This window comes from Psammomys obesus, unplaced genomic scaffold (assembly GCF_907164565.1).
Source record: "Psammomys obesus unplaced genomic scaffold, mPsaObe1.curated_primary_1811, whole genome shotgun sequence".
In the NCBI taxonomy this organism is placed as follows: domain Eukaryota; kingdom Metazoa; phylum Chordata; class Mammalia; order Rodentia; family Muridae; genus Psammomys; species Psammomys obesus.
The window spans coordinates 5,781,490-5,853,578 of NW_026596962.1; positions in this window are offsets into that span (position 1 = coordinate 5,781,490).

Here is a 72,089-nt window from a genome sequence, read left to right on the forward strand (position 1 = left end):
TGATAAAATGCCATGCTATCGAGGTATTTTCTAAACATCTACATGTACAGCCATAACAGAAACTGCTCTCAGCCTTAATCAGAGAAGCCTGGGTGTTCATCCCCGAGCTGGGCCTCTGCATCATCCTGCACAAGGCGTGGGGAACCCTGAAGAAGAGAACAGAGGAAGAGGCAGAGGGTAGGAAGATTTGCTGTGAAATAGTTACACATGCATTCCACACTGCAACTTACAGGCTATCTGGTGCACTCGCATAATAAAATCAAGCCAGCTGAAATTCAACACTCAACATCTAAGTCTGGGTAAATGACCTCTATGCCCCGCGTCTAATCAAGATGCTGCTGGCAACTGATAATCACAACTATCGCAAAATAGTTGCTTGTGAGGGAGGATAATGTTTGTGTTTTGAGGACGTAGTCACTCCTCTACTCCAGTAGACAGACCCATGCACAAATGAGCAGCACTGAGTTTACTAGGTTATTAAAAAGCAAAAGATGTGCAGTTAGGAGAAGGACATGGTAGGGGAGATGTGGTTGTAGGCGCAGGGAGGAAATGTGGGGTAAATATAATTATATTTCACTGTATACATGTATGGAATCCTCAGTAACAGAGAAGAAGATTTTACAGTGAACAAATGAAGCCTTTATCTTTTGAAATCTCTTGATTATTCATCCCAACCCCACCTACTAATGCCATTGTTGTCTTTCTCCTTATACTACATATGTCCACACACCTCAAATGCAGAGCATAGAGACATCGACCCCCAACAAAACAGAAAACATTCTCCCTGAGAGCTAGCATCATTGTACCCTGCTGCTGGAGACAAAGGCATGAATGGTCCTACTCTAGCTTGTGGGACTAAGGCTGAGAGCAGCTTATGCTGTGGCAATAAATTTAGATATTTATTTAGAAGGCACTTAGATAATGCAGCAATTTAGCAAAATGACAAAATACTTGCTGACAAAAGTACAGCTTTTGCTTTTTATTATTATAACTTTCGAGGCTTATCCTGCCTTAGGATCTTAGGATCATAGAATTCATTGTTTATTCATCTCAGAGTACTGTTAGTACATGGATTTCTGAGCTCCAAAGTCTTGGTGCATTTGAATATCTCCATGATAAATTAATCTAAATACTGTGACACATCCGCTGTATGGAATTCATCAGGATATCATTTTGTAGGCATTTGTCTTAAAAGTGCATAGCACCTTGGTTTGGATTTTTTTTTTCTTTTTTTTTTTTTTTTTTTTTCACTTTGTTTTGGTTTTTTTTTTTTTTTTTTTTTTTTTTTTTTGTCAACTTGATACAGGCTGAAGTCATCTATTTCTGTGTGCAATCACACTTCCCCTTCAGTGCTCAGTCCCTGATCCACACATACTATGGCTGAGAAATTTGGTGTTCCTGTGGGAATCATAACAGTGAGAGCCAGGGCTGTCTCTGAATCTTTTTCCTGCTCTTGGAACCCTTTTCCTCCCTCTGGGTTGCCTCCTCCAGCCTTGAGGTGATGGTATGTACCTGGTTTTATTTATCTTGTTTTGTCATGTTAAACTGATGTTCCAGGGAGGCCTGCTCTTTTCTGAGGGGAGGTGGAAGAGGGTGGAGCTGGAGGATAGAGAAGATGGGAAAGAGAAAGTAGAGGAAAGGGGAGGGGAGAAAGGGAAAAATGAAGTTGGGATGTAATATACAATAGAAGAATTAAAGAGAGAGAGAGACAGAAAGAGAGATACACAGAGAGTCTTTGGAAGTTGGTCTGATACTTGTTACTGGTCCTCAACATTTGGTTACACCTATCCTTGTTTTGTGAACCTACCTAAGATAGACACGATTGGTTGGTTAAATAGCCTATACCTGGGAAGGACAGAATGGGGTAGGCATGGCTACGGTTCTTAGGCTTTAAAGAGAATCACAGGAAACAGATGGACAGGAAGAGGGAAAGATGGAGGATGACATGATGGGTTAGCATGGAGAAGAAACCATGTGGCTGAGGAGAAAGGACTCCAATAATGGTATGAAAAGGTCCAGATGAAAAATATAAGCAAGTATCATGGAATTATGTATGGAAGGTAGACCATGTGAGGATCATGAAGATGGATAGCATTGGTAAATGTGGCAACTTTAAAATCTCACAGGTGTCTGTGTTATGTTATTTGTGGTAGCAGCTTAGATAATATTGTAATGATAATAGTAAGGCTAAATAATGACATTGTATAGATCAACACACTCATTTTTTTATTCACAACAGAGAGAGACAGAGACACAGAGAGAACTTTAAAAATGCCTCTTTATGGGTATTTAGGATGTGAACATACATTTCTGCAGGATGAAATTCTATCCACTGACTTCAGTTGACCAGAAATAACAGCATTTGAGGCTGAACACACAGGAGAAGAACTTAGGATCTATTTAGCCATGGAAGATTGAGTACAAAGCACAGCCAGGTTATGTAAATCCTCCTACTATGATTGACTGAGTTTTCCAGATGGAGCAGTTGAGGTTGAGAAACTTATTTTCATCTGTATCTCAGGAGGTTATTCTGTCTGCCATAAAGTAAAATAAATCTTCTTGTTAAAGGATATGCATCTATTGGTGTCCCTTCAATAAAAATATAATGCGCTATGCATGTTGAAGTAGCATTGTTGATTTTTATAAATGTCTTTTATTAAAGGTAGAAAACACTGCCAGTAAAATCCTTATTAAAATAACAAGCAACTTGTAAAGGAGACACTCAGATTCTTTTCCATTAGAAATTTTTACATTCTCAACTCTATTTAAAAGCATGGATAGCAGAAAAAAAAAAGACATCTGGAAATGACTTTCCTGTGTTGTAAAGATAAGGTTGTGTGTGCTTTAAGAACAGGAAATGGGTCTGTTATGCTGAAGACATCAGCACTTTTTTGCAAAATATGTTTTGCTTTAGAAAAATAGTTGCACTATATTTTTGAAAAGATATGTTACTTATACTCTCTGCTCTTGCGAAAGCGTGTTTACTGGAGGTGGATCTGGGACTGAAGCAGATGTGGACATGGGATTGCACATAGAAATCGTTGAACAAAAACTTTTCACCACATGTCTTGGCTTAAATGACATTTTACATTTTTACATGTTCTGTTTCCCATACCTGCTCTCTCTCTCTTCTTATTTATACACTGAACACTACAAATGATACATATTGATACATATTGATACTGCCTGTCAATAATTTGAGATCTTAAACTTTTTGTAGTTTATAATGCTATTATTCATATAAACAAAATTCACATTTTGTTATAGTTTGTAGAAAATAAAAATGTATTCATGTCTGTAGTTGTGAGTACCCCTTTTCTTAATTATTCACATAAAGTATAAATTTTACAAAACGGATTCTACTAAGTCACCAAACAGCCAAAGAGATAAGCTGCCACTGAGCTATGTTTACAGACTGCATCTCACCTCTTCATCCTCTTCCTTATTTCTCCTCCTTCTTCCCTAATTAAATCTGTTTTAACAAGTTTCAAATTTCTTTGCTAGATTATTTTGGTCCAGTCCGTTTTATTAAAAGTAACAATGTTTGTGCTTGACAGATGGATCAGTTGGTAAGAACACTGGCTGTTCTTCCAGAAGAACCAGGACCAGTTCCCAGCAGCTGCATGATGGTTCACAAACATCTGCAGCTCCAGGGTCAGGGAGTCCACTAAGTTCTTCTCAGAGCCACAGGGACCGTGCATGCGCATGGAACACAGACAAGCATGCAAGCAAACATTCATACATATAAAATAAATAAATAAAAATAAAATTTAAATACATTTTAAGTACTCATTTTAAAATCTAGTAACTTAAATCACACATGCACACACACACACACAAACACACACACCACACCCTGATCCGCAAAACATTCTCCTTTTCTTCTGAAGGTATTACAATGAATTGTTGCCTTTAATCATTGTTTTACTATTAAAAACAAATGGTTGATTGAGAGCAAACAGTTTCGAGATTATCCTTCCACAGGAGTGCAATGTTTTGGGAAAATATTCATTTAGCCTTCTGAGCTTTTTAGGCAGAGTTGCTGACCTCACCAGCTCCAGCAGTCTTCCTGTTTACTCATATTGGGAACAAGAAAACAACACAGAGAAGGAAAGTCAGATACTCTACACACACAGGCTTAACTAGAACTCTGTCAGTAGTGGCTGAGTCACCATCCTGCTTCTTACAAGAACAGTGATCAGTCTTCCGTTTAAACTCAGCAAGCTCGCATGGGACAACCCGGTACAGGGGCATAGTCAGCACTATGTTTGGTCTAGATAGTTTAGGAAAATCCCAAGTAATAAAGTTATCTGTTTTCATTAGTGGGTCATTTCTCCTCCGCAACAATGATGTCACATAGAGTATCTTCACAGATATACTTTATGTTGAAGCTCCCATTGTATGAAGAAAACCTTCCCTCAAAGACTAATGATGCATTTCAACAGACTTTACTTCTGTTTCAACAGACTTTACTTCTGTACGACATTGACCAAAGCAAAGCTATCAGCCATGACAGATTAGAGAACACCAGTTTCTACTAGACTCACACGTCAGTTTAAATACCACCAGCTTCACAGCAACCCTGCATGTGTAGCCACGAAGGTTTGTTGGACAAGTACAGGGTACCATCCAAAGCTTCCGGCAGTAAGCTTTTAGTGGTTCCTCCATTGTTGTGCCAGCATGTTGTCATCATTCCGTCCAGAAACTGACAAGACTGTTACTACATCGATTTCGTAGTCGCTTTCCTGGTGTGGATGCTGACAGTCTTACCAATTTCTTCATATGGTTTCTGGCTGCGTGGATACCTGGTGGAATCTACTTTGTTGACCTCAGACATGTAGGGTAGAAGGGAATTCTCACCATCTGCTCTTTCTTGAAGATGCTGGCATCGATCACTAACACCAGCAGCAGCGACAAGGACCACACAGACAGCCCAGATGTGCGTGTACTCATGTTTTGAAAGTCTGTGTCTTGGGGCGTCAGTAGTAGTCGTTCGGAATCTTCTTGCCTCAGACCCTGCAGGGTCATGGCAACAGTGACACTGCACTTGAATTCCTCTTTCCCAGCTCCCAGGCCTACGTGCCGGAGCGTCTTCCTTCCTCCGCAGCCTCCTTCACAGTTTCTCAGTGTTGCTTACACCACGTTTACAGATCAGATGGCCACATGCGATGGACCTAAAGAAACCACCATAGCAAATGACGACCATGTTGAAATGAGTGTTTTCCGTTCCTGTTTTGGCTTTGTGTTGGTGCGGTTCGTAACCCTGCCTTCTGAAGGCAGTTCCCTTGGAAACAACTCATGTATGTTTTGGTATCAGCCATACATTTCCTAGTTCCCTTTTCCTGTGGTTTCGCATTTACTCAGAGTAAAGAGTATCAAGAGAAAATTATACATATAATGATTTTACTTATCATCAGTTATTTGTTACTAATACCTTCCTGAATTTAACTGATAAAGTCACCCGTGCTGGGGCTTTAGGAATGATCCGGCAGATAAAAGGTGTGCTGCTTTGCCTGGAAATCCAAGTTCAGTACTCAGCACCCTTGCAATTGCCAGAAACTCCACTTCCAAGTTATCTATACCATTACTTACATACACATGAATATGAATGATTTAAAAACCAAAAATTAACCTTAATATGGGCATTTATCTATATAGAACAGAGGATATATATTCTCTAACTTAGAGTACTCTACAGTCTCTACCATCCTCTGCAGGGCATTGAGGTGAACTTGCCGTTGATGAAGCAGAGCGCTGCATGAAGCTGAATGCCCAGTAGAAGCATGTATACCTGGTCTGTGACACTGATTTCCTGGGATATGATATATAAAGATTACAGGGAATACAGAAGCAGCATGAGCTCTGAGTCATAGCATCAATTAATTTTCTTTTTTTACTTTTTTGAAACACTCCACATAGAATATTTAACTCAGTCAAAATGCTCACATGCTAACAAACAATGCATGTGTTAACTGTAATTTAATGATTTGACTCAGAAGCTACTCCAGAGCCATATCCCAAAACACACTCATGGGACAGCAGCCTTTCACATGTCTTTTATTATTCAGTTAATAATACAGTAGAATATTTCTTTTTTTTTAGTTTTGTTAATTTTTATTTTACTTTTATTAATTATAGTTTATTCAATTTGTAACCTAGCTTTAGCCCCTTCCCCATACCCTTCCAATCCCAAACTCTCTCTTCTTCTCCCATGCCCCTCTACCAGTCCGATGATAGGTGAGGTCTTCCTCCCCCTCCACTGACCCCAGCTTATCAGGTCTCATCAGGAGTGGCTGCATTGTCCTTCTCTGTGGCCTGACAAGGCTGCTCCCCACTCAGGTGGAGCTGATCAAAGAGCAGGACAATCAGTTCATGTCAGAGGCAGTCTCTCTTCCCATCACTATGTAAGCCACTTGGAGACTGAGCTGCCATGGGCTACATCTGTGCAGGAGTTCTAGGTTATATCCATGAACTGCCCTTAGTTGGAGTATCAGTCTCACGATAGACCCCTGTGCCCAGATTTTTTGTTTCTGTTGCTCTCCTTGTGGAGCTCCTGTCCCTTCCAGGTCTTTCTTTTTGTTTTTTTTTTTTATTAATATTTTTTAAAATAATTTTATACATTCACTCGTATCCCAGCTGTAGCCCACTCCCTCTTTCCCTCCCAATCCTCCCCTTCCTCCTTCATCTCCTCCCTGCCCCCTTCTGAGTCCACAGAGAGATTGTGTCCTCCTCTCCTTTCATCTGGCCCTAGCTTATCAGGTATCTTCAGGATGGTTGCAATGTCCTTATCTATGGCCTCTCAGGGAGGAGAGGAAGCTCATGAGTTCATGTCAGAAAGAATTCCTGTCCCCCTTACTAGGGAACCCACTTGAATACTGAGCTACCATGGGCTATGTCTGAGCAGGGGTTCTAGGTTATATCCATGCATGATCCTTGGTTGGAAAAACAGTCTCATAGAAGACCCCTGTGCTCAGATCTATCTCTCCTTTCATAAGATTCCCTGCACTCTGGTTTAGCTATGAATCTCAGCATATGTTTTGATACCCTGCTGGGTTGAGTCTTTCAGAGGCCCTCTGTGGTGGCTCCTGTCCTGTTCCCTGTTTTCTCCCTGTTTTGATGTCTGTCCATTTGTCTTTCTGAATGAAGATTTAGCATCTTACCCAGGGTAGCTTCCTTAGATATACAAATTTCAGTATGATTATCCTATATGATATCTCTAAGTTCTACTTATAAGTGAGTATATACCATGTGTTTCTTTTGCTTCTGGGATACCTCACTCAGGATGATCTTTTCTAGATCCCACCATTTGCCTGCCAATTTCATGATTTTCTCGTTTTAATTGCTGAGTAGTATTCCATTGTGTAAATTTACCACAATTTCTGTATCCATTCCTTAACTGAGGGACATCTGGGTTGTTTAACTCTTGTGAAACTTAGGTGGTAGCATGAGTTCATTGCAATCCACTACATGCAAAAAACAAGATATTTTTGTTTGTTTGTCAGATTGAACAATTCATATTACAGAAACACAATGCAAAAACATCCCACTGTTGCTGAGTCCATTTCTTTTAAAAGCAAGGTTTTTTCACTTAAAAAAATAAGATATTAGGAAAATAAAAAAAAACAACCTGAAAACTCACAGAGAAATATTAGAGCATGTGTTCCAATATTTTAGAAGAGAGAAGCTTGAAGGATAGTTTAAAGTCATTTAAAGTACACATATGATCAAATTTCTTTTTGGATGCATAAGACCCACTCTAGGAGCCATATTCTAAACAACCTCAAGCAAGGTCCCTGAAATAATACAGGTGCTATCCTAGAAAGACTGTGTCTGTTTTCCTTATCCTCAGTGAAATTTGAGATGTGGATAGAAATATATGACACAACTGTTGTTCCTGTTTTAATTATCAGGACATGGAAGTTAATTTTGAAACTTAACTACAAATCTGTTTGCTTCAGAATCAATTTTTGATTTTCAATGAAAAATTTAAATTATATCTATCTTCTATATATTTATATATCTATATACCTAGAGAGACAGATAGATTAATGATAGATAGAAAAAATACGTATTTTACATCATAGATAATAAATGTTCAGAAAGATGTATATAATCATGCATGCTATTCTTCCTTATAAAAATTTATCGCTCATATTTATAAAAGCTGTTACACAGCAAATACAATTGCAGCTTTAAACCAATTGTGAACTGTCTGCATATTTGTTGGCTCACAGTCTCATGGTGCTGATAGCAATAACCCATCTAATTTCTAATAGAGAAATCATTTTAAGAACCTGTACATTAAAATAAAATTAATGTGATATTTACTACTTTATTAAAACACTGAAGATTCAAATAAATGGATTGACGTTTTCCACATAAACAAAGAAACTTAAGAACACCTGCAGTCAGCGCAATAATAAAATAATATTATTCTAGAATTTATAATAATGTTTTAACCATATGTTTATGAAAGCTTTTTAAGAACACAGTTTTTTTAACTTCTTCAAGTTTGTATAGAAAGGATAGAAACCCACTGAAATGGGACCACTCCACTCACTCTCAGATGGAAGATTCATTGATCTATTTTGGCAATGAGACATATAATGAGGTAGGGAAAGACACACAAAACTCAAAGCTTTGAAGCATATGCAGCTGCATATTAATGATCGCATCTGTTATGCTTTGCCTAGAGTTCTTTCTGTCTGTGGAAAGTTGCATAACCACTGTCAAGAGATTTAAAAGGCTTCCATTAATTTGCGATGGCAGCAATTAGCAAGAATGGTGCTAAGGCAGGCTGGATCTCAAGCTGTCATTTCTGCCCATTTTTATTTATAGTTTTATTAGCTTGCACTGTCATTTCCTTAAAAGCATTAATTAAAACACACACTCATATGAACGATTCAGGAACTGTTTTTCCTAAAATATAAGAATATTTTAAATGTCATTTTAAGTCCCCAAATTGATCCCAAGTAAAATATACATGACCTTATAAAGACAGAAATAAAATGTCAAAGCACACATTAGAAGACTGTCAATGCATTAACGATAGAAATTGCTGAGGTCATGGAATAAGCAAACCCCTGGTATAAAAGAATGATGCAATGAACTCAAAATGTGAAGGGAACATGCAAGCCAGTGTCAGGAGATCGGGCCTAAAGCACTTGGCTTCTAGCAAATGTGTTATGATAAGAAAATCATTACTGTTGCAGTTACCAGGATCCCGTTTGGCAAATCATATGAAGTTGAATTAGAAAATAGTTTTAGACATGCCAATCTTTATCCTCAATAATAATGATATGAATAAATTCATCCAAAAATGACTGGTTCCTGGACCCTTGCAAATCTTGATCAAATCCCTTTATTCTAATATTTTAGCACTACTAACAATGGTAAATGTTTATTTTTAAATGAAAATAGACCCATACCTATATTGCCCTGCACAAAAGTAAAGTCCAAGTGGATCAAAGACCTCAACATAAAACCAAACACACTAAATCTGTTAGAAGAAAAAGTTGAGAAGAGCCTTGAACTCATTGGCACAGGAGACAACTTCCTGAACATAAAACCAAGAGTTCAGGCTCTAAGATCAACAATCAACGAATGGGACCTCATTAACTGAAAACCTTCTGTAAAGCAAAGGACACTGTCAACAGAACAAAGGACAGCCTACAGATTTGGAAAAGATCTTCACCAACCCTACATCTGACAGAAGGCTAATATCCAGAAAATATAAAGAACTCAAGAAATTAGACACCACCAAACCAAACAATCCAATTTAAAATGGGGTACACAGTGGTATACTACTCAGCTATTAAAAAGAAGGAAATCATGAAACTTGCAGGCAAATGGTAGAAACTAGAACAGATTATCTTGTGTGAGGTGACCCAGAAGCAGAAAGACACACATGGTATACACTAACTTATTAGTGGATATTAGACATATAATATATGATAAACATACTAAAATTTATGCTCCTAAAGAAGATAAACAACAAGGAAGAGCATAGAGAAGATGCTCAATCCTCATTCAAAAGGACAAATACAGTAGAAGCAGAAGAAGACAGGGAACAGGACAGGAGCCTACCACAGAGGGCTTCTGAAAATCTTTGATACTTATCAAAGTATCAAAGCAGAGGCTGAAACTCACAGCCAAACTTTGGGCAGAGTGCAGGGAATCTTATGAAGGAAGGGGAAGATAGAAAGACCTGGAGGGGACAAGGGCTCCACAAGGAGACCAACAAAGCCAAAAAATCTGGGACCTCCAGAGACTGATATTCCAACCAAGAAATATGCATGGAGAGGACCTAAACCTCCCTGCTCAGATGTAGCCCACAGACATCTCAGCTCCATTGGGTTCTCTAGTAAGGGGAGCAGAGGCTTTCTTCATCATGAACTTGGTTGCCTGCACTTTGATCACTTTGCCCATGGGGATATGGTCTTGCCCGGCCACAGAGAAAAAGGTTCCAGGCAGTCCTGATGAGACTTGATAAGCTAGGGTCAGATGTCAGGGGAGGAGGACTCACCCCTTCCAGTGGACTAAGGGAAGAGGATAGAGTGAAGAGGGATGGAGAGTGGGAGTGGGAGAAGATGAGGAAGGGAGCTACAACTGGAATACAAAACGAATAAATTAAATTAAAGAAATCATACACACACCACAAAACTTACTATGGTATCCCCTCCTCCATCACTCAATAAGGTTGAGAAAGGGTGTTCAATGCCATTTGGCAGTCCTGATTCATTGCTCAGGAAGCAGGAGAAACAGCTTCAATAATAGGAACTCAAACTTAAACTGAGTAGGACAAAGTGGTTTATCTGTCTCATGTTGTCAGAGGCCAGGAGGTAGCTTGCTCCTGGTCTTGGATCATATGTTAAATAATATCAGGGCCTAAGGCAGAGTTCAGGCTTTTGCAATTCTCTACTGAGGCACCAAGAAAGAGAAATAACTAAGAAAAATGGTTAGGTCAGAACAGATAGCTTCCTGCTAAAACCCAGACCTGCTACTGATCTATATGTAGTTAGGATGATTCTTTGCATCTGTAATAGAACCTGGGAGATATGAAAACGTTGAAACTGTATGACAAATTCTTGCAGTTGTCATATTTAAGGATGCATAGGGCTCGGGGTAGAAGATAACATGAATTGAGTTGATGTGATCTATTTTGGAAAGTATCATTTCATATCTGCATTATAAATCCCATTGAAATGAAACTTTACAAGACACTAAGCAATCTTCTTTACAATGAAGAATTCAACACTCCAAGTCCATTTATTTCATTAAAGAAATAAACAAAAAATGGAATAAAAATTTAAAACCAGAGTTTATTGTCTTTTGTTTCAAAATTATAACACTCCAACGTGGAAAATATACTACCTGACATCTGTAGCTTTGAAATTTCAGTTTTATCAAGTAGTTGATGGTCAACAAAGGATTAACTGCTAAATGAATAAGCCTTCATAAATATTATTCTATTTATTTATTTGTTTGTTTATTACAGTTTATTCACTTTTTATCCTTGCTGTAACCCCCTCTCTCATCTCCTCCCATTCCCACCCTCCCTCCCTTATCTCCTCCCATGCACCTCCCCAAGTCCACTGATAGGGGAGGGCCTCCTCCACTTCCCTCTGACACTAGTCTATCAGGTCTCATCAGGACTGGCTGCATTGTCTTCCTCTGTGGCCTGATAAGGCTGCTCCCAATCAGGGGGCAATAATCAAAGCCAGCCACTGCGTTCATGTCAGAGACAGTCCCTGTTCCCCTTACTAGGGAATCCTCTTGGACACTGAACTTCCATGGGCTACATCTGTGCAGGGGTTCTAGGTTATCTCCATGCATGGTCCTTAGTTGGAGTATCAGTCTCAGAAAAGACCCCTATGCCCTGATGTTTTTGGTTCTGTTGCTCTCCTTGAGGAGCTCCTGTCCCCTCCAGGTTTTTCTATCTCCCCCTTCTTTCATAAGATTCCCCGCACTCTACACAGAGTTTGTCTATGAGTCTCAGCATCTGCTTTGACACCTTACTGGGCAGAGTCTTTCAAAGGCCTTCTGTGGCAGGTGCCTGTCCTGTTTCCTATTTTCTCCCTCTTCCAATGTCTGTCCCGTTTGCCTTTCTGAATGAAGATTGAACATCTTACCCAGGTATACAGATTTTAGTATTTGTGTCCTATATTTTATGGCTAATATCCACTTCTACTTCTAAGTGAGTATATACTTTGTGTGTCTTTCTGCTTTTGGGATACCTCACTCAGGATGATCTTTTCTAGATCCCACCATTTGCCTGAAGCTTTCATGATGTCCTTGTTTTTAATTGCTGAGTAGTATTCTACTGTGCAACTGTACCACATTTTCTGTATCCATCCTTCAGTTGAAGGACATCTGGGTTGTTTCCATATTCTGGCTATTACAAATAAAGCTTCTATGAATATGGTTGAGTAAATGTTCTTGATTTCATCAGGACTGGCTGCATTGTCTTTCTCTGTGGCCTGCTAAGGCTGTGCCCCCCAGGGGGGGTGTGATCAAAGAACTGACACCTAAGTTTATGCTGGAGACATCCTCTGCTCCCCTCAGTAGGGAACCCACATAGAAACTTGCTACCCCATGGGCTATCATCTGAGCAGGGGTCTAGCTCCTCTCCATGCACGGTTCTTGGTTGGAGTATCTGTCTCTGCAGAGCCACCTGTGCCCAGATTTTTTGGTTCTGTTGCTCTCCTTGTGGAGTTTCTGTCCCTTGCAGGTCTTTTGATCTCTGCCTTCTTCTATAAGATTCCCTACACTCTGCCCAAGGTTTGGCTGTGAGTCTCAGCCTCTGCTTCAGTACCCTCATGAGTAGTCTTTCAGAGGATCCCTGTGGAAGGCCTCGTAAATGTTATTTTTTATAAGCATCTTTCTCACTTCCTTGAAGTAGATAAGGAAGGAGTTGTTCAGCCTTCTACAATTAAGGCCTTTGGGTTTCTACCTTTAGATCATGGTTTTTGGTCCCTCAGAACTGTGATAGTCCTTTCTAGTTGCAATGATAAAGGCACTTTCCTACGACAGAAAATTCTTATTAAAAACCCAAGTCCTTTTCTCCAGAGGAAGAGACAAATTCCCCTCTCCAGTTCTCTAGGGTATCCATATCTGAAATGAGTGTGCAATCTGAAGGTGTAAAATCATTGGCATCTGCAGACAAAGCTGGAAAGCATGAGGTGGAGACAATCAAGACTGTTTCAGAACCTTTGTGCTTCATGGTTTTCTTCAGAAAGTCAGACAACTCATCCATGAGCAGCAGAACATCATTGTTTCACTGCATAACGTGGATCAGGGTTTCGGGTGAGATGTCTGAATTACTAATTAATCAAGTGGTTTTATATATTCTATCTCTTTAGGAGGGCTTGGGAAACTATTTAGTTTTGTTAAAGTTTACATCAGGAACAATCACTTTAAAAGACTTTTTGAAAAAAATGCCAAGTTATGCCGAACATATTGTTAGTAATATATATTCACTTGCATGCATTAGCTACTGCTCGTCTACACTGCTGATTGACCCATGGCATAAACGTAAAACTTAGATCGACGATTCTGCATTTCACAAAGTGTCAATGTATAGTTACTGGAAATTATACCCTTCACAATATAAAATTTGGTTGATGATTTAATAGAAAATTGGTAGATAGAAAAGAATTTGTTCGGTTGGTTTTCCATATGGATAATATTAATTATGAAGCACTGAGGTTCACAGAAATAGTAATAAAGAGTGGATGTCATCTACTCAGTTTGCGTATAGCATCTGTGATTCTGAAGTCAAAGGAATGCTTCCAGGTAGCACAGATGGAAAAGAAAATCCTTTAAAATCTGCATCATTTTAATGAAGCATATTTAATATGGCGTAGTCCTTTCTAAATATAAGAAAATATTTATACTAGTCCAACATTTTACAGTGTAAAATTAATTTGCTCTAGACTTATTTATTTATTAAGCAGTTTTCAAAAATTGAAAGATCAGTTTTTCATAGAATAGTTTCTGATCTAGGTTTTCCCTAACCGACCTTCTCCTAGATCATTCACTCTCTCCACTCCAAGTCCATGTCTTTTCTCTCTGTGTGTCTTTAGAAAGCAGACAGGCAACCAACAACAAAAAAATTAGAATAAAAGACAAAACAAAGAGTAAGACACATTCACACTCAGGCACGCAGGCACACACAAACACACACAAGCATACAAAAACCTAAGAAAAGAAATAAAATTGGAATGACATTACTGCCCTTATGCATGGTGCAGGAGAAGGTTTATTGTAGCTAAATGAAAGAGCATAGACAGAGTCAGGCACAGAGGGGAGAGTGAGCATGATCTTGAGCCAGTCCATGTGCAGAAAGGAGGGAGGGGAGAGGGGAGAAGCAGATCAAGGGGCCATTAGGGTAATGGGTAGATAAAAAGAGAAAAGGACTTCGTAGCAAAGCAGCTAGATTCTATAAGAAAGGGCAGCTAAGGAGAGTGGCATCCTAGCCCCTGGGCTGCAGAAGTTTAGGGTAAGGGAGTACTGGCATGCCAGCCAGACCCTGCCACAGGTAGGTACTGAGGGATGCTAGGTCTGCTTTGACATGTCAAATAGGCACCTCAGTTAACCATTTGTCCCTGGGGTTAAGACCTAACAAAATACATATGAGCCCACAATTAGAAACCATAATATACAAGCAAAAGCACCACTACAACTTTTGATTTCAGTAAATTGCAACGTACAGACGCTAAAGATCATAACAGAAAATCATCAAATATGAAGTAAAAATGTACATTATCCTAAAAGCATTGGAAGTTAAACTAATGAAATCTAAGGAAAATTTTGCTTGATATACCTATTTATTATATTTTTTAAACACTAACTTTCATGATTGGATCATGATTGATGTCAGCAATGTGTCCTGTATGTGAATAGCAAACTCATAAATAATAGGATGAGATTTTTAAAAAAGTATAAAATATATGTATAGATGGGAAAGGAATATATTGACCAAAATGTAGTTAAAAGAATAAAAAGTCATACATGATGGTTAATTTCAAAGATGTGATAGATGAGAAAGGGAATAAAAACTGTCTAATGTCAACCACTGCAGGACTCGCTATTCAACTTTCAGCTCTCTGTACTAGTAGGAGTTCCCTAGAGTGACAGACGGTAGGGTGTAGAATGAGAGATGGTGGAGATAAATGTAGAAATAGAGAACAAGATAGAAGAAAGTGAGGAAGCACCGAAGAGTAGGGAGGAGGGGGAAGAGGAGAACAAGAAAGATATACTGTACTGAGCAAATCAATGTATTATTTCTGGAAGTTCATCTGCCCCATATTAGATTGTCTATAAATAGGGACCAAAGAAAGTTGCCCAGTTGGCTCTCCAAGTCCAGTGATGGTAGAAGCAGAAAAATACATGAAATGAATCTCAGTTAGAGGTCAAAGGCCAAGAGTATGGAGGAGCTGTTGAAACAAGAGACAAGGTTCAAAATTCATGAAGTTCTTATGTCAGGGAGCAAGAGAATTGAGTCCTAGCACTGACACAATCACTTTCTTCTCCTATTTGTTCTGCAGATTACCTCAGACTGTGGCTGGTGTCCAGACAACTTATATGAGAACAGGACATTTTTAATTTTCCCACTGGGTCAGTACCAGTCTTCTCCAGAGCTATCCCAATAGCCATACTGAGAGATCATGAGTTATTAGCTCCCTGGGTATCACTTTATTTAGTAAGGTGGCACCTAAATTTTGTAGCCACAACTTCGTATAATTTTTTGTTTTCTTTATTTACTAACTGAAAGTTCTATTCTTCACTTCCTCTTCTTTAAAAATAATAAAATCTTCAATACATAACTATATCTGTATCATTTCCAACTTAGCTACTCTGCTTTTGATCTACTTGCCATTCTATTAAATATGTGCTGGGTAATTTAGAAAATTTGGCATAAAATCATATTTTTCTCTAATTTAAAATATTTCCACCCTTGGGTTGGAAGTATGTCTCTGTTGTCAGCATACTGTTTGTCTCTATTGTTTGGCATGCATGAATTCCTCAAGTTGTCCCGTTCCACTGTCTCTCCTAGTGCTCTCTCCCTCCATCCTCTCCAAACCTTATCCCATGGCCACCTGCCCCAAGTTCATCCTTAAAATTTACTCTATTTTCCTCTTCAGAGGGATCCATGAATGTCCCGCTGAGCCCTCCTTGTTACTTGGTTTCTCTGAGTCTGTGGATTCTAGTACTATTGTCCTTTACTTTTCCATTAATATCCACTTATAAGCGAGTATATATCAACTTTTCTTTCCGGGTCTGAGTTACCTTGCTTAGGATGATTTTTTTTCTACTTCCATCTGTTTGCCTGAAAATTTCACGATGTCACCGGTTTTAATAGTGAAGTAGTTCTCCACTGTGTAAATGTACCACATTTTCTTTGACCATTCTTTGGTTGAGGGACAGCTAAGTTGTTTCCAGTTTGTGGCTATTATGAATAAAGTTGCTCTGAATATAACTGAGCAAGTATCGTTGTGGTATGATGGAGTGCCTTTTGGGTACATATATGGCCAGGAGTGGAATAGCTCGGGCTTGAGGTAGAACTATTCCCAATTTTCTGAGAAATCAACATATTGATAAGCACTCCCACCAGCACAAGAGGCGTGTTCTTGCTAGTAAGAGCTGTCACTTGAGTTTTTGATCTTCGTCATTCTGCCAGATGTAAGATGGAATCTCAGAGTACTTTCCATTTGCATTTCCATGATCTGACTGGCTTCCTCCCTCAGTGTTCCATGTGTGTTCCTCCCAAAGCTTCAGGAGTGGTTGAAGATGGAGACCTTTCCTTGAATATAGGAGTATTTGTGCTCAATAGCTAGAATCAATAAACAAGTTCTCAAAGTAGAAGATCATTTTCCAAGGCCATGATCTCACTAGCCCTGAAATGCTAGGTTTCCAGTCCTCAGAATGATTTTCCTTCTGTTGAGTGGGTCTCAGCTCCAGTCAGACACTTACTGGTTGCCATTGGCATGTGAGTGCTATTTATACTTTTATGCATATCTTGCCTAGCTTGTCATTGTCTTGGTTCACAGATGTCAAAACTGGGTCAGACTCTTTGCTAGCCTCTTGGGAACTTGAATACTATTTTTTATATTTGTTTTTATTTTTATTACAATTTATTTACTTTGTGTCCTGACTGTATCCCCTCCCTCATCTCCTCCCAGTCCTATCCTCCCTCCCTCTTCTCCCCCTGTGCCTCTCCCCTAGTCCATTGATAGGGAGGTCCTTATCCCCTTCCCTCTGACCCTAGCCTATCAGGTCTCATCAGGGCTGGCTGCATCATCTTCCTCTGTGGCCTGGCAAGGCTGCCCCCCAGGGGGAATTGATCAAAGAGCCAGTCACTGAGTCCATGTCAGAGACAGTGCCTACTACCCTTACTAAGGAATGCACATTGAGACTCAGCTTCCTATGGACTACATCTGAGCAGCGGTTCTAGGTCCTTTTGATGGCCCTTGGTTGGAGCATTGATCTCTCCAGCCACCCATCCTCACACACTTACAAGTTTGATGGTTTCATTTTTTTTCTTACAGCTGCATAGTACTCCACTGTGCATAAGCACCACATTTTCATCATCTACTCACAAGCGGAAGGACATTGGGGTGCTTAGGTTGTTTGCATTTCCTGGCTATCATGAATGGGTGACAGGTGAATTCCTGAGCAAGCATCTGTGAGGTAGGATGACAATTATTCTGAGCACATACTTGTATACCTAGGTCATATAGCTTTACTTTGAAAAGAGTTCTCTCTGTAATTTTCTTTCTGCCTCCCAGGGAATCAGATGAGATAAACAATTAACCAGAACAGAAACAGGACATAGGTGATACCCAAATCTAGGTTAGGCCTTCATGGCAAGAGTAGAATCACAAAACATCATTAAAACAGTAACTTTCTCATTTATTAACACTGAAAAATATTTGAGTTCATTGAGTCCAAATATGCAGGATTACATAGTCTAGTATAAATGACTTTACCACCATCACAGGTGAGGTCAAAACATTTTCTCAAGTGCATCTTCCACACAGGAGTTGAATGTTCACTACTAAAATGTCAGTTTCTATTTTTCCTGTTAATTCTAGCCCCCAAAGCTTTGGAATCAGTGTGAATCCTTGGTACTTTGATATAAAAAGATATTTGATAGAAAGAGTCAGTGCATCATCAAACCATCCTTTATAGAATATCTCTCTTGTCTTCATTAAGACTCACAGACAGATTTTCAGATGACACAGTGCAGGTGAAACTGCATAACTGACTTGCCATGTAGTAAAAGACAATTTCTATGATTTAGTATTAGAAATAAGAACATAAAAATGATGCTGTGAATTGATTACTGCTTATATTTTATTGCTTTTAATTTTAACAGAAAAATGCAACTAATCATATATGAATTTTCCCAGAAGTTCAGCAGATCTATAATAATAAAATAAAATGTGGTATCAGCATGGTTTGTGCCCTGACAGACGGCTTTTCCTAAAATTCTCAATTAAGTTCGCTCTGCAGTGAGCAACTCTGAAGTACAATATTGCAGTTTGCCCTTGCTGTCTCTACTGAAGATATTTCTTAAGTTAACTAACACTTTTTGCTTTGTAGCAATGTGTAGGAATACAGAGGGGCCAAAATCTTGAGATGTGTCAAATTACTTTTGGAAATAATGACTTGTTGCCATGGTAACCTTCAACCTAACGAATCCATCTCAAACTCTCAGTTCAGGTATAAAATGAACTGCACAAGAAATAGTGACTCAGTTGCCTGGCTCCAGACGTATTTCATGTTTTTTTTGTCTTTAAATATCAGGTGACAGAATATTATTTAGAAAATGAACCCTTGGCTAACATAAAATTAGTTGTTTTTTTTTTTTTTTTTCTAAAATGAGAACTAATTTTAATACAGAACATTTATAGTCTGTCTGGATGTTTTAAACACATGTATTTTTAAAATTATTTTATTTATGTGTATCTGTGTGTGTCTGCGGGAGTATGTTCCATGTGAGTGTGTGTTCTAGGAGACCAGGAAAGGGTGCTGGATCCCCTGGAGGTGGAGTTACAAGCGGCAGTAAGTCGCCTGACAAGGATAAGGCAGGGGCAGGACTGAAGTCTTATGCAGAGCAGCCAGTGCCCTAGCTGCCGAGTTAATTCCCCATTACCCATACCTTTCTTAAAATTAGTTTTGCCAGGCAGTTTCTTTAAAACATATATAAGCCTGTGTGGTTTTTACATATATACCTATATATGAAATATGTGTATATTTTAAAATTTTGAATTATGAAGATAATTAAGAATTAAATAACCAAGAAGGGCACTGATAATGCACTAAGTATCTGCAGACTGGTACTGCTGTCTGTCCCACTAATGTGGAGCATGATTGGCTAAAATGTCCACTGTTTGAAGCAGTACAACCAGGGTCTGAGCTGTGCCTGCTCAAGACAACAACACTGGATGGAAAAACAATGCGCAACAACCCAAACAGCAACCTATATCTTCCTGCCTCCTGCTTCTACAGGTCATGATTCCCAGCTGCTGTTTCTCTGATAGCAAAAGCGGCTCTGGCTGAAACAATCTGCAAGTATCGAGACATGCCATAGAATTATTTAATCATTAAAATCACTTCTGATAGATCATTCCGAACAAAAAGTTAAAACTCTTTAGTTTAGGTAGAAAGCTGAGTGGACCGTTATGTAAAATGTAAAACGTTTTAAGAATAAGTAATATAAGAATCCCGCTGCCCGGAAAATTCTGGCCCATGTCTCTCCTGGGTAGCCAATGGTGAATAAGCAAACATCGACCCCAGATCTCCCAGGAGACAGGACTCAGGAGGAGCCAGCCACCACAAGTCAACATAATTAGTCCAGAGAGCTGCAGCAGGGCCTCACGGGTCAGGATGAGTCATGTAGAAGGCCAGACACCCCCTTGTCTCTATAGACAACACTTCACCGTCGCTCTGGATATTAGAAATTAAAAAAAGAAAAAGAAAAAGCAACAAAATTAACTCTTATTGTAGTATTCCTGTGTTTGAAAGTTGGCATTAAAAGGTTCAAACTTGAAAAGTTCCTAAGTCAACACACTAAAATTCCTGCCACTGTGCAGAGCAAAGTTCAGTTTCTGAATCTGCTGTTGTTCTATTATTTTTTCAGGTTTTTAAAATTATTTCTTACCGGAAACTTAATTTTTTACATTATAATGAGCTTTCCTGTGTATTTTAATGAATGGATACCCTGAGAAAAGTATGAACTTTTAATGTTTTCCATTATAATGGGCTCTCGTGTATATTTTAACAAATGGATACCCTGAGAAAAGTGTGAATTGTTTAACGTGTCCCTTCTCACATTCATCATCTTTTTAACCTTAAGTTCTGGAATATAGAATATACATTGTATTGTTACGGCTTATCACCCTGAAGTACAGTAGCCACAGTTGTCTCCAGCATAACTGTAGCCGTACCATAATGCTCATTGATCAGTTTTCATTCTTTCATTGATAGCAGGTTCTTCTCTCGTACATCCCAACCAGTTTCCCCACCCTCATGCCCTCAGCCCTACCAGCCTCCCCTCCCCTCTCCTCAGACACACCCCTGTTCCGTTTCCTTCTGAGAAGAGAGCAGGCCTAACCTCAAAATTATGATATCATTACATCATCTATTTCCCTTTCCTTCCTCCAAACCCTACCACAAGCTCCTTCTTGCTCTTTTTCACATTTATGATCTCTTCTTCACTAACTGGCATTGCATGCACGATGTACAATGTGTATATGCACATACATGTAGGACCCTAACTATAACACCCTCAGTCTGTATCATGTTACCTGAATGTATGTTTTCAGGGCTATTTGGCACTGGATAAACAGTGCTCTTGCCTGGAGAAGACTATTTCCCTGCCCTTGGCATCCTTAGTGGCCCGAAGTTCTTTATAGTGGTTGAAGCTGTGTGGGCCCTCCCTGTCCACTCTGGCATGTCTATTGCTGTCCTCACTCAGCTCATGTTTACACAGTCATATTGGTAACACTTAATCGGTGTAGCTTCTGACACTACTAGGAGACAAATTTCAGTGCAAACTCTCTGATCTTTTAGCCCTTACAGTCTTCCTGTTTCTTGTTCAGCACTGTTCTCCAAACCTTATGTGAGGGTGCTCTGTAAATCTTTCCACTAGGACTGAATCTCACAACTCTGCATTTTGATTGGTTGTGATTTTTCTAAGGGTCTCTGTTGCAAAGGGAGGGAAAATATTGTTACAAGAGAAGAGGTTTCTCATTTTACTGAAAGTTCTAGCTAGTGTAGAGAGGCAGGAAAATAATATATCAGAAAAGAAAACAATGTTTGTTATATGATTGTCTATGTGGAAAATCATGAAGAATCCATAAAAGCTTTTGAAAGTAGTAAAAATAGTATTAGTAAGAATATTAAATTTGTAGAATAACATTTGAGTATAAATATTAATTATATTTTAACATTTCAGCACAAAAAGTTTAAATTATAAACTTCAAAATTGCACCCCAAATAAAACAAATTTTTAGGGGCTCATGATATAGATTTTTTGGTATAAGACATGCAAAATATGATGAAGCCCTGGGTTTAATTTCCAGTACTGTGGACACCCAGATTGCTGGTGTGTTCCTGTAAAGCCAGCATTTGGGAAGGGGAAGAGATGAATCAGAAAATCAAGTTTATTGCCAACCACCTATAAAGTTCTAGGAAAGCTTGGTAGACTAATATTTTTTCTTAAATAATTAAAATGAATAAAAAGAAAGAAAAAGAAAGAAAGAAAGAAAGAAAGAAAGAAAGAAAGAAAGAAAGGAGGGAAGGAGGGAAGGAGGGAGGGAAGGAAGGAAGAAAGGGAGGGAGGGAAATGGAAAACTGTAGACATACACTAACAAGATATATGTAGCTTTCATATTTTTAAAACTAAAACATTTGTAATGAAAAAAATCTAAGTATCTAATATACTTTAAAATGAAAAGACCTGGTTTTGTTACTGTCATTTTGAATAAAAAATGTTAGTTTTTTATAAAATACAAATCTACAACTTAAAATATTGCATTGTAAAATACTGTTAGACAATAAGAAATAAACCAAACTTTCAGTGAAAATATTTCATGTGGAATTTTAAAATTTAATATATATATATAATTTCTATAAAGCTTGGAAATGGTACAATCAAAAGGAAAAATTAAGTATCAATATAGTTAGTCAAATATCTTCACCAATGAAAACGTCATACACACATGTGGCCAATAAGCACTTAGAAGTGACCATCAGTGTTGGCTGTCAGTGAGGCGAGCACCAACTATATTAAAATATGGCTGCGGACTCCTATAGCCGCAGCCGGGCAGGGTGCTGAAAGGGATTGTGGGCTGTGATTTGGAGTAATGTACACCCATCTTTATTGTAGATGGATATTCAGAATGAGATAGTATGTTTGGGATAGTATGTGGCTTTAATACAGTTAAACAGATGTCATATAAGTCAACAATTAAAACAGAAGTTTTTATGTAAAAAGATTTCAATACATGTCTTCTAAGTAACCCAAGTAAATATTAATAGCACTTTGATTATATTCTCAGAATCATGTAATAAAATTTCCTTCCATGCAGAGTAGAAAATATTATCTGTGAGATGAAAATCTATTCAGTGATACAGAGAGTAAGGATTCTCTCAGTCTGGAATTGCTTTTATGAAATACCACCAGCAGCTGGGAAGACGGTTGCAGTTCCTTATCAACTGAAGTCCACCCCCATTTGACCTTGACACTGAGCTGTTAGCTGTGTATCCTGAGAATGTCACCACAAGTCTTGAAATAATTTCACATAGCAGCTTTTCTTGAGACAGTAAATGCTTGGAAGCAAATGTTCTTACCATCGAGCTTTCTCCCCAGACCTGGGAGGGCAGGTCTCTCTGTTTGATAGATTGTGGTTCAGCCACACCTGAACTTTGTATTTTGTCTCCAGCTGTGTTTGCTCATCTTATCAATGCTCACGTTGCCTGTTGGCATCCATTTTAAGAAATCTGAGCCACTAAATTTGGTTCAGGCAAGCCTGTGTGGGAGGTTTGCAGGTCCGGGTTTCATGATCTTACATGATCTTAGAGTTCTTTCTCGTTTTATTTCTCACCTCTGCAGAGCAGTTTGACTGCAGTTCCCCCAGAGTCTTGCTCCAGAGATTAAATAATTACAAGGTGTATCTGGCCATCACTAGATAATTTTGCATAATCTGCTTTATGTAGCCTGTGGGTCTCTGAAGGTTTTTTCTGTCTTTAGTTATGGATAGTTTCCTCTTCTCCTTTGTTGGTGAACACAGAGCTCTTACCTTTCCCAAAGTTACCCTATGTGCTCTGTATGCTTTTTAAAATTAATCTAGCATTCCACATTAACATATTTATTCTCTCATATTTTGAATACTGTGATCATACAATCTACTTACACATTCCTTATATGTTTTTCATATTATATGTCAGATTTATCTTTATCAGATTCATGAAAACATAGGAGAAAGGTTGGTTATCCATACTCTGCCATCTTCAAAACTCCAGAGCAAATGTAAATGCACACAGGTACCAGAGCTGCACTGAAAGACATGGGGAGAGGGCACAATAAAGGCACGGTGCAGGGGCTTCTGACAGGAAGTGCGAGAGATGTCTGCAGAAACACCACGCACTCGAGTTGCAGTTTTCCTCACGAAGGCTTAGATTAAAACTGTGTGCTGAAGTTAAGGCAAAAGGCAAGGTGGGAGGACAAGACATATCCATAATGGAGCCAAATTTGGAGATGAAGGTTCAAAGTTCTCTGCCCTCGTGTTTGCCTCACTATCCAGTACAGTGCTTCATGCTTAGGTGTGTGTGTAAGAGGGGGAGAGAGATGTTCCATATTTTCATCTTGGTATGTTCATCAAGAAAAAAAATATCTGAAATGAATGTCTAATTCACTTGTCTTAACGTTGTGCACTTCAGTAATATATTTTATTCCAAAATAATGCATTAAAAGTTGAAACCTGTATCCAGCATTTGACTTTGGAAAGTTACTTTTCTGTACCTTGTGTTGTTTCTTGTAGGAAAAAGGTGGTGAGTAGAACCCAATTCATCCTATTATTTTAAAGGGATGGGATTAAAGTTCATTCTATTGATGGCGACGTTTTTCAGTTTGTCAGGGAAATATTTTGAAAGGCAGAAAAGACTGTGTATCACTGAAGCAGTTGCCTCCTACTCCGGATTTTGCCTTTTGATGCTTTGTTATCAAGTACGATTCAGCCCAAGGAATGAATCTCTGCAGACTCCCACTCAGACAGTAAACACTGTTGAAAGCAAGGTTGTCTCAGGCTGAGGTCTGCCACTTTACTTAAAGGATTCACTGTATCTTTAGGGAATATAAAAGCAGGAAATAAATGTTTTTATATTCCACACAGAGCCCTAGAGGACAGTGCCTTGTATTTTTCTCTATCACCTAGCAGTGAGTGAGGAAACTACTTGTCAGTCCATAACTACTTGAGAAGAAATATGCCATTTATGCTTATCACACAGTCTCCATTGGAATGAGTAGGAGCATGGCACGGGGGTATTTCTCAGAATAGGAGCTCTCCTGCAGATACATGAGATGGCGTGTTAATAACATGAAAGGCCATGAGCAGAAACTAGTGCGTTCTTCACTGTCTCCACACGAACACCTTGGTTAGTCACGTAGCTCAGTCCCTTGCTTAATTCTCTAGTCCTCCCTGACACATTCAACAAATGCAGGTAATCTCCAGTCGATTTTATTTTGAGGAGTATGTAGCCTGGCTATTCTTGAATTTGCAATGTAGTCCAAGCCTTCAGATTGCAGTGATCGCTCTGGCTCGGATGCTGGGTTACAGGCTAGTGTTAACTACCATTCCTGGATTCTCACTAGTTCTTTATTAGCCTTATTGGCTTCTCCTACTTGAAAAGCCTTGTGTGTCACTTTTATATTCCCTGCTTCACTCAGCAGTTCAACACAGTAATACCCCCAATTAGTGTCAGAGGAAAACAGATTAAAAAGAAAATAAAATGTTTCAGAGACTCGGAGTGAATAAGTTGAGAAGAATCACAGTTCTAGTCTGTTGGCTGACACGCTGCTGATCCACATACATTACTTCTGGGTGTGGGGTGCAGATGATGGCTTTCTGCACGGCATCCTCATCCTACCCATGTCATGATTTCTGTGACAGCGAGGTCCCACAAAAATATTCATAATATACAACATATACACTAATGTCAGAATTTTAATGTGTTTTCTTCCAAAACATCCTGCTCTCAAAACTCTGCAAGTGGCTGAAATGTGTGAAGAATTTTGTAGAAGGGTCAGGATCAGTCAACGATCATCTAAAACGCTTGTTAACAAATGAGCCATCGGGCACTAAGCTGTTTCAATGAAAAGTGAGGCTCGTTTTCCTGTTTATTTTAGCTGTGGCACATTTGTTTAGTTTTCTGTGACAGTGAAGCAGCTATATTTAATAAGAAACAGTAAGCCAAGGTTTTTTGAAAAGAGGGAAAACAACTCTAAATGAGGTGAAAAATATTTTCATTAAATTAAATGATATATCTTAATATCTAATTCTTTTCACTTTATAAGTTTGTTCATGATTATCACTTTAAAATTATTTTGTTTGATGAAAAAATCTCTGAGCAATACCATATTAAAATATTTATGTCTTATTTTTATTTCTGCTGCTGTTATTTTTTCTCTGCATATGTGAGCATATGTCTTAGCCTTTGCATTCTATATTTTTGTAATTATATCTTTCCTTCTAGACTTCCTAGTTAATTATAATATGGGATCTTTTTAAAGAAACATTATTTTAAAAATTAGCTTACTATGTACTTTTACTACAGTTAAAGTAGGTAATAATAACTAAATGTCATTCTGGTATGTGGCTGAGGTATTTTTTCCTTATTAATTACCTTTCTAAACACTTTTAAAAATCATCTGTGACGGCTATTCCTGATTGTCAACTTGACTGCCTCTGGACCCACTTTAAATCTGGACCCTTTAGGTGGACTTATAATTTGGTCAATGCCTTTTGCTGTCAGCCTGTATAAACGCCATGGAAGGAGAAAACCTGCTCGCTTTGCTGCTTGCTCTGGCTCTTGCTGAGAAAATCATTACTAAGTAGCATGGAGCCCACGTCTTTGGGATTCTGGCACACAATGATGACCCCAGAGACATGTATCCATGTGGCCTGAACGACTACTGGATTTTTTAACTTTTCATTAGAAGACAGCCATTGTTGGACTAGCTGAACCACGAGCTGAAAGTCATTCTAATAAATCCCCTTTGTAGAGTTAAATTAACACCCATATAAAGATTCATACTATAAGTCCTATTCATCTAGAGAACCTTCATTAAAATGAATGATTTCTCTTAATATCTAAAGCTTATCATTTTGTAATTTTGCTCATGATTCTCACTTTAAAATGGTTATTATTTTTTTTTATGAAAAACTTCCAAAACTACTTCCGAAAACAACGTATTTTCTCATGTGTAAAACTGTTATGGTGTCCTGACTTTGTCAGAACAAGATTCTGCTGACCTTGGTTATTGGACAACATAAGAACCTGAATCAGTCATTGGGAGTTTTCTTCTGTGTAGCTTTTGCTTTCACTGGAGTCTCATCTACAGCTGGCAGACATGGCTCCTAGACTACTTTTGCTTTACTTCAACAGCAAAACTAAAGGATTCGTTTTCATCCTGTAGAGCTGAAACTTACATTCAGTTCCTAGAGATACATGCAACAGGTATTTCTCTACAATCTCTGAGTGGTGTCTTATCTCTCTCCCACAACCTTTCCTCATGTAAGTGTGAAGCCCCCTTCAGTTCCTGTTAGGGGTAAACCAGTCCTTGATACTAACTGGAATTCTAAGTCTTCTAGTGATGTAGAGAAAAGACAAAAATAGGCTTCTTGCCTTATGTGAGCCCAAGACCTAACTTTTTTTTTTCTTTCCTATATTTAAAGCTTTAAAAAATCAATTTAATTACAAAGTCATACTTGCTTCAAAGTGTCAAAATCTACCACAGGAAGCCACCAAAAGAAATAGTTTGACAAGTTTCCTTCTGCTGTTTCCAAGTTTATTTATAAGAATGTTCAAATATTTTGTTCTATTTTATCTGTTCCTTCTTTACAATTCTAACAGTCCTTCATGAGCTGAAATTTTAATTACTATGGTATGTATTTTAAGTATCTATTCTTGGATTCAGTTTTATTTTGTATTGTCAGCAACCTCCTATTTTTAGGCATGTACTTCAAAGCAACAAGACATAAACAAAAATTCAATTAAGGAGTTACAAAAGAATGAAATTGCTAACTTTTTATACTTTCCATAAACCTTACTAGTGAAAAGTGGTTCTGAATTTTCACAAAAGATTTTGAATGCCACAAACTGATAAATTTCAATATTTATAATATGTGACAGGGTGGCCTTAGTAACTATAATTTTGTAAAAGGAGATACATTTTAAAAGACTGTTTTCCTTACCTTAAAAGTATTTCCATTGGATATGGTTATATTTTCCGCTTCTTTCATTTACAATGATTTTGAACTGCTGTTTAAATAACCTGGGGGTGTAGGAAAGGACAAGAAATGTTTGTTTGTTTGTTTTTAATTTATATTCAGGTTTTATTTTCCTCACTTTTACTAAAGATATTCTACTTTTTTTCTTTAACATAAAAGCTAAAACGTCAAAAACTGGAAACATACAGCATGTGATGTGATAGTATGAATTATGGTTGTACATGTTAACAAAGAACAACACTGTGGGAGGATTCAAGAGACTGTATTCTGAAGCAAAGCCATCGCCATTTTCTTAACAGATAAAGCAGATGGAGCAGCTACACACATCCACATTTATTCATTTGATTTTACAATAATTTAATAAGTTTGCAATTGAGAAAATAGACACAGGACCGTCCCGCAGCCAGTATATACGTGTTTAAAGTAGGGTTCTTTTGATAATTGGAAGCTTAAACAATGCAACTCATATAGCAAGAGAAATGTATTTGCCCTATTTGTTTTCTGGGAGATCAAATTCTAGGATTAGTCCCTCTCTCGTGCATATATAATATATATTCTACACATAGGTGTATTCTCTGAGCATATACATATGTGCATAGATAGAGAATGTATATATACATAGAATATATATATATATATATATATATATATATATATATATAGAGAGAGAGAGAGAGAGAGAGAGAGAGAGAGAGAGACTTTCTCTAGAATTTGATCTCCCAGAAAACAAATAGGGCACATACATTTCTTTTGCGAACTAAGTTACGTTGTTCAAGTTTCCATTTCTTAAAATTCTCAGAGAGAATATATATATAAAACATATATATTGAATATATATATTCTCATTGTGTAGTTATTGCTAAAGTTTAATTATTGTCATTCCGATGTATCACTTAATCTCTAATTACGATGATGATTACTCCAAGTACAAATGAGATAAATGGATAGTGTTAGCCAAACTAATTTAGGAATACGTAGATTTTACTTTCTCAACCAAACAAAATTTCCCATTTTTATCTTGGTTCTAGTATTTATTTTAGTCATATAAAATTAACCCTTCTCAAAAGTTTAATAGGTAATTTTAATGACATTAATAGATAATTAATTGATAATTCTTTTATTATCACCATCATCACTATCGATACCATGTTTGTATGTGACATATTTAAGTTGGTGCAAGGGCCAGCCTCCTCATGTGGCATCAGAAGACTACTTTGGATAGCTGATTCTTTTTCTTTACATTTGTTTCAGGGTTAAACCCAAGCTATCAGGCACACAGGAAGGGGGGAGCTGGGCTATATCACTGGCTCAACATACCTACGGAAGGACACATCAAGATAAAGCTCTCAGCACTGAGATTTATTTGCCACAGAGGGACAAAGATCAGAGAATAGGACAAGAGATAGAAGACAAGATAAGAGAAAGGGGGCCAGGGAGAGAGGGAAGAGTTGTCTGCCTGGAGGGACAAAGGACCACCTCTGGATAGAGAGGAGACAGACTAGACCTAAAGGCAAATGACAATTGATAAAGAACAAGCGGAAACCTTGTGTTAGGGTGAGTTGGTTCGTTTTGATTGGGCATGTTAATTAGGGTAGCCAAAGGTGGCTTTTGATTGCTGGCTTTTACTACTTCAGTAGCTGAGCCTTGGTGGCCAGCCTGATTAGGATGTGCCCAAATAAAAGAACAGACCTTGGTGGCTAGCTTTAGGTATGTAATCTTAACAGTTTAGCAAGGTAGAGGGAATAGGTCAGAAGGGTAAAAGGAAAAAAATGTCTGTGCTCTGTTTGTAATACTCAGTCCCTTAGAGCTCTTCAACCAATATTTTCCTAAGCTGTTATACACATTAATTAAGATAATAAAGATAAGAAATACCACAAGCTTTGTCTCTTTTCTCTGCACCCTCTTTCTCATGATTTTTAGAGTCACTGTGGACCTCAGATTAATAAAACAATGACATATTTTGATAGGTAAATCATGTCACTATTTTCAATATATTCGTGTGATTTATCTGTTTAAAATCACATAGTCATTTTTTAATTCATGATAGCTGTATATCAGGCTATCAATGTGTGTTTTCTGCCAGTGAAGACGTCAATCACAAATTTGCTTTAAGTTCCAGAAAATAATTTTAAAAGCCTTTCTTTATAAGTACAAATATTTTAAATATATAAATGGAATCATCGTAGAAAGTTCAATAGCGTGGAGACCAAAAATGTCAACTACCAGTGCGCACAGTTTCTGAGAGGTAGAGGAGCTGAGGTGCTGGAGTTGGTGAGTGGAGGGACAATTAAAGCCAGGGAAATGATGGTGAGGCTTTCTGAACAGGAGGGAACATCACATAAGTTGAGACCTTTAGTCTCAGGTCACCCGCGGACTTCTTTGGGGAAGGAGAGAAATGTATCCTGTGATCCCCTGCACTCTCCTCTTTCTGGCCACCTTCCTCCTCCACACAGCCAGCTCAGAACTCACTGTCTGGGGACTGTGACCATCCTCCCTGGGTTCCACATCTGCCAGCAGCCTTATTGACTCTGAAGGGCCTCCCAGCCAGTGACTGTAAGGCCTGCCCAACCCCTCAGTGGCAGATAGTAGGCTACACAGCCACCAAAGTCCAGAAGATCCACCACACAAACTAGGCACACCAGGCGCAGGGCCAACCAGGTCTGTGGACCCCCGTTGTGGGCCCCAGGACTTCCCTGAAGGCATCTGGACCAGCATCCCAGTCTGTGGCTGCAGCTAGACTCCCTAATGTGGTTGCTGTAGTGCCACTGAGCTGGCGGAGCTCATCAGTCCTCCTGCATATGACTCAGCAGGTCCAAACCAGAGCGTAGAGAGCCTGGATACCCTGATACCCTATGTGACCTGCTTGAGAGTGAGTGTGCCCTCAAGAGCCTGCAGAGCCCAGAGCCACAGTCCTCCTCAACTAGCAGCCAGATATAAGAACCCTCCCACCCACACACCCACTGTGGGAAACAGAGAGGCACTTGAGACATTGAAGCCCCTTTTCTGAGGGTCTAACGGGTAAGTTCAGGCAAATAATGCCTGGAGCTCAGACAGAACCGAATACCAGTAGTAGGCCACTGAGGTATTCAGGAAATTTGCATAAGGAAATTGAGCCACAATTATCACCAGCCAGTGCTGTTACATCTACAGCATATGCACAAGTAACCCCTTAGATGCCTGCAAGGCAGAGCCCCTCCCACACACTCAAGGTTCTACATGCTCTATCACTCTGTCCCTCAAGGAACACTTCCACGCACACTTACACAGACACACACACACACACACACACACACACACACACTTGCCCTCATTTGTCCTTCTGAGCCCACGAACTTTCCTCCCACAGGTACAGCTGAAAGACCATTGGACATGCTGAAACCACTGGAATTCTCTAATCTTCCTGAAGAATTCTTCAGACACCAGAGAAAGACGGTACCAGTCTGAACTACAGAATCCAGGAGCAAACAGTGAAGGTTACAGAGAAGCAAATGGCCAGAGGTCAAGAACACATCCAACATAAATCGGGACATTATGGCCTCACCAGCAACCCCCCAAAATTAATGGATACTCCAGTTCATCAGAAACACAGGAAAATGACTTTAAAGCTATGCTTACCCACTTATTTGAGGCACATAAAGAGGACACAAACAAATCTCTCAGAGAAATAGCCATACAAATAGAGACAGTTAAAGAGGAAACGAACAAATCTCTAAAAGAATTGGCCACACAAGTGAAGGCAAAGAAAGAGGAAATAAACAAAGTTCTCAAAGAAACACAGGCAAATATAGCCAAACAGAGTCACAAGTAGAGATACAATTAGTGGCATATAGAGAGAAAACGAATAAAAGAACAGAAAACATCATAGAGAGACAGGAATCCACATTCAAACAGATGAAAGAAATGGTTCAAGGCATGAAAACAGGATTAGAATCAATGAAGAAAACACACACAGAGAAAACCCTGGAGCTAGAGAACCTTTAGAAAAGATTAGGAACCACAAAAGTAAGCATCACCAACAGAATACAAGAGATGGAAGAAAGAAGCTCTGGTGCTGAAGATACACCAGAAGTATTAACAGAAATTAATACTTCTCTCAAAGAAAAGGTAAAATTGGAAAACTTCCATACACAAAACATCCAAGCAATCAAGGACGCCATGAAAAGACAAAAATCTAAGAATAATAGGAATTGATAAAAAAAAAAAAAGAAGATTCCAGGCTCCAAGGTCCAGAAAATATCAAGAAAATCATAGAAGAAAATTTTCCCAACCTAAAGAAAGAGATGTCCATAAATATACAATAGGCCTATAGAACACCAAATAGACTAGACCAGAAAAGAAACACCTCACTTCACATCATAGTCAAAACTCTAAACCTACAGAAAAAAAAAAGATATTAAAAGCAGCAAAGAAAAAAGGCCAAGTAACTTATAAAGGTAAACCTAACAGAATCACACCGGACTTCTCATCAGAAACTATGAAAGCCAGAAGGGCCTGGGCAGGTGTGATGCCGACTTTAAGAGACCACAGATGCTAACCCAGACTACTATACCCTGCAAAGCTTTCATTCAATATAGATGGAGAAAACAAACTATTCCATGACAAAACTAAATTTATGAAATGTGTACACAGCAAACCAGCCCTACAGAAGATATTAGAAGGAAAATTCCAATCCAACGAAAACAACTATACCCAACAAAACATAGGATACAGATAAATTCCCAACAAAAATGAAAAGAAACAAACAATCACAGTAAGACCACCAACTCCACAAAAAAGGAATTAATGTTCATTGGTCACTATTATCTATCAACATCAACAGGCTCAACTCTCCAATAAAGAGGCACAGACTGACAGATTGGGTGCAGAAACAGGATCCAACATTCTTCTGCATCCAAGAAACACACCTATGCAACAAGATAAACACTACCTCAGAGTAAAGGGCTGGAAAAATGTTTTTCAAGCCAATGGACCCAGAAAACAAGCTGAGGTAGCTATCCTAATATCTAATAAAATAAACTTTTTACCGAAATTGATCAAAAATGATGAAGAGGGGCACTACATTCTCATCAAAGGAAAAAATCCACCAAGAGGACATCACAATTCTGAACATCTAAGCCCCAAATACAAGAGCACCTACATTTGTAAATGAAACAATATTAAAGCTTAAATCACACATCAATCCCAACGCCTTAATAGTGGGAGACTTCAACACTCCACTCTCACCAAGGGACAGATCATCTAGACAGAAACCAAACAGGGAAATAAAGGCACTTACAGAGGATTTAACTCAAATGGCCCTAATAAATGTCTACAGAACTTTTCACCCAAACTCAAAAGCATATACTTTCTTTTCGGGACCTTTTGGAACCTTCTGCAAAATAGACAATATAGTTGGTCACAAAGCAAGCCTCAACAATACAAGAAGATTGAAATTATTCCCTGTATTCTATCTGACCACCATGGACTAAAACTGGACCTCAACAACAATAGAAATAACAAAAAGCCTACACGCACTTGGAAACTGAACAATTTGCTGCTCAATGACAGCTGGGTTAAGGAAGAAATGAAGAAAGAAATTAAAGACTTCCTAGAATTCAATGAAAATGAAGGTACAACATATCCTAATTGATGGGACACATTGAAAGCAGTGCTCAGAGGAAAATTCATAGCACTAAGTGCCTTCAAGAAGAAATTTGTAACATCACATACAAGTAACTTAATGGCGCAACTGAAAGCCATTGAAAAAAGAAGCAGATACACCCAAGAGGAGCAGACGGCTGGAAATAATCAAACTCAGGGCTGAAATCAATCACTTAGAAACAAATAAAGCTATTCAAAAAATCAAAGAAACCAAGAGCTGGTTCTTTGAGAAAATCAACAAGATAGACAAACCTTTAGCCAAACTAACTGAAAGACAGATAAAAACTATCCAAATCAGCAAAATCAGAAATTAAAATGGGGAGATAACTACAGATACCAAACAATCATTAGGTCATACTATAAAAGCCTACGTGCCAATGTCCTTATTGGGTACTTGAGCCTCTTTTGGATATATGCCTAGGAGTGGTATGGCTGGATCTTGAGGAAGCGCTATTCCTAGTTGTCTGAGAAAGCGCCAGATTGATTTCCAGAGTGGTTGTACAAGTTTACATTCCCACCAGCAGTGGAGGAGGGTTCCCCTTTCTCCACAACCTCTCCAGCATGTGTTGTCCCTTGAGTTTTTCATCTTGGCCATTCTGATGGGTGTAAGGCGAAATCTCAGGGTCCTTTTGATTTGCATTTCCCTAATGGCTAATGAGGCTGAGCATTTCTTTAAGTGTTTATTGGCCAATCTATATTCCTCTACAGAGAGTTCTCTGTTTAGCTCTGTTCCTCAACTTTTAATTGGATTACTGGGTTTGCTGCTTTTCAGCTTCTTTATTTCTTTATATATTCTAGATATTATCCCTCTGTCAGATAGAAGGTTGGTGAAGATTCTTTCCCAATCTGTAGGCAGTCGTTTTGTTTTGATGACAGTGTCCTTTGCTTTATATGTTTGTAGCAGCCTTATTTGTAATAGCCAGGTGCCCCTCAACTAAAGAACGGATGCAGAAATTGTGGTACATCTACACAATGGAATATTACTCTGCAATGAAAAATAAGGAAATCATGAAATTTGCAGGTAAATGGTGGGACCTGGAAAGGATCATCCTGAGTGAGCTGTCCCAGAAGCAGAAAGACACACATGGTATATACTCACTCAAATAGATATGTGATATAGGATAAACCTACTAAAATCTGTACATCTAAAGAAACTAATCAAGAGAGAGGACCCTGACTAAAATGCTCAATACCCATCCTGAAAGGCAAAGAGGATTGACATCAGAAGAAGAAGAAAACAGGAAACAACCTAGAAACCTGCGACAGAGGGCCTCTGAATGGCTCTGCCCTGCAGACTATCAAAGCAGATGCTGAGACTTATGGCCAACTGTTGGGCAGCGTGCATAGAATCTTATGTAAGAAGTGAGAAATAGTAAGATCTGGAAAGGACAGGAACCCCACAAGGAGAGCAACAGAACCAGAAAATTTGAACACAGAGGTCTTCCCAGAGACTCATACTCCAACCAAGTACCAGGCATGGAGATAACCTAGAACCCCTGCTCAGATGTAGTCCATGGCAGTTCAGTTTCCAAGTGGGTTCCATAGTAATGGGAAGAGGAACTGCCTCTGACATAATCTGATTGGCCTGCTCTTTGATCACCTCCCCATGAGGGGAAGCAGCCATACCAGGCCACTGAAGTTGACAATGCAGCCACTCCTGATGTGATCTGATAGACTAAGATCAGAAGGAAGGAAAGAAGGACCTCCCTTATCAGTGGACTTGGGGAGGGGCATCCGTGAAGAAGGGGGAGGGAGGGTGGGACCAGGAAGGTAGGAGGGAGGGACTTATTGAAGGATACATAAAGAATAAAGTGTAATTAATAAAATAATTTTTTAAAAAATAAATGCCTACGTGACAAAAAATTTGAAAATCTAAAAAAAATAGACAATTTTCTTGATAGAGTCCATCTACCAAAATTAAGTCAAGATCAGGTAGAAAGATTGAATACTCCTATATTCTGCAAGGAAATTGAAGCAGTCATCAAGAGTCTCCCTTCCAAAAAAAAAAGCCCTGGGCCAGATAGATTCAGTACAGAATTCTTCTAGATCTTCAAAGAAGTGCTAACTCCAATTCTCTTCAAGCTATTCCACAAAATAGAAACATTACCAAACTGATTCAATGAAGCCACAGTCACCTTGATACCTAAACCTCACAAAGACCCAACAAAAAAAGAGAACTTCAGACCTATCTCTCTTATGAACACTGATTCAAAAATACTCAACAAAATACTTACAAACCAAATCCATGAACGCATAAAAGATATCATCCACAATGACCAAATAGGCTTCATCCCAGGCATGCAAGGGTGGTTCAGCATAGGTAAATCCATCAATGTAATCCACCACATAAACAAAATGAAGGAGAAAAACCACATGATCATCTCCTTAGATGCCAAAAACACCATTTTACAAAATCCAACACCCATTCATATTTAAAGACTTGGAGAGATCAGGGATACAAGGCATATACCTAAACATAGTAAAGGCAATATACAGCAAGCCTATAGCCAACATCAAACTCAATAGAGAGAAACTTAAATCAATCCCACTGAAATCAGGGACAAGGCAAGGCTGCCCACTCTCTCCATACTTCTTCAACATAGTACTTGAAGTCCTAGCCAGAGCAATAAGACAACTAAAGGAAATCAAGGGGATAGAAACTGGAAAGGAAGAGGTAAAAGTTTCACTATTCATATATGATATGATAGTATCCATGAGCGACCCCAAAAATGTAACCAGAGAACTCTTTCTGCTGATAAACACCTTCCACAAAGTGGCAGGATACAAAATCAACGCAAAAAAAAAAAAAAATCAGTAGCCCTCCTGTATACTAAAGACAAAATGGCCAAGAAAAAAATGAGGGAAACAACACCCTTCACAATAGCCAGTAATAACATAAAGTACCTTGGAGTGACTTTAACCAAGCAAGTGAAAGACCTGTTTAAAAAAAAAAAAAAAAAAAAAAAAAAAAAAAAAAAAAAAAAAAAAAACAAAAAAAAAAAAAAAAAAAAAAAAAAAAAAAAAAAAAAAAAAAAAAAACTTCAAGTCTCTGAAGAAAGAAATTGAAGAAGATCTCAGAAGATGGAAAGATCTCCCATGCTCATGGATTGGTAGGATGAACATAGTGAAAATGGCCATCCTGCAAAAAGCAATCTACAGATTCAATGCAATGAAATTCCCATCAAAATACCAACACAATTCTTTACAGACCTTGAAAGAAAAAAATCTCAGCTTCATATGGAGAAACAAAAAACCCAGAATTTCCAAAATGATCCTGAACAACAACAGATCATCTGGAGGTATCTCTATCCATGATCTCAAGCTGTACTACAGAGCAATAGTAATAAAAACTGCATGGTATTGGCAAAGAAATAGAAAGGAGGATCAATAGAACTGAATAGAAGTCCCAGAAATAAACCCACATACCTATGAATACTTGATTTTTGACAGAGAAGCCAAAACCATCCAATGGAAAAAAAGATAGCATCTTCAACAAATGATGTTGGTCCAACTGGATGTCTACATGCAGAAAAATGAAAATAGATCCATATTTATCACCCTGCACAGAACTAAAGCCCAAGTGTATCAAAGACCTCAACATAAAACCAGACACACTAAATCAGTTAGAAAAAAAATTGGGGAAAAGCCTAGAACTCATTGTCACAGGAGACATCTTCCTGAACAGAACACTAACAGCACAGGCTCTAAAAGTAACAATCAAAAAATGGGACCTCATGAAACTGAAAAGCTTCTGTAAAGCAAAAGACACTTGTCAGCAAAATGACAGCGAACAGACTGGGAAAGGATCTTCACCAACCCTATATCTTACATAGGGTTGATATACAGAATATATAAAGAACTAAAGAAGTTAAAAAGCAATAAATCAAGTAATCCAATTAATAATTGGGTAGGGAGCTAAACAGAGAATTCTCTGTGGAGGAATATAGAATGGCAGAGAAACACTTAAGAGATGCTCAACATCCTTAGCCATCAGAGAGATGCAAATCAAAATGACCTTGAGATTTCACCTTATACCCATCAGAATGGCTAAGATCAAAAACTCAAGTGACAGTCTCTCATGCTGGAGAGGTTGTGGAGAAAGAGGAACCCTCCTCCATTGCTGGTGGGAATATAAACTTGTACAAGCACTTTGGAAATCAATCTGGTGCTTTCTCAGACAACTGGGAATAGCACTTCCTCACAATATAGCTATACCACTCCTAGGCATATATCCAAATTTTGTACAAGTACACAACAAGGACATTTGCTCAACCATGTTTGTAGCAGCTTTATTTGTAATAGTCAGAACCTGGAAACAACCCAGATGTCCATCAATGGAGGAATGGATGCAGAAATTGTGGTACTTTTACACATTGGAATACTACTCAGCAATTAAAAACAAAGAAATCATGAAATTTGCAGGCAAATAGTGGAATCTAGAAAAGATCATTCTGAATGAGGTATCCCAGAAGGAGAAAACATACACGGTATATTCTCACTTATAATTGGAAACTAGACCTATAAGATAAACATATAAACCTATATGATAAACATACTGAAATCTGTACACCTAAAGAATATAAACATGAAAGAGGATCCTGGGTAAGATGATCAATCCTCACTTCAAAACTCAAATGGGATGGACATTGGATGCAGGAGAAAAGAAGTAACAGGACAGGAAATTACCACTGAGGACCTCTGAAAGTCTCTACCTCGTCATGTATCAAAGCAGACACTGAGACTCAACCAAAGCTTCGGCAGAGTACAGGGAATCATATGAAAGAATGGGGAGTTAGTATGACCTGGAGAGGACAGGAGCTCCACAAGGACCAAATATATCTGGGCACAGGTGTCTTCTGTGAGACTGTATCTCCAACCAAGGACCATGAATGGATATAACCTAGACCCCCTGCTCAGATGTAGCCCATGGTAGCTCAGTATCCAAGTGAACTCCCTAGTAGAAGGAACAGGTACTATTTCTGACATGAACTCGATGGAGGGCTCTTTGACCTCCCCCACCCACCCACCCACCCAAGGAGCAGTCCTGGTAGGCCACAGAGGAGGACTTTTCAGCCAGTCCTGAAGATACCTGATAAAACAGGGTCATATGAAAAGATAGGAGGTGTTACCCTATCAGTGGACTTGGAAAGGGTTAAGGAGAAGATGAGGGAGTGAGGGTGGGATTGGGAGGGAATTAGGGAGCGGGATACAGCCAGGATACAAAGTTAATAAACTGTAACTACTATTAAAAAATAAAAATTTAATAAAAATAGAAAGTTCTATAGGCATGCATACACACACACACACATATTTGTTGGTGGATTGGAAACTTCAGCTGTTTGGAGAAATTCTGCTTTTTATCACATACAATTTATCTTGTACCTATTTTATCAAATACCTACAAAATATTACTCCATATAATATTATCAAAAACATATAAAAACATTGTGATGTTGACAAATGTAATTTTCAAGGCTGTAACATTAATAATGTTATTTTGATCTATCAAAAAGCAAGTCCTCAAATGGATAAATATCATCTATTTAAGTTCTTGTATACTTTCTGGTCACTTCAATCTATATGCATATGTAGATATTCATATATAGAGAACTATGTATTTCAATTAAAATAATTTTAATGAAAAATGAAGCTTGGAACTTGGCTCCAAGCACAATTTTTTTTGTGAGCAAAGTGGTGTAAAGTACCGCTGTAACAGTCCATGAATACTCTCTCAAATACCATGTCACTGGATGAGCCCCAGACAGACATCTGCTGAGCCTTTGTTGCTTTTCCTCAAGTCAGTGATGTTGTGGTAAAGGGACCTTAAACTGAAATGCAAACATCAAGGAGGTGTGCGTGTGTGTGTGTGTGTGTGTGTGTGTGTGTGTGTGTGTGTTCACATTTGTGCTTTTTCTTCTTTGTTTTATTATTTATCCTTGTTCTTATATTTCTCTAGTGAATTAGAATACATATGTATTGAAACACCCCTGATAGCTTGTTTCAAGGCCATAAAATATATTTGAGCATGAATTATTCTAATTATGAACAAGAATGGCACCTTGTTTATTTCCCTCTCAAATGGGATGAATTATTTAGATCCATTTTCTTTATTTTATCTTCTGGAATTACTATTTTATGAATGATGTTTTGATAATAAAAGCAAAAAAAAATTGATCCTTACTGCAATTTCCAAATCATTCTCAATTTTTTTTATTTTTATGGTATTAGTTTCTTTTAAAGCAATTTTGTCATATTATATTGCATTTCTCTAAAAATAATATATTATATAATATAATTAATTAATAATTCATTTTACCTGTTAATTGTGATGATTTTTAATAAAAATTCATAGGATTATCTTTTTTTGTACTTAGTTATTCCCTTTACATCTCAGCCTTAGCGCTCTCCCTCCTCTTTTCCTGGTCCCTCCCTTCTGTACATCCTTATCCCCTTATCTCCCTCTGCTGCCCCCACCACACAAACCAAAACCATCACATCAAGACTGTGAACTTCTGCTTTCACAGTGTCCTGGCAAGGTAGCCCTGACAGCAGGAAGTGATCAAAAGAGAGCATGTTAGAGACAGCACCTATCTCCTTTCCAGAGAACCCACATGGAGACCAAGCTGCCCATTGGGTATATGTGTGTAGAGAGCCTATGTCTAGACCATGCATGGTCCTTGGTTGGTGCCTCAGTCTCTGCAAGCACCCCTGGGCTCAAGTTAGTTGGGACTGTTGGTCTTCTTGTGGAACTCCTGTGCCCCCCCCCACAACACTTTATCCCCACTCTTCTACAAGGCTCCCTGAACTCTGTCCAATGTTTGGATGTGAGTCTCAGTTTTTGTTTCAACTCTTTGTGGGCGGAGCCTCTCAGGGTACAACTATGCTAAGTTTCTGTCTGCGAGCATAGGAGAGAATTATTGTTAAAAGTGTAAGGGGTGGCTCTCTCCCGTGGGGTGGGCCTCAGGTTGGGCCAGGTATAGGCTGTACATTCCCTCAATCTCTGCTCTATCCTTATCACTGCACAGCCCGTAGGCAGGGTAAATTTTGGGTCGAGGGCTTTCTGGGTGGGTGGGAGTTCCCATGCCTCCACCAGGAGTCCTGTTTGGTTAGATGTTGGCCTCTCCAGTCTCCATGACCCCCACTGCTAGGAGTCTCAGCTAGAGTCACCCCCAAATCCTCCCAGGAGCCCACCCTGTTGCAGCTTGTCTCAGAGATGGCCCTGCCCAAGGTTTCTCCTCTCTGCAAGCCCTCTGTCCTCCGCCCCACTTCCCACATCTGATCCCACCCTCAGAACTCCCACTCCTAACCTGTTCTTACTCTTCAGACATTTCCACCGACTGTTCTATTTCTCCTTCTGAGTGAGATTCAAACACTCTCCCTGTCCCTCCTTGTTAGCTTCTTTTGTGTCTGTGGATCATAGTATGGTTATCCTGTACTTGATGGCTAATATTCTCTTATGAGTGTGTACATGTGTGCCTTTCTGGGTCTGGGTTACCTCTCTGAACATGATCTTTTCTAGTTCTATTTGCCATCAAATTTCATGATTTCTTTGTCTTTAATAGCTGAGTAGTATTCCATTGTGTAAATGTACCACATTTTCTTTATTCATTCATTGGTTGAAGAACATTTGGTTGTTTCCAGATTCTGTCTATTATGAATAAAGCTGCTATGAACATAGTTGAACAAAAAATCTAAAGGAATATTTAGCTCCAACTCCGGTACTGAGAATCATATTTTCTTTGATCTTGACTAATAATACCAAATTAAGATTCTATGTTAGTTTTTAGATAAATATGTCAGTTTGTTTCATTTATAGAAATCAAAGATATCATAATTTAATTTGTATTTTATTATGAAATATATTGAGACTCATATTGCTCAAAGGATATAATTGATTTTTAAGAAAATTTATAAATATTAATTGGTCAAAGTTAAATCAGTATGAACACAATTGTTGAATTATACAGAGTGAATAGATAGACAGCACTCCATGTAAGAACTACATTCTAACAAAGTCTAGACAACATATTGAAAATGCTCACTTGGTAGGATCTGCATCACTAAGGCTAACAACACGTTTTTTAAAGCAGCAATTTGGCACCCATGTGCTCCAGGGTATCGTTTTGTAATTTAGTAAGCATAAAATTATTAACCAAAAATATGAAAAATAGACAGAGTAATAACATTTGGTCTAAATATAACTAAAGAAATGTCTTAGAACACAAATTATAAAACATTGATGATTAAAATGCCAAGTAATCAACCTAATCACTCTGTTAACATTTTTTGAGTGTCATATCAAACTGATTTTGTAATACCATGAACACCATTCACCTATATACATGAACACTAGCAATGTGTACATACAATGCATGTGTCACATGTTTCATTTCTCTGGCTTACAGTTACAGGATATATAGTCTATCATAGCGGAGAAGGAACTGTGTCAGAAACAGGAGGTCCTTGGTACCCTTAGTCTGAAAGCAAAGAGTGATGAATGACTGTGCTTAGATCGCTTTCTCTTTTCTCTTCAGTATATTGCTTCACCCTATGGACTGGGATCACATTCAGGGTGAGTCATACCATCGAAATTAACTTAATAACTATATTCCCTTGCAGATATACCCAGAGAATTATTTCCAAAATGATTCTTTTTTTATTATTATTCTCATTAGTTACATTTTGTTAATTCCCAGTTGTATCCCTCATTCCCTCCCCAATCCCACTCTCCCTCCTTCATCTCCTCCCTGCCCCTTTCCAAGTCCACTGATAAGGGAGGACCTCCTCCCCTTTCATATGACTTCCTTTTGTCAGGTATTTTCAGGACTGGCTGCAAAGTCCTCCTCTGTGGCCTAACAGTACTGCTCCTCCCTTGGGAGGTGGGGCAGTCAAAGAGCCAGTCATCGAGTTCCTTTTAGAAATAGTCCTTGTTACCCTTACTATGGGAAACCAATTGATTACTGGGCTATCACGGATCACATCTGAGCAGAGGTTCTAGGTTTTATCCTCTCATGGTCTTTGGTTGAGTGTCCATCTCAGAAAAGACCCTGTGCCCAGATATGTTTGGTCCTTGTGGAGCTCCTATCCTTTCCACATCAAACTCCCCTTCTTTCATATGATTCCCTGCACTCTGCCGAAGGTTTGGTTATGAGTCTTAGTATCTACTTTGGAACACTGCTAGGTAGAGTCTTTCAGATGCCTTCTGTGGTAGAGTCCTTTCATACGTTCAGTGCATATCCCATTTGTCTTTCTAAATGAGGATTAATTATCATACCTGTGTCTGCTTTCTTGATTATCTTCTTTAGGTATATAGATTTCATTATGTTTATCATATCTTTTAGGTCTATATAAGCGAGTATATTCCATGTTTGTCTTTCTCCTTCTGGGATACTTCACTCAGAATGATCTTTTCTAGATCCCACCATTTGCCTGCAAATTTCATGATTTCCTCTTTTTTGATTGCTGAGTAGTATTCCATTGTGTAAAAGTACCACAATTTCTGTACCCATTCCTCCGTTGATGGACATCTGGATTGTTTCCAGGTCTGGCTATTACAAATAAAGCTGCTACAAACATGGTTGAGCAAATGTCCTTATTGCGTACTTGAGCAAATTTTGGGTATATGCCTAGCAGTGGTATAGCTGGGTCTTGAGGAAGCACTATTCCTAATTGTCTGAGAAAGCGCCAGATTGACTTCCAAAGTGGTTGTACCAGTTTACATTCCCACCAGCAATGGAGGAGGGTTCCCCTTTCTCCACAACCTCTCCAGCATGTGTTGTCCCTTGAGTTTTTCATCTTGGCCATTCTGATGGGTGTAAGGCGAAATCTCAGGGTCGTTTTGATTTGTATTTCTCTAATGGCTAATGACGTTGAGCATTTCTTTAAGTGTTTCTCTGCCATTCTATATTCCTCTACAGAGAATTCTCTGTTTAGCTCTGTTCCCCATTTTTTAATTGGATTACTTGGATTGTTGCTTTTCAGCTTCTTTAGTTCTTTATATCTACTGGATATTAGCCTTCTGTCAGATAAAGGGTTGCTGAAGATTCTTTCCCAATCTGTAGTCAGTCGTTTTGTTTTGATGACAGTGTCCTTTGCTTTACAGAAGCTGTTCAGTTTCATGAAGTCCCATTTTTTGATTGTTACTCTTAAAGCCTGTGCTGTTGGAGTTCTGTTCAGGAAGTTGTCTCCTGTGCCAATGAGTTATAGACTGTTTCCCACTTTTTCTTCTAACAGATTTAGCGTATCTGGTTTTATGTTGAGGTCTTTGATCCACTTAGACTTTAGTTTTGTGCAGGGTGATAAATGTGGATCTATTTTCATTTTTCTGCATGTAGACATCCAATTAGACCAGCACCATCTGTTGAAGGTGCTATCTTTTTTTCATTGAATGGTTTTGGCTGCTTTGTCAAAAACCGAGTATTCATAGGTACATGGGTTTATTTCTGGGTCTTCTATTCGGTTCCATTGATCCTACTTTCTATTTCTATGCCAATACCATGCAGTTTTTATTACTATTGCTCTGTAATACAGCTTGAGATCGGGGATGGAGATACCTCAAGATGATCTGTTGTTGTACAGTGTTGTTTTGGAGATTCTGGTTTTTTTGTTTCTCCATATGAAGCTGAGAATCTTTTGTTCAAGGTCTGAAAAGAATTGAGTTGGTACAAAATGATTCTAAATGCCTTTAATTTGACAATCAAGATTTACTATCATTACACAGTCATAATTTTGAGAATCTGTAAAAGTGAAGACACATACGTAACATCACCTCATATATGAATGAATTATCAGATTTCATGCATGACTACTCATTGCAGATGATAAAATACTCTTCTACAAAAATAATATATTGAGCTTGCTTCATATTCTCGAATCTTTTCCTATTTCATGTTTATGATTTGATTATATAATGATTATTAAGATGTTTTATGGTACATACTTTTTCCATAAATTCAACTGAGAGAGATATATTGTGATGTGATCACAAGAGAAGTAACAGAATTATTATAGTAATTGCTATTATTTTTGTAGCAATGATTATGTGGACTTCAGTCTTTTAAATTTTACCTATTTATTTATTTATTTATTTATTTATTTATTTATTTATTACAGTTTATTCACTTTGTATCCTGGCTGTATCTTCCTCCCTCATCGTCTCCCAGTCCCATCCTCCCTTCTTCTTCTCCCCCTATGCCTCCCCTAGTGGACTTCACTCTTAAGAGTAAAAATTTAAAAAAATCAAATGCAATAAAAATATCTTGCGTTGATTCTATTGCAGAGATGTAAATAAACAGTTCCTCATCTCACATTAGAAAAAATGATAGACCAAAGAAATGATTCCAATGAAATGTAAGTTAAGAAACCAGTGAGTTCTTTGGGGGTTCTTTACAGAGAGGGGTGAAGGATTCGAAAGATTGGACTTAAAAGCAGTTGTATCATCAAAAGCTGCAACATGGCATTCCCCACAAACAAGCAGATGAAACATTCTTCTCTATTCATCACTGAGGAGAAGCTTGTGGTTTCAAGAGCTTCTGAAGGACTTGTAAGCATTACTTACTTCCTAAGATGTATGTGTTTCTTTTTACTTCCAATTTTAATATGCCTCTCACTATGATGAAATTTGGAGGAAGTAGTTACACACAGAAAAAAGTGTTATATGCCTGAAATACTCCTACAGGTCTGACTGGTCCCTGGGCTGATACAGAGTTAGAGTCTTGGTCCTATCTACTACAGTACTGTCTACTGAAAGAGTCCATTGCTTTGCTTTGGGCAAACAAATGATCCTTTAACTCACCTTGCATGTTTATGTAATTATTCAAATATGATCCTGTATCTATCCAGGAACATGGAAAGATTGGTAAAACTAATAATTGTCTGCTTGGTTTTTGTTATTTTTTGTCTGTTTCTTAGTATGGGAAAATATTAGGCACAATTATGTGCTAAAGAAATCATTCTGCTTAACATGATGAACATATAGCACTTGCAATGTGTTGAAGTAGAGAAAAGCATGAAGTAAACCAAGACTTTAGTAAAAGGCTACTATAGAACGGTCACCCGATGAGGCCGCGGTTCTTTAGACGAGTATCTGGAAGACCCTCTTCGTGCTGCGGTTGCTGCACTGTACTTGTGGCAGCTTGAATAGGAATGGCCCTCATGGGCTCATATACTCGGATGACTAATTACCAGGCCTTGGAACTCTTTGACAGGGTCAGGAGGTGTGGCCTAGCTGCAGGAAGCATGTCACTGAGGGTCAGCTTTGAGGTTTGAAAAGCCCATGCCAGCCTCAGGCTTTCTATGTGCTTGCAGATCAGGGTGTGGGTGTCTTGAATACTGCTCCATGTCTGTGTGTTGCCATGCTCCCTGCCATGAAGAGAATGTACTACATTTCCTAGAGGCTGTGACTAGGACCCCAGTTATATGCTTCCTCTCATAAGAGTTGCCTTGATCATCACGTCTCTGCACAGCAATGGAGCAATGACTAAGACAGGATTTATACCATTTTGTAGCATGGTTGGTTTTTGCTTTTAACTCTTCATTGTCTGGTCTATTAAGTACCCACCAGGTCTACTTTCTCCAAATATATTCTGCTTAAGCTGTTCCTGTAGCTTCTCTGTTTCTCCCTGTCTCTTGTATTTGTCAGTATATGATTCTGATTCTTTCTTCAGAACACTTATGCATTTACAAAGCAGCCTCTTCTCTTTAAATTGACCCTACTTCAGGTTGCTTGTACCAGTGTCTTCATGTAAGGTGTTACACGGATATTTCTCCAGTCACTGCTGGGGAACCATGAAGTGTAACATGAAGGGCATTGCTCCAAATGTGCTTGTGGAAGAAATTCTCAAAGGTTTTACACTTGTACATTTTCTGACCCCATTTTGCTCTGTTAAGAATTTCTGTAGAGTTGCACATTTTATTTTTCCTCCTTACTCTTGTGTGTTATTCCTGGAGAAATGGCTGGTTCAAGGGTCTTGACTAGGCACTCACTCCCTTTATCCTCTGCTGTGAAAAGCCCAGGTTCCCTCATTTCATGTTTTAAGATACTTTGTTGAAGGATTCTCCTCTTAAGCAGGTGCTCTAGATGAGTACATTTATTCCTGTACAAAAGAAGATAGGAAGCTTGTGTGTTTGCTGAATGAAACATTTGTCTACAGCTTAACTAAGATTATGACTCTTCAGAAATCACCATGGAGACCACAGGATGCACAGGTCTCTTTACCCCTGTGCTATGCTTGCAGACAGGGGCCAAGCATAGCTGTCCTTTGAGAGGCTCCACATCTTTCATCTAGAAGTAGATGAAAACAGATGTTGAGCCCCACAGGCAAATATTAGACAGATACCTGGGAATCTTGTGGGAGAGTTGAGGGAATGATAGATGAACTCGAAGGGGACAAGAACTCCACAAGAAGAGCAACAGGGTCAACTAACCCTGTTGGGGCCCATGGGGAATCACAAAGACTGAACCACCAACCTAAGTGTGTGCATGAACTGGACCTAGGCCCCTACACTTATGGAACAGATGGGCAGCTTGTTTTTCTTGTGGGTCCCTTAGGAATTGGAGTGGGGCTGTCTGTGACATAGAAGCAGTTGCTCAACATTGGATCAGTTTCCCCTAGCTGGGTGGCCTTGTCTGGCCTCAGTGGAAGAAGACAAGCTTAGTCTTTATTTGACTTAAGTGGATAGCTGGGCAGGATGGCAAGGGCATGAGGATAGGAGGGGGACTCCCTTTTCTGGGAAGAAGGGGAGAGGGAATGGAGAAAAGGATGAGAGGATGGGGCTCGGAGGAAAGGAGGGAGAGGGCAGCAATCCTTTTGTAACATGAATAAATGAATAAATTAAAGAGAAAAGATAAGCAAATAGGTATAAAAGTTACAATCTGTTCTTGAATAGGAAAAACAATTAGAAAGGTATATTTTCAAAATCAAAAATTTTAAGTTCAGGAAGTAAAATTTTCATGAAAAGCATTTAAGATAGCCCTCGAGATGCCAAAACACGTCAGTGTTACATTAAAGAAAGGAAACCAAGCACTTCCCTGTGGATTAAAATCATTAGTGAGGTAAGTTTGAACGCTCAGATTCTCTCTGCGTGTCTTCTGTCTATCTGTAGTTTTTAGTCTCTGGTTTGTAATCTTTCCATTGTGTCTCAATGCAACCTCCTCACAACTGTGCCTCTGTCTTGTCTCTAACAAAGGATTTTGTTGTGTGTTTATTGAACAACACAGAAAGCATCACATGGGGGAAGGAATGAGGGGTATTTTGCAAAAATACTTAATAATTTTAAGAGGGTTGATTTATTTACTCCAGCTGATTCCAAGCACTCAGTATTGAAAACATAACATTTATCAAATAAATTCTGTATGCTATTTTCAACATTTATGAAAATTTCAGTAAGTGATTATCCAAACACATACTCATGCACATCTTGTTTCTCTCTGGTTCAAGGGCAAGAACAAACACATACTCAAGAGTAAAGCTGTGTATTACCTTGGGTTGTGAAAGCTGAGCAGGTGGGAAAAGCACACTAAGTAAGGCTGCTGTTACATTGCTCTCTTAAAGGCAAATCAAACAAACAGGATAAGTTCATAGAAGGTTATCAGACTGTGCTAAGTGACTTCAATGTGTATTATGAATTCAAGCAAGGGTCTAGAAGTTCCAATCTCTTTGGATTTTGGAGTTAATGCTCATAAAATTATTACTACAAAAGGATTTCTTAGCTATTAACAACTTGCTATTACTTACTATATTAACGGGTATCATTTACGAAGTCTGAGATCCAGAGGCAGAGAGCAGCAATTCATATGAAAATGTCATCACTCAGGATAAAGTTCCATACCACAAATCAGGAGAGATCATAGCAAGATTTTCAAAGACTCTAATTTTACCCAATGTGATAAGGAGAGGTAACGTTAACCAATTCATATGTGTGTGTGTTTGTGTGTGTATGATGATGATGATTTGTTTTCTTTCCTAATAAGGCATTCTACAGTATTCCACAGAGATGCTTCTAAATCTTTAGATGAATGATGGCTACTGCCCAAGTCATGCATTAATAACACAACTCAGGTCCTCATGCTATACATTCCAATTGCTTTTTAATAATATAAGATTTATGATTAGAGAAAAAAGAACAAGAGTAACAGAAATAGGAGAAAGACAAGGAGGATAAGAAAGTAGAAAATGATATCTAAATGATTCCATGTGTGGAAGGCACTACAAGTCATTTACATGTAAAATAAGAACTGTGAAAAAGTAGTTTGCAATAAAATAGGACTCACTATCAAATGCAAATAATATCAATGATGTTTCTATGCACTAAAGTAGTAGAGAGCAATCTGAAAGGCTAATTACAGGAACAACTCTCCTTTTTGTTTGTTTCTCTGTGTGGCCTTGGCTCTCCTGAAACTCACTCTGTTGATCAGGCTGCCCTCAAACTCAGAGATCTACCTGCCTCTGTTTCCCAAGTGCTGAGATTAAAGGTGTGTTATATCACATCCAGCACAACTCTATTTCTAATAAAATATATATAAGTGGCTCAAAAATTGGCTAATGCCAAAAAGTTTAAAACCTGTCAGTAGAATGGTATTCATCACCATTGAGTTGAAAAAAGTCAAAGAGAGCATTAATGAAAATATAGCACATGTTGAAGAACTGAAAATTTAATATTTTGTTAATATATCAATTTTACCCAGCAAAAGAAGAAAAATAAAATTCCTATCATAATTCTCATCAGTTTTGCAGAAGTAGCAGTCAGTCTAAAATTATGAGAAATATCCAAGGACCACAAATACCTGATGCAATCTTGAAGTAAAACTTGATGACTCACTTCTTGATTTCAGTATTAATTGTAAACCATTACAACATCATTAAGGTGATTCTGACATTCAGGCAGATTCATGGATAAAATTAATAATAGAGTAAAAAAAAAGAAACCCTCAAACTCTGAGAAGCAAGATTCTCTAGAGAAGTAGAAAGAGCAGAGTGAACACTTACAATAAATGAGTATTTAATAGATTGGCTCACACAGGATTCTCCAACTGCGACTGTCAACTGTTCAGACTGAGAACCTGAGAGCTAGCTGCTCAGCCCATGGGCATCCTCTAGATGCCCATCTAGAGGAATTCTGGGTAGCCACTGGTGTTAAGTCCATGCTGAAAGGTCAAAGATGTTTGGTCTTATGTTAGTGAAGGATATAGCAGCAACAACCAAATAAACATGTCATTCAGAAAAATAAATAAAATAAAATAAATAAAGCAAGCAAAGCTGCACTGCTTTACGCTGTGGTGACTTTATATCTGAGACATCACTGGGTGGCTGTATCCACTCTAGGGAAGGTTCTTTGTTCTGAGCAATCCTTACTAAAAATGACCTCAGAGATCCAGCCATAACATGTCTCAATTTCAGATTCAGTCAAGTTGACAATTACGGTCTCACACACATGCTCAGTCATCAAAAGATATTTGAAGAGTGTTCTAAAGCCATGAGGGAAGCACAATTTTCTCAACAGTAGTTACAGAAAAGCCTCCATGCAAGAAAAAAAATGCTGAGGATTGGCATGATGATGCAGAGTGTGAGGTACTCACTGCACAAGCTCTACAGTTTAAGTTGAAGCCCCAAAACCCCACAAACACCGTAGAGTTTGTCCACACTGACAGGCTTCCTGTGGTGGTAGGAATTAGATAACTGGCACGCACAGCAACAAACCACAGCTGAGACTGTGTCAAGACGTTTCCAAGTAAAGACCACACTTGAGGCTGTCCCTTACCTCAATGCATGCTCCACATGCATCCACACTTACACACACACGTGCACATCATACATAACACACACTCAGTGTTCACACACACAGCATTATTGTTAAAATGAAGATGAATACATGCATAATACTGTTTACTTATTAGCTCAACAAAAAATTCAAATAAAAAAATGTTAAAATCTCTCAGACGAAAACCAAGCCAAATCCTCACATAATCGGGTTTGGTATATACTTCTTGAGTATATGTGGAAAGGCATAAATGGAAGAAGGAAAAAATGATAAATTGGACATTGTAAAAGTTATGCAAAAGTCAGCATGAAGTCAGTTAAAGATAGTTTAAACAATTGGAATATTTGTAAGCAGGATCTATTTAGGACTTTTAATGTTCAATAACAAATATGGTCAGCTGATTAAAAATGAAGAGAATAATTTAGATGAGAGTAAAGAAGAGGAGAATGACGCCAACATTAATAAGTGCTGTTAATTAATGTGGAGACACAGGAACCCTTTTGTCCCGCTGTAGGCAACAAACATTGAGGCTGCAGTTTCCTAGGATGGAAAAAAAATGGATCATAAAAACACCAGTTTGAATTTCTTTAATGACATTTTGCTGCTAGCAATAGGCAGTAAGTTTCTATTTCTTTGTGGCTTTCGTCTGTCCAGCGGTTTCTATTTTTCAAAAATGTGGCTCATTTTCTCTGGCATGCAGTAGATCTCTCTGTACTATTATAACACAGGGAACAAAGGAAGTCAGAGGACTTACACTTATCACATCCAATCAAAATTCAGCTATTTCTGTCCTCATGGACAAAAACTGAGCCCCAGTCTCTAGCACAGAAGCAGCAGAAAGTAATCTTTTGAAAAATAGAAAAGGGAAGGGAAGGAGACCACCAGTGCAGGACACTGAACCCAAATAAACCTCACCCCTTACAATCAGTGTCTTCCATCTCTGGGGACCCTTCTCCATGCAAGTGATAAGCGATGAGAGTGAGGCTCACTTTCATTTCCCAGTGACTCTTTTATTGTATTTTAATTTTTTAACAGGCAGAGAAAAAAAAATCCACCTTCCTACTCTTGCAGAAGGCCCAGTCATAGTGGAAGACATGGCGATCAGTCCTGAGAAACGAGTGTAGTACTATATATTGATCTTGCTTCTGGGCATATGCCTAAAGAATTTGGTAAGAACATCAGGAAAATACAGCCGTCCAAGTCCACAGCTGTGCTATTCATAATGATAAAAAGGTGAAGACAGCCTACATATCTACAGCAGAGGAATGGATAAGCAAACTTTGGAATGTAGGGGCGATAGAACATTCTTTCTCCTTAGACGGAAGGAAAATTATAACACTTGCTACAGTGTGGAGGGGCGTTAAGGGTATTGCACACACCTGTGAATCTATGAGCATGGGCACAATGGAACTTCTGGTGGTGAGAGGATAACTTTAGGTGTGGGTCTTTGTCTCCCACTTTGTATGAAGTCCTTCAAGTAGCTGCAACTATGCAACAGAGAGTAGAATGTTTCAAATGAGGGGGTAGGAAAGAATGGGAATGATGGGGATAGTGCTTTCGTCTTAGAAACTGAAGAGAGGTGTGAGGCCAGTTGACAGTGGCAGGTCCACATTATGTATGTATTTAATACTGATGAGCAACATATTAGTTCTGGAGGAGATGACCAGGTACAGTGATACATGCCTCAAGTCTAAGCACCCAGGACAGGGCTACCATTAGTGTGAGGCTAGTCTGCGCTCCCTAGTGAGACCCAGTCCCCCTCAGGAAGCTGGGGCAAGTGAAACTCAAGTTTAAGGTCAGCCTGTTGCATAGTAAGAACTTGGCTGAAATAAACAATAAGCATGATGCTTACTACGGTAAATTTCATGCTATGTGCGAGTCTTTACAGTCAATATGAAAACTACAAGGAAAGTGGGAAAGTCTGCAACATTTATACATAAATTCTTATCAAACTGAGAAATACTACTTCCTCTTAAATTTGAATACCTTATTGCTTACCCATTCTACATCTCGTAAATATGACTGCAAACTTCAAATATTATGATTTAAAATATCCTTTTGCATGCTGTATCGAGAGAAAGAGAACAGAAACTCACTTGGTAAGAAAGGTGTACACTGGTATCTTGTAACATATGATAGAAACTATCAAATACATTTTCTACTAGAAATTATGGCCTTAGCAAGTTATCATAACTCTACAGCAATATACTCGAATGATATATAGTCATATTAAATTGATTTAAAAATTGTTATAGCTCAAAATTTGCAAAATGCCAAGAGTCCATTAATAAAGGACTCAAATATACACCTTGATAATTAATGAGAAAGGTACACATCAAAATGATTGAAACTTCTTTATATAAACCAGTGGAGGAAAATGGCATGATACACAAATGAGTGAATCTATTTTATTTATTTTTCAATCTGTCCATCAATATGATTAGAACCCCTATATATAAACCAATAGGGAAAGGGCAAAGTACACAAATGAGTGAATATATTGCACTTATGTATATATATATTTACACATTTTAAATAATTTATGTAGCACTTGGGAAGTAGAACATAGGAATCTGTTATGTGAACCAGGTGAAGAAGGGAAGGATTTAAGGAACATTTACATTTAAATATTTACTCTTATGTTTAAGGGTTTTAAAATTTTAATAGATTAAGCATTCAATGTCTTATAAATATTTGACACATTTAGTTATTAATTAAATATTTCAATGGGAGGCAAGTTAAAATGATATTTTCTTCATGTAACAGTTTCATGCTTTGTCATTTTTCTGTGCTTAAGCAACTTAATTTTACATTATAAACACAAGACTTTTTAAATTATTCTATATTTTGTTATTCCTTGAAATATGAATTTTTATATTTAATACTTGTTGTTTTAATCAACTTCTCTATAATTTTATGAGTTTCATCATTACTAAATCCCCTAGTATAAACATTAAGGCTGAATATTTAATTCCTTTTCATTTTTGCTCACGCATTCATTATAGTCTGTAATTATAGGTTGCAATAATCTAGTTAGTATACTGAAATTATTTTGGTAGCTTATAATTTAGCTCATGTTAGGGAACTACCTTTTTTATTTCACTGTTTTTGTCAGTGCCTGCTCTCAAACTCTGTTCAGGCTCTGGCACACAAAGAAACTAAAATGAAAAACTAAAATGAGAGGACAAAATCGAACTGAAATAATTCCTAAGCAGTGAAAGGCCTACCATGGTTATTTCTCTACATCTCCAACTAACTTCCTTACTGTAGATATTTTTCCTTCCCATGGGTGATTTCTCCTGGCCTGTGGTTTCCAAAATAAAATTTCAGTTTCCATAAAGTCATTTTGGTAAGTCTATCATAAATTATGGTAAGCTAGCAATGAAAACTTAGTTCTAGGATCTATATGGACTTGTCTACAATGTAATCTATTTAGTTGGTTTACACAGGAACAAGAAGAAATAAAATTGTATTTAAAAAATATTTTATGCACTTTACTTTCAAATATTCGTTGAATTATTTATATAACACCTTAACATATATTTTCTCCTATTTTAAGCTCTTTACTAGTGTTTTTAACTCATTGCACACACATTTCAAGACAAGCAGACATTAAAAATAAAAAGCTTAATTCTCCTAGTTAAAATCAGAGAAGTTCTGCAGCTCATATCTTTCTAGAGCATTAACTACAAAACTTGTTAATTGAAGGTACTTTGTCTGTTTCTTTGAAATGTATGTACACCTTTTAAAATGTTAAATAAGCCTTTTGTCAGCTTTAAGGCACAGGAATGTCTTTCTCAAATACATTAGAGCTCTACTATTGAAATGCAATCATCAAGACAAATAGAGCCACAGTGCTGGGGGCTGGTGGAAAGGAAGGTGGTATCCTAACCTCTGCTTTCTGTCCTCTTAGACCTGCCTCCCATACACAGAGGTTAACTGAAGCCAATCAAAGTGGCTGCTGTTGGGCCCATAAGGTACAAGCCCTGGGAATACAGGCATGTGCTTTCACATTGCTCCTTCATTGTTAAAATGACAAATGTCTACAAACTAGCACAATAGTGTTAATCAAGCACTTTCAAAATAGTGCTTTCAAATATTATTCAGGAAATAGTTTTCAATTTAATATGATGTCAGCATCTTTGATCACCTCCCCCTGAGGGGAGAGCAGCCTTACCAGGCCACAGTAGAGGACAATGCAGCCAATTTTGATGAGAACTGATAGACTAAGATCAGAAAGGAGAGGAGAACCTCCCCTATCAGTGGACTTGGGGAGTGGCATGCATGCAGAAAGGGGAGGGAGGGTGGGATCGGGAGGGGAGGAGGGAGGAACTTATGGGGGGATACAAAATGAATAAAGTGTAATTAATAAAAAAAATATTAAACAATAAAAAAAGGAAAACAAAACAAAACAAAAGAGTAGCAATTACAGAGAAGTTTAATTTGTTTATGGGTTTACACTAATAAATATAACAGAAAGAACCAAATACTTAAAATTAATTTTTCAGTAAGAAAGGTAAAACCAGATGCAGAACTAGAAGAATTTACCCAAATTTGTAAATCATATATATGTTTAGATTTTACTAAGAAAGCTAAAAGAATATAAAAAAAATGCTTCAGAACCTCAAAGCTTCTTGGATCCTTCAGCGTGTATCATATGGACATTATTTTTGGTATAAGAATGTGACAGTTAAAAAAATAAAATACATCTCAGATAAAATAATGAGTACAAAATTAAGTTTGAATATTATATGAGACATAACCACTACAAAAAGATGAAAAGTCTCTCATAGTCTATTGATAAGCAAAATTGACTAAATAGAGAATTCTATTTATATGAGGTAATTTAGGAATATCAGACAAAGAACTTTTCCAGGATTACCTGCCATCTATATTTCTTAAATTAAGTTATATATATTTTCAATATATTGCATATTAAAAAATAAAGACCAGCCATGTGGCCTCTTTCATTAATATTAAATTTATATTTATGTTAAAAATTGTCTTTCTTTGAAAATCCTATTGATTATATGTTATTCTGAGTATGAATTTGAGAAGTAAAACTGTGTAAGAACTGAATCTAAGGCATTTAGTTTTTTTATTATTATAATAGAATATCTAAGGCAATTAGCTTCAAAAGACAAAATGTTATTTTGTGTCAAAAATTCTATTTATAATAAAATACACTTTGTTTCGGTATCTAGTAAAGCAGCAATACTGTGTCTGATGATGGAAGTAGTGAGGCCACCAGGAGTAAAAAGTCAAGGAAGGATGTTGGCCAGCTGGGTTCTGCAATCCCCTCTTGGGGTGAGCACTGAATGATGTAAAAATTTCCCAGTATCTCCTCTTAATTCTACCACCTCTTTAGATCTCTAACCTGTATACCACACTTTTAATAGTGTAGTTTTATGGATATTCCACATACAAAACTATAGCAAATTTCACCTCTCAAGGAGCTTTGAATTTTCTTCTGCATTGTATGCTGTTTCATGGAGTATAACTTCATTATAATTTAAAATTTAGATATACACACAACTTTTTTGCTGAGGCAGTTAGAAGTTCAAATCTAGTTGTAAATCATATATATGTTTAGATTTTACTAAGAAAGCTAAAAGAATATGCAAAAATGCTTCAGAACCTCAAAGCTTCTTGGATCCTTCAGCAGGTATCATATGGACATTATTTTTGGTATAAGAATGTGACAATTAAAAAATAAGATGCATCTCAGATAAAATAATGAGTAAAAAGTTGAATATTATATTCTGAGAATATTATGTTATGAGATTAATAAAAAGTACATATTTTTAAAATTTTGAGTAGAAGATCCTTTAGTGTGAGAAGGGATAGGAACTTAGCCTATTTTCCTGTTGCTGTGGTAAAACACTCTAACAAAAGCACCTTATGAAGTTCATTTTATTGTACAGGATTGTCTTAGCAATTCTGCTTTTTTTTTTTGTTATTCCATATGAGTTGAGAATATTTCTTTCAAGTTTTTTTTAACTTTTTTTATTATTTTTTATTAATTACATGTTATTCACTTTGTATCCCCCCATAAGCCCCTCCCTCCTCCCCTCCCAGCCCCACCCTCTCTCCCCCTTCTTCTCGCTTGCCCCTCCCAAGTCCACTGATAGTGGAGGTCCTCCTCTCCTTCCTTCTGATCTTAGTCTACCAGATCCCATCAGGAATGGCTGCATCCACAGAAGATGACAATGTAGCCATTCTTTCAAGTTTTGTAAAGAATTGTGCTGCTATTTTGATGGGAACTGCTTTGAATCTGTAGATTACTTTTAGCCAGATGGCCATTTTTGCTATGTTAATCCTCCCAATCCATGAGCATGGGAGATCTTTCCATCTTCTGATATCTTCTTCTATTTCTTTCCTCGGATACTTGAATTGCTTTTCAAACAGGTCTTTCACTTGCTTGGTTAGAGTTACACACTTTATGTTATTAGTGGCTACTGTGAAGGGTGTTTTTTCCCTAATTTCTTTCTCAGCTCTTTTGTCTTTGGTATACAGGATGGCTTCAGATTTTTTTTTTTTGAGTTAAGTTTGTATCTAGCCACTTTGCTGAAGGTGTTTATCATCTGAAGGAGTTCTCTGATAGAATTTTTGGGGTCACTCATGTATACTATAATATCATTTGTGAATAGTGATACTTTGACTTCTTCCTTTCTGATTTGTATTCCGTTGGTCTCCTTTACTCGTCTTATTGCTCTAGCAAGAACTTCAAGAACAATGTTGACGAGATATGGAGAGAGTGTACAGTCTATCCTTATTCATAATTTCAGTGGAATTAATTAAAGTTTATTTCCATTTAGTCTGATGTTGGTTATAGACTTGCTGTACATTGCTATATATTATATGTTATATATGTTTAGGTATGTATCTTATATTCCTGATCTCTCCAAAACTTTTGGAGGTGTCTCCATCCCTGATCTCAAGTTGTACTATAGATCAACAGTAATGAAAACTTCATGTTACTGGCATAGAAACAGATTGTTGGTTTAATGGAATTAAATCAAAGATCTGGAAATAAACCCACACACCTTTGGAAACTTATTTTTTGACAAATAAGCCAAAACCATACAATGAAAAAAAGGTAACATCTTTAACAAATGTTGTTGGTCTAACTGGATTTCTATATGTAGTAAATGCAAATAGACTCATATATTTATCACTCTGCACAAGAGTAAAGTCCAAGTAGATCAAAGACCTCAACATAAAACCAGACATACTAAATATGTTATTAGAAAAAGTGGGGAAGAATCATGACTTTATTGGTACAGGAGACAACTTCCTGAACAGAATACCAACAGAAAAGACTCTAAGATCAACAATTAATAAATGGCACCTCATGAAACTGAAAAGCTTCTGTAAAGCAAAGGACACTGTCATGAGAACAAAACGACAGCCTACAGACTGGGAAAGGATCTTCACCAACCCTATATCTGTCAGAGAACTAATATCCAGAATATATAAAGAACTCAAGAAGTTAAACACACAAACCAACTAATCCAATTAAAAAATTGGGTACAGAGTTAAACAGAAAATTCTTTGTAGAGAAACATTGAATGGCAGAGAAACACTTAAAGAAACAATCAGTGTCCTTAGTCATCAGGGAAATGCAAATCAAAATGACCCAGAGATTCCACCTCACAACCATCAGAATGGCTAAGATCAAAAACTCAAGGAATGACGCATACTAGAGAGGTTGTGGAGAAGGGGGAACCCTCCTCCATTGCTGGTGGGAATGTAACCTTGTACAACCACTTTGAAAATCAATCTGGTGCTCTCTCAGAAAATTAGGAATAGTGCTTCCTCAAGATTGGCCTATACCACTCCTGGGCATATATCTGAAAAATGCTAAACCATGCAATAAGGACATTTGCTCAGCCACGTTCATAGCAGTGTTATTCATAATAGCCAGAATATTGGAAAAAAAACCTAGATATCTCTCAACTAAATAATGAATCCAGAAATTGTTGTACAATTATACAATAACATACTACTCAGCAAGGAGATCATGAAAGTGGATATTAGTCATATAATATAGGACTAACTTTATAGTCCTAAAGAAGCTAAACAACAAGGAGGACCCTAGGGAAGACGGTGATACCTTCCTCAGATGGGCAAACCGGATAGACATTGGAAATAGGAGAAGACAGGGAACAGAACAGGAGTCTTCCACAGAGGGCCTCTGAAAGATTCTATCCATCAAGGTATAGAAGGAGATATTGAGATTCATTGCCAAACTTTGGGCAAAGTGCAGGAAGCCTTATGGAAGATGAGGAAAATAAAAAGACCTGGAGGGGACAGGAACTCCAGAAGGAGACCAATGGAACCAAAAAATCTGGGCCCAGGGGGCCCTGCAGAAACAAATACTCCAACCAAGGACCATGCATGGTGAGGACCTACACTCCCTGCTCAGAGGAAGCCCATTGGCATCTCAGTCTCCAAGGGGAATTCCCTAATAAGGGGATCATCTTCCCCTTGAGGGGGGGGGTACAGGCTTGCCAGGCCACAGAGGTAGATGATGCAGTCAGCCCTGATGAGACCTGATAGGCTAGGGTCATATAGAAGGGTAGTAGGTCCTCCCTTATCAGTGAACTAGGGAAGAGGCATAGGGGAAAAAACAAGAGGGTGGGGTTGTACTGGGAGGAGAGAAGGGAGGGGGCTACAGCTGGTATACAGTCAATAAATTGAAATAGATACATAGATAGATAGATAGATAGATAGATAGATAGATAGATAGATAGATAGATGATAGATAGATAGATAGATAGATAGATAGATAGATAGATAGATAGATAGAAGTTCATTTTAGGTAGCACTTAAAGGTATATTTCATCATTGTAGTAAAATCAAGTTATTGGAAGTTTGACACAGCTGATTATATATTCAAGAACAGAGAGCAATGAATGCACACATATTAATCAGTCCCCTTTTCTATCAGTACATTTTAAGATCCTTTTTTTTTTTACAGGATAAACGTGCAATTAAAAGGAGCCCCCCCCCAATAGCTAGTATAATTAAAATAATTCTCCATAGGCATGACTAGAGTCCTATCTCACAGGTCATTCCAGATTCTAGAAAGTTTACAGTTAACACTGCCTATCACACACAGACATGTTATTAAAAACATCTAAAATGAAATTTATTGAGTTAAAGCAAAAATAGAGTTAGCAATATGAATTCCTAATTTCAGTATGTATGTATGTACCTAAGTATGTTTGTATCTCTATCATCTATCTAATCTATCTATATGTCCATCATCTATCATCTCTCCATCTATCCATCCATCTATCTATAGATGACTTATCTATTTTATTGGCATTAGTAGACAGAAGATATGTGTATGTGCAGTCATTAATACATACATACTGAAGTGTATATTTTTAAATTTGAAAAGCACATGGCTGCTATGTTTGTCACTTAAAAGGTATCATACTTTACTCCCAATGGATATATTTATCCCAGAGCACAAATCTTCTGGATTTAAATGACATTATCCACCAAAGAAAGCTTGGATAAATTACTAAAGTTAATCTTGGAATAAAAAATAGATTCTAGAATATATGATATCAAATGATAAAGAAGAACTCTAGGATTAACAAACACACACACGCAGGACACAGAAAGCTCTAAGACTAATCACTGATCAATTTTGCAATACTTTGTGCACTGTAAAACAAAAACAAAGAAAGGAAAAAAGCAAGTAAGCAAGCAAGCAAGAAAAGAAAGAAAAAATGGATATAAATCTAGAACACTCACTACTTAATTGCTAAGTGTTTGTCGTGCAGTGAAAAAATCTAATCCTGATACAAAGAATTCAGCGTAGAGGAAATCTACACATATAATCATAAAATTACTGTTCAGTTATCACATTAACAATACTTTAAAAATCATAAATTCGTAGTTAAATTGTAGATGAAATTTCAAAGTTTTTTTTTCCTTTTCTCAACATAACATGGCACAAATCCCTAGTTATAAAGAAAAACACTCACTTTTTAATGAAAAAAGATGATATACACAATTCTGAGCAAGGTGACATCACAGTGAATGGATCAAATTGATCTCAGACCTCGGGAAATGATCACTCAATACAATATCCATTTTGTTCATTCAAACACAAAGGAATAGTGAGGTACTACTGAGAGAGGGAGAAACATTTTTCTCCAGAAATGGAGCACTTACAGGTTGTTCAATTCCAAGTGGTTTTCTCAAAGTTTCTATACATATGAGCAACACTGAAAGGACTCTGCAGATTTATTTATAAATGTATAGATATATATTATATATATTTAAAGAAAAAGATATCATGAATTTAAGAGGGTGTAGGAGTAAAAATTTGAAGAATTGGAGGACAGAAAAGAGGGAAACTGATTTTAATACAGTACTCCTATATAAAATTCTCAAAAATTTAAAAATTTCTACACATGGCTGATTATTATTTATGGTATTTAAGAAGGACTCAGATTAAAGAAGACAAAGGGGACATGAAAACAAAATGCTAAAAATGATCCTTAGCTTTCCTGTGAAGGTCTGTATTATAACAGTTAACAAAATTTATTGAGGTTTTATAGATGAGCTCATCATATGTTCCAGAACTTATAACTATACAGTGATCACATAGAGAATAGCCTTGTTTAGAAGAACATTGAAATGTGTAAAAGAATATAATTCTCTGACACATTCTATAATATGTTCCACAGAGAGAAACAATATATATTATAAAAAATAATATATAACAAATAATTACAAACATATATTATGGTGGCTACCACCAAGCTATCTGCAAAAATTTCAAACAAGTATTGTTAAAATGAAAAAAGGTAACTGTAAATATCATTGTAAGACCTACAAAGATACAGGGCAAATATTCAAGTATATGTATACTGTTAATACTTCTCTTAAAATGACTTTTTTCAGATAATTATTCAGTCATTTTATTATCTCAAAACTAATGTCGTTCACTTTAAAAGTCCTCGTATTTAATCAACTTTAAGCTTAATCTCTTTTGCAATTTTAATTGTCCCAAGAAACAAGACAGCCTCTCTGTTTTCTCATTCCTGGGGATTTGAGAGACAATTCTGCAGTAATGACAGTGTTTACTAATTACCTGCCAATACGAGAATCTCATTACTATTAAACAATGTATATTATGTAGACATTGCATTTTAAATTAAATTATACCTAAATGTATAGCCAATCATTTAAGCTTCTTATAATAGAATTTTCACATGTTGAGATACATGCTCCCAGGAAGGTTTTATTCAAATAGGCATTACATTTACAGGAAGAGAAAGTATTACAATTAAATAAAGAAATTGGTGATAATAAGTTGTTAAGAAACAAGTACTACTGTTTTTAAAATTTTGTGTTTTGATTTTAATAGAAAAAAATGATTAAATAACTGTAAAACTTTCATTTATGCCATTGTTTTATTTTATGTCATCTTCAAACCTTAATTGAAAAGTAATTTTTTTGTCACATTTACTTTCATATGCATCTTGGTATTATGAATATTAAACATAAATATCAGAAGTTTATAAGACAGACTACATGTCCAAATTTCCACAGAAGCTGACTTCACTTCATATTGTAATTGTTAATGCCCCAAATCCTACGAGATACATTTAAACAGGGGTCTCTTTTATTTTAATTGTTGGCTATCGACATAATTTGCATAATACTAAACCAGTCCATATAATGAAAAGTGTTATATTTCTCAGCAAAGACTTCTCCACTGAGGCCTGGGTTTAATTACCACATGAAGACTAATAAAAGTTGAAACACAATACTTTCCTATTTCTTTCTGTTTCCTCTGGTTCAAGGCTAATAAAAAAAAAATCTTTGCACATTTTCTTCCCCATCCAACATAAACCAATGCTTAATGGAGAGTCAATAACCTTATTATGAAAATTGATCAAAATCGATAGTATGCAGCATTGGCTAATGATGCACTCACTGACAGCATCATGTCCCTCTGGGCAGGAGTTATTGGGAACACATCTCACAAAGCACAGTGAGGCGCACCATGCAGATGCCTGGTGCTTGAGACTAAATTTAATCACCTCCTGCTTGTGACCATTTGGCAGCTTTGGGAAAGTTCTCCCCTGAACTAGCTGTCTGAAGCCAAGCTATTAAAGTGCTAATTAAAGAAGGTACACAGAAGACATGAACACTAGGAGTCTGGGGTAATTGGCTACAAAAGAGACAAGGCTAGGACGTCACTTTGTCTGCTCTTCCTGATTAGTCTCTAATTCGAATACCAATATTTCTCTGCACGCCAGAGTGCTCTGGGAGAGGTATCTGCCTCTCTCCATTGATGGATAGCTCTTCTGTGCAAAGGGAAAAATAGCAATTTTGTTTTATAGTTAATGCTCTGACATCCCTAGGAGCAACAGGGAAGTCCACATAACCCTTCTTGTTCATCCCGCTATGTCTTATTAAAGATGACAAAAACAGAGGAAGAAAAAAAATCTTCTAATGAAATAAGTAACTGTGTGTGATGGAAGTCACCCCCAAGCCCTCCATGAAGCAAAGGTAATTATATTTGAAGTGCTTTTATGCACTGATAAAACAAGTCAAAACACTGTGTCTATTTCTCATCTACTTCCAGCTTGATAAATGAAACACGCAAGAATAGGACTAAAGTGAAAAAGAGAGAAGACAAAAATACAGTATATGGATGTGTTTTCAAAAGCTTTGAAGACTCTTTAGTGTGCTAGACACCCACCTTTGGCCATTTTATTTAATCCAACTAGTAGCCCAAGGAAATTGGATATTATTACATTTTTCATTATTAGTATTATTATTTATAATTTATTCACTTTGTATCCCAGCTGTAGCCCCCTTCCTCATCCACTCTCCGTCCTAATCTCCCTCCCACTTCCCCCTGCTATGTCCTTCCCCTAGACCACTGATGGAAGAGGTTCTCCTCCTGAGGTGATCAAAGAGCAGGCAATTGAGTTCATGCCAGTGACTGCTCCCCTTACTAGGAAACCTTCATGGAGATTGAGTTGCCCATGGGCTACATCTGAGAAGGTCTCGCTCCTCTCCATGAATGGTCCTTGGTTGATTCCTCAGTCTCTGCAAGTCCCCTAAGCCCAGATTTTTGGCTCTGTTGGTCTCCTTGTGGAGTGCCTCTCCCCTTCAGGTCTTTCTATCTCTTCCTTCTTCCATAAGATTCCCTGAAGTCTACCCAAAGCTTGGCTATGAGTCTCAGCAACTGCTTCAATACCAAAGTAATTTAGATAAACTGTGCTATGAACATGGGTTATATAATAAAACACTCATTGAATTCATGCTTTTGATTTTGTTTCTTTAAGAATGAGATTCATGAACCCCCAGGCTGGTCTTTAACTATCTATGCAGCCAACAACAAGATTGGACATGTCAACCATCTGTCTGGAGCACTGGGAGGCCTGTGCTCAAATGCCACTTTATCCTAGGATTACGCACACGGGACAAACATTCTACTAATGGAGACTTTGTCTCCAGAACTTGTGAATTTCTGTTTCTACCTATAAGGAAACCGAAGGTGAGGGCAGAAGTGGGCGTTCTATGAGTACCACAGCCAGTCAATTCTAGTCTTAAAATATAATGCTAACTTCTGTTACTAACAACTTTATATAATTTATTATATATTAAAAATGACTACTAATATTTGTGAAGACAACAGTGCTTTCAGCAAATTTATAAGCGTTATTTTATTTCACCAACTTTATAATTAAAGTGAATATTGTACCATTGAATAGCTTAAATTTAAACCTTTATAATTTATACTTGTTTCACTAAAATATTTTATCCATTTCAAAATAGGATAAACCTTAGACTCTGAGGATTGAGTTATATCATCATGCTCTACAAAGTACATAGTATTAGTACAGGACATAGTAGTTCAAAACAGTCAATTCCCCGATTTTTTTTAAAGGCACAGGTATCCAAATGTCATTTTGCAATAGAGTTGAGTACAAGTAAATATCCAAAGATAAAACTACCTCTGAATTTGGTTCATTTGAGAGAAGCAATTTTAGAAGTCATTGTGCAAAATAACTCTTAAGTTGAAAGGAAAGGCAAGTTCTGGAAAGCCCATCCTTGAAGCCAGCACACAGAAACTCCAAGAAAAGAAGGACACCATTCAACAAATGCATCTGAGAGTACATCTTCAGCAATGTCCTGGAGAAAGTCATTGAATCAAGGTTTTACAGAGAAAGGCTTTCAACAATACAGTAACTGAAAAAGAGAAGGGAAAAAGAAAGGTCAGGACTTGTAACTTACTCTCTTTTTTCTAATTCTTGAATAGCTTCTCTTTGACTATCTCAACAAATTCACGCTTTTGTCAATGTGAGTAAATCATTCTTAATAAAGTGATGGAGTAGTGGAAACGGAATATGCACACATGGACGGTAGAGGCAGATTTTAAGATAATGCTTTTCTCCAATGCAGAAGTGTAGTGAGGAGAGAGGGATGACACACTTAGTTGACTAAGGGTACAGAATCAGATGCTGACAGAATCCAGGCACTTAGGTGGTGAGGGATCAGAACAATATCTGAGTTACATTATTAAAATATAAGTCACTGACGAAAATGGATATGAGATGAACTGTGAGTCTAGTAGTAATAGGAGGCTATGCTCACTCCCAGGTGTTTGCAGAAGGCCCCTCTGGCCATCAGACACTGAGATCCCTGTGCTTCTGCTTGTTTGCTTAATTGGTTTTGAAGAAATGACTGTACCTATTCCCTTTAAAAGCCACTTCAAAGTGTCCTTCCTGATAAAACCAATTTCTGCCTCTACTGCAGATTTACACAGTTCTACAAATCTTTTTTAATTATTACTTCAATTTATATCTCGGTCATAGGTCCCTTCTTTCTCTCTTCTCAATCCTACTTTCCTCCCCTTATCTCCTCACCCTATTCCTCAGAATAGGGGAGTCCCTCCCCCGCCCAGACACCCCAGCTCATCTATTCACATGAGGACTGAGTTTTTCTTTCCTGTGGCCTGATAGGGAAGTTCCATTAGGGGGAAGTGATTAAAAAGCAGGCAATATAGTCTGTGTCAGAGATATTCCCCACTTCCCAAACTAGTAGGCTGACATGAAGCCTCGGATGCCCATAGGGCTTATCTTCTTGGGATCTGTGTCCCTCAACTGAAGAACGGATACAGAAATTGTGGCACATTTACACAATGGTATACTTTGTGGCTATTAAGAACAAGGAAATCATGAAATTTGGAGGCAAATGGATGGAACTAGAAAAGATCATCCTGAGTGAGGTAACACAAACCCAGAAAGACACACATGATATATACTCACTTATAGGCCAATTTTAATCATATATAGTACATGATAGACTGTTCTACAAATCTTGAAACCTTCCCAAGGTCTGAGGCAGATAGTTATTCTGGGTCACACTGAATCCCACGTATGCCTCCTTCATAAAGTTTATATATTTGTTAGAGAGATTATGCAAACTGAGGCCAGATTGAAACAGTGTGTAGGACAGTAGGAGACTCCCCATGCTATGCACAAAGGATTAAGGGTTCTGTATTATTCCTTTTGAGAAGTGGTAGCATAAGTGCTAGAAAGATGGCATGGTGGATAAAGTAGCTACTTATTAGGACAGTTGGGGTTGGACAGCCAGTTCCCATACATTTCTGGGGATGTACTGTAGCCTGAGTGTAATCCCAGCACATGGCTGTCAGAGTCAGGGATCCTTGGGGCAAGCTGGCCAGGTAGACGAGCTGGTTATGCAAGATCTGAGCTCAGCGAGAGGCCCACTCCCATAAATAAAGTAGAATGTGATTGATGACGACACTGGACATCAAACCCTGGCTATCACAGGTGCTGGCATATCTATGCTTCCACACAAATGAACACAAATCCACATAGGCATACATACCACATAAACATAAAAACTAGGGAAATGATGACAGAGAAACAAGATTCAATGTTAACAGTCCAGTAGTTAAATCACAAATGAAAACATGTAACACTCCTACTCCACACATAGCATAGTGTAAAAGTTTAGAGAGCAGAAACACATACTTCTTTGGGCATGCCTGTTGGCACATAATTGTTACATGTATTTGTTTTAGATGTCTAAATAAAGCAACTTACCAATGAATAAGTAAAATTGGAACATGAAGGGTGTCGCATTTATGAATTTTAAAAACTAAAAGGCACTTTCATACATTGAGCAGAAAGGTCTATTCTAAAAGAACAGTCCTGACTTCAGTGGGAAGTTCATGTTGTGACCACCAACAGGAGACAGAGCAAATTGTCTGCGTGGAATTTGCCTTGCCTTCCATGTCTCCTACTAAACATGGTGCCCGAGAAACAGAACCTCCTAGTGAATAAACAGTGCAGATATGAAGAGCAACATTAAGACAAAACATAGGAAGATACCAGGACAATCCAGAGGGCACCAGACATGAATGTACTCGACAAGACACTGAACACACAGTTGACAGAAACACTGCAGAATTAAGGTCCACCTGTCAAATCCAGGGCAGTCACAGGTGGATTTCATGCTCTAACCCTGGGCCCTAATTCATCTCCCTGCAGACTTCACAGGACCCTACCGTTTGCTTCCTGAGATTAACATCACTACTGTCTCAAATTTAGTGCCTGCAGTGAATAAATAAAAACAAAGGCACCGGTATATGATATCAGAGGCTCATTACCATTCATGTTTTTTTTTTAAGTGATGTGACTTCCAAGTGCTTTTGTGCCTATTGTTAAGGAAAATACTTTTTGCTAGATGAAGAAACCAAAGCAGTATAATCCAGCTCTTCAATGTTAAATGATTCCTCATATCCCAAATGTTTTTCCTTGGCTAGAATGTGCATCCTTCCACACAGTTTCCACTTTACACAAATACAGTCTTGTGGCAGAACCAAGGCAGATGGATATATGCTTACTTGGCTGCAGAAACCTTCTTAAGGAGTGAAACTCAGCACTGCAGAAACAGGACCAGGTTTCATCACCTGTAGCCATTCTCAAGTATTAGACACATGAACACTGACTTCCAGCCTCTGGTGAAATAATACTTACTGCTTGATAAATTTCTAATAGAAAAGATCTTGTCATTTTTGAGGGTTTTACCTAATAAAACCAGGTCTTTCCAAGATAATATCCTATTTTGTAAACTTAAAGTCTATCATCTTGATATCTAGAAACATCTCCTATTTTATCTGTATGAAAGTTAGTTACAGTTGCTACCTGCCCTAGAAATAATGAGGCTGTATAAATGTTAGGACTTAGAAATTGTAGAACGTGGCCCTAAAGTTAATCCAACACAAAAGATATTGGGGAACATTGACCAGGAGAAAGACTTCCTTGTACACTGAGAAAGCCGACCTAAGCAAACTAATAACATGTTATAAAGACACTCTGGGGAATTTCCCTGTTATATTAGCTCCCCTCACTTTGTAGACCAGGAAGATTTGTGACAATCGAGACTCTGGCTACTTATGTATTTTCAACATCCTTGGTTTTTGTAAAACTGTAACTGTGAAAAAAATCTGCTTTTAAAAGAAGTAGAAAGACAACTTTTCACATTAAGTGTTTCAAATTCATGTTATGGACTATATACATATATAAGCATGTATATGTGTGTACATACATATAAAAAGTGGAGCATGAAGTCAGCTTTATTAGCTTAAAGGAATAAATTGGTAATAGAGAAAATTTGAGGGGGTTTTGTATATGTGTGGGGAGGGATTCTCTGGGATTTTCATATTCGTTGCTGCCTTCGTTTCATATTCGTTTCATATTTGTTACTGTAAGCCAAGTAAAGATTGGTCTATTCATTATTATCCTTAGATAAGTCCATTCACTCACTTAAGAATACAGCTACTGTATACTCCTTGAATTTCATTATTAAAGACAGAAATGCCTGCTAAAAACAAGACAAATGAGAACTGATTCAAACCTTGATCTATTTAAGACCACCATAGGACTGTCACTGCTTCTGAAAGAATGATGAGCCAGAAGGTATCTTCAAAGTCTTCATTAACTAATACATGGTCATTAGCCCAGAATGCTACCAAACAGCAATGGTTAGGTTACCAGGGTGTGGAAGTCACTTCTCTGCCTTTGTGTAAACTGGACTCCTTCCCTTTTTGTAATATTTGCATGGGTTCACCTATTTTGTTTAGGCAAGACTATTTGACCTCCACCACTTCATTCAATCCACTACAACAGTATAAGGAGCAAAAGCCAGCCAGTTACTTCCTATGGGCCAGTGAGTAAATTGCTGGCATTTTATGAACAAGTGCTCTCTTTTGATTTGGTCCTCTGGTGTGTAAAGTTATTCGTGGCAGGTATATAGCCTTTGTTTTACATCCCAAATGTGAAAGAAGCAATTCACTCTTGATAATGCCATACTGTATTATGATGTCCACGCGTGAGAATAGGAACATAGAACAGCTTACTAAGGCAATTAATGCGAGTGAGGAGCTCTGCTTTTCTTTACTCAATTAACATTATTGAATTTTCTCAAATATTTACTTTATACTTTTTACAGAACTTCTGTGACTTTATATTACTTTAAAAATTGTACTTAGGACTATTGGCTTTGGTGGTTTGAGACACAGACAGGGTCTCATGCAGCAGAATATTGACCTCAAATTTGGTATGTGGCTGAGTTTGAACTTTAAACTTTTGATCCTCTTACCTCTACTTTCTAAGCTCAAGAATTAAACACACAAACTATAATGATTGACTAACTATTGTTAGTACTAACTTTTAAAATTGTTCCAAATTATGAAGGTTTATAAACTTTACATTATATACTAAACTGTATATTTCAATTATCTTTCACTTTATTGTGCACTAAAAAGCTTGGAGCTTCTTGGAAAACACATTCTGATTTGTTGCTGGTCTTCTGTTTCTAATGCCTCAAGGTTGCTCTTTCGTGATTCCATGCTATTTTTTAGCAATATCTGCCATAAGTATTTTGACCTTCAGAATGGCATTTGCTTTTTTCCTTACTGAAGCTGGGTTCCACCGTCTCTGGCATCACTTTCTATTAATTCCTTTCTAGTTCTCTGCTATCACCCTTCCTGCATGATCTTTCCTTCCAAGCTTTCATTACTGGCATTCTCCTTCATGTTTTTCTCTTTATTTCAACCCTAACTGTTTCACCTTCATTGCCAAATTATTTCAATCTCTGAGTCACTCTTGAGCCCTGAACACTTTGCTGCTGACAAACTGCTGGCACTTTACCAGTGTTGTTTCTTAAGTGGCAATACTTCAATGCAGACAAGGCAATTGGAGTGCGGGTGTGGCCATTATCACTGACACATTCTGAGAAGACCTTTGTCTGGCTCACAGCAAATAACACTTGCCCAGATGAACATGATTCTGAAGGAGACTAATGTGTACGTTCAGTTGAGGGCATCACAGATTCTTAATATTCTTCTATATACAGTTACCAGAAAAAGGAAAGGAGACATAGATGAATGTGATGTCACTGAAGATAATGACCTAGCAAAAAATACCAAAACAAGCATTATACAATTTTTTATATACTAAGAGTTAGAAACAGGAATCATTGAGATTTTGGTGACATTTGAAGAATTTCATAAGAAATACAAAATATTTCGGATACTCATGACTCATCTAGATAATCTTAATATTGAAGTTCTTTTTTTCCCATTTATCTATCTATCTATCCATCCATCCATCTATCTATCTATCTATCTATCTATCTATCTATCTATCTATCTATCTATCTATCTATCTAAATCACAGCTCATTCACTTGTATTCCAGCCATATTGAAGTTCTTAAGGCAATATGAATGATGAATTCAGTTGACTCCTCTTTGATCACCCTCCTCTGATGATGTAGCCTTGTCAGGACATGGAGAAAGAGGATCCAAGCAGTGTTCATGAGACTTAGCAAGCTATGGGCAGATGGCAATAGTGGAGAACTCTCCCTTTCAGTGGACTAAGGGAAAGGGATGAGGGGAAGAGTGGGGAGAGTGGGACTGGGGGAGTTGAGGGAGGGGACTTCAATCAGGATATATGATGATTAAATTGTGAAGAAAAAATTAAAATAAAAAGAAAAATTACAGCTGGGCACACAAATCAAACTGCATCCTGCCTTTCTCAGTTCCCCAGACAGGCTTCCTGTTCAGAGGATTGCTGAGCTCTTTACTGGGAGTTTGTCTGCCAAGGAGATGGATTGTCAATACTGTTGAGGACTTTTAAGAAATGCCAGTTCTGTTCAAAATAGGTTCTACCCACACTGCACATGAATTTGCTCTCAACGACATTATAATTTCCAATTATCAGCTAATTTGACTACTATGTTTTTTATTGCGGTTATGTTTGTTTTATTAAACTCTCAATCTTAGCAGCTGAAACTGATAAAACTGATAGGTCATAGTTTTTGTATGTTAAGAAAATAAAAATTAAAACAAATAGGATTCTTATAATTTATTTTAAAGTCCCCAAGTTCCTAAGTTTGTTGGCAATGAATGCATACAAATGGCTATATAGAGTTATTATTTGAATTTGCATTTTAAGTGTTTTCATATACTAAAACCATAAAGCTAGCTAATCAAATATTATTTATATTGACAACCATGAAACAATTTGTGTTTGTAATCTTTTCATGTGTGGTTGCCCAAATGACTTTTAGGTTTTAATTAAATTTTGTTTTTAGAGATCTATGATAATGGTTGTGATTTAGTTCATGGTGGCAATTTAGAGAAGAAAGAAATATTATTAGTAATTAATTTTAAAACTATTACTTTCAGTGTCTTAACTCTTAATTCATTACCTTTTCTGAGGTAGTGTATAATGGGATAAAGAACTCTCTAAACATTTTCCCTAATAAAATGTACTTTTCACTGTTTAAAAACATGTGTTTTATTTCAGAGAATCAAAAGTGTGATTCAAATTTACTTAATATCTACATTCAATTATTGAGATATATTAATAGATATTTTAAAAGTAAAATTAAATGTTAAAGAAATTGAAAGTCTATGCAAATACCAGTGATATTTTGAAAATTAAATGAATGAATGTAGGAAAATCTTGGTTTAATGTCTACATAGGAGTAAGATTATTATATAGGTTTCTCTAGATGAACAGAACTAATAGAATAAACATGTCATGAAATGGAATTTATTGGATATGTTTATAAGATAAGATCTATGTAGTTCAATAATCATTGTCATCATACTACAGTAGCAGAGAACTACTAGCTGGTTAGTTCACAGTTTTATGGCTCAGCAGTCCCAATTTGTCCCAATCATTTAACTTTCTTTATTATTATTATTTAATATTTATTCCTTTTGTATCCCAGTTATAGCCTCCTCCCTCATCTCCTTCATGTCCCACCGTTTCTCCATCTTCCTCCCCTATCCCTCTTTCCTAGTCCACTAATAGGGGCTGTCCTCCTCCCATACTGTCTGACCCTCACCTAACAGGTCTCATCAGGTTTGCCTGAATTCCTTCTTCTGTGAGATGCCTAGGTCTCCCCACCAAGAAGCAGGTAACAGAGTTCATGTCAGAGATAGCCCCTACTCCCCTTACTAGGGTACCCACATGGAGACTGAGCTGCCCTGGGCCTACATCTGAGCAGAAGGTCTAGGTCTTCTCCATGCGTGGTCCTTGGTTGGTACATCAGTCTCTGTAGGATCCCCTGGGCCCAGCTTTTTTTCCCTCCTTGACTTTTTTTTTCTTGTAGAGCTCCTGTCCCCTCTGGGTCCTTCTATATCCCCCTTCTTCTAAAGAGTCCCAGTGCTCACTCCAAAATTTGGCTGTGAGTCTCTACATCTGCTTCAATCCCCTGCTGGGTGGAGTCTTTTAGAGAACATCTGTCTTGTTCACTCTCTTCTGCTGCTTCCAGGTGTTTATCCTGTTTTTTCTTTCTGAATGAGGACTTTCCCTACGGTCCTCTTTGTTTTGTTCTTTAGGTCTGTAGATTTTAGTATGTTTATCCTATATTATATGGCTAATATCCACTTAGAGGTGATTATATATCATGCATGTCTTCTGCTTCTGGGATACCTTACTCAGGATGATCTTTTCCAGTTCTATCCATTTGCCTGCAATTTTCATGATTTCCTTGTTTTTAATAACTGAGTAGTATTCCATTGTGTAAATGTACCACAATTTCTTTATCCATTCTTTCGTGAGGGACATCTAGATTGT